This window comes from Salvelinus alpinus, chromosome 24 (assembly GCF_045679555.1).
Source record: "Salvelinus alpinus chromosome 24, SLU_Salpinus.1, whole genome shotgun sequence".
Taxonomy (NCBI): domain Eukaryota; kingdom Metazoa; phylum Chordata; class Actinopteri; order Salmoniformes; family Salmonidae; genus Salvelinus; species Salvelinus alpinus.
Window position 1 is genome coordinate 32,509,076 of NC_092109.1, and position 72,089 is coordinate 32,581,164.

The window sequence follows — 72,089 nt, forward strand, 5'->3', positions numbered from 1 at the left end:
CCCCTCTCTGTCCTAAAGCTACTCTCCTCCTCTCTGTCCTAAAGCTACTCTCCTCCTCTCTGTCCTAAAGCTACTCTCCTCCTCTCTGTCCTAAAGCTACTCTCCTCCTCTCTCTCTCTGTGTCCTTCTCGGTCCGTGTCCCTCTCCTCCACTCAGTCCATGTCCATCTCCTCCTCTCTGTCCTAAAGCTACTCTCCTCCTCTCTGTCCTAAAGCTACTCTCCTCCTCTCTGTCCTAAAGCTACTCTCCTCCTCCCTGTCTGTGTCCCTCTCCTCCTCTCTGTCTGTGTCCCTCTCCTCTATGTCCATGTCCATCTTCTCCTCTCTGCCCGTGTCCCTCTCCTCCTCTCTATCCTAAAGCTACTCTCCTCCTCTCTATCCTAAAGCTACTCTCCTCCTCTCTATCCTAAAGCTACTCTCCTCCTCTCTATCCTAAAGCTACTCTCCTCCTCTCTGTCCTAAAGCTACTCTCCTCCTCTCTGTCCTAAAGCTACTCTCCTCCTCTCTGTCTGTGTCCCTCTCCTCCTCTCTGTCTGTGTCCCTCTCCTCCTCTCTGTCTGTGTCCCTCTCCTCCTCTCTGTCTGTCCCTCTCCTCCTCTCTGTCTGTCCCTCTCCTCCTCTCTGTCTGTGTCCCTCTCCTCCTCTCTGTCTGTGTCCCTCTCCTCCTCTCTGTCTGTCCCTCTCCTCCTCTCTGTCTGTGTCCCTCTCCTCCTCTCTGTCTGTGTCCCTCTCCTCCTCTCTGTCTGTCCCTCTCCTCCTCTCTGTCTGTGTCCCTCTCCTCCTCTCTGTCTGTGTCCCTCTCCTCCTCTCTGTCTGTCCCTCTCCTCCTCTCTGTCTGTCCCTCTCCTCCTCTCTGTCTGTGTCCCTCTCCTCCTCTCTGTCTGTGTCCCTCTCCTCCTCTCTGTCTGTCCCTCTCCTCCTCTCTGTCTGTGTCCCTCTCCTCCTCTCTGTCTGTGTCCCTCTCCTCCTCTCTGTCTGTCCCTCTCCTCCTCTCTGTCTGTGTCCCTCTCCTCCTCTCTGTCTGTGTCCCTCTCCTCCTCTCTGTCTGTCCCTCTCCTCCTCTCTGTCTGTCCCTCTCCTCCTCTCTGTCTGTGTCCCTCTCCTCCTCTCTGTCTGTGTCCCTCTCCTCCTCTCTGTCTGTCCCTCTCCTCCTCTCTGTCTGTGTCCCTCTCCTCCTCTCTGTCTGTGTCCCTCTCCTCCTCTCTGTCTGTGTCCCTCTCCTCCTCTCTGTCTGTCCCTCTCCTCCTCTCTGTCTGTGTCCCTCTCCTCCTCTCTGTCTGTGTCCCTCTCCTCCTCTCTGTCTGTCCCTCTCCTCCTCTCTGTCTGTCCCTCTCCTCCTCTCTGTCTGTGTCCCTCTCCTCCTCTCTGTCTGTGTCCCTCTCCTCCTCTCTGTCTGTCCCTCTCCTCCTCTCTGTCTGTGTCCCTCTCCTCCTCTCTGTCTGTGTCCCTCTCCTCCTCTCTGTCTGTGTCCCTCTCCTCCTCTCTGTCTGTGTCCCTCTCCTCCTCTCTGTCTGTGTCCCTCTCCTCCTCTCTGTCTGTCCCTCTCCTCCTCTCTGTCTGTCCCTCTCCTCCTCTCTGTCTGTGTCCCTCTCCTCCTCTCTGTCTGTGTCCCTCTCCTCCTCTCTGTCTGTCCCTCTCCTCCTCTCTGTCTGTGTCCCTCTCCTCCTCTCTGTCTGTGTCCCTCTCCTCCTCTCTGTCTGTGTCCCTCTCCTCCTCTCTGTCTGTCCCTCTCCTCCTCTCTGTCTGTGTCCCTCTCCTCCTCTCTGTCTGTGTCCCTCTCCTCCTCTCTGTCTGTCCCTCTCCTCCTCTCTGTCTGTCCCTCTCCTCCTCTCTGTCTGTGTCCCTCTCCTCCTCTCTATCTGTGTCCCTCTCCTCCTCTCTGTCTGTCCCTCTCCTCCTCTCTGTCTGTGTCCCTCTCCTCCTCTCTGTCTGTGTCCCTCTCCTCCTCTCTGTCTGTGTCCCTCTCCTCCTCTCTGTCTGTGTCCCTCTCCTCTATGTCCATGTCCATCTTCTCCTCTCTGCCCGTGTCCCTCTCCTCCTCTCTGTCTGTGTCCCTCTCCTCCTCTCTGTCTGTGTCCCTCTCCTCCTCTCTGTCTGTGTCCCTCTCCTCCTCTCTGTCTGTGTCCCTCTCCTCTATGTCCATGTCCATCTTCTCCTCTCTGCCCGTGTCCCTCTCCTCCTCTCTATCCTAAAGCTACTCTCCTCCTCTCTGTCCTAAAGATACTCTCCTCCTCTCTGTACTAAAGCTACTATCCTCTTCTCTGTCCTAAAGCTACTCTTTTCCTCTCTGGCGGGCACTGCGTCTCCTCAGAGGTATAATGCTTTGCTTTGACTGGCAAGCAGGGGGCAGCCAAGAGAGGTTAAATGAGGCAAGTGATGTTTTATATTAACTACCAAAATAGGGAGCTGTGAGGGAAAGCCTATAGGGAGTTTCTCATCTACTCTGGCTCTGAATTTCACTTTTGGAATCTAAAAGGAACAAAAGTTTACTGGGTGGATGTTTCTGTGCCACAAAAAAATGGTGGTTATAAAGTGGATGAAGAGAGAGAATGATATAACACACACACACACACACACACACACACACACACACACACACACACACACACACACACACACACACACACACACACACACACACACACACACACACACACACACACACACACACACACACACACACACACACACACACACACACACACACACACACACACACACACACACACACTTTTTCTCTGAGAAAACTCACATCACTAGCGCCTGGATGAGTCAAATAATTTTATTGTTCCGCTGTGATTGCGCCACACAGGCCTGAGATCACACACAAGGTGCAGCACACACCATGTAGGACAACACTCATCACACAAGACAACATAGATCATCCCCATAAACACAGTAAAAAACAACAAAGAGTGCAACCAATCAGAAAACTGAGAGAATAACACAGATCTGAGGATTATTATTTGGCATGGACCGTGTTGCTTGCCAGAGCTGAGGAGTATTATTTGGCATGGACCGTGTTGCTTGCCAGAGCTGAGGAGTATTATTTAGCATGGCCCGTGTGGCTTGCCAGAACTGAGGAGTATTATTTGGCATGGACCGTGTGGCTTGCCAGTATTTGGTCCACTGGGACACAGAGAGGAGGCATTTGACACGGTCATTGTTCCATCTCAGGTAGGTAAGTCGCACACCGTGCTGCTTTGGCCAGGTTAAAGTCATGGGAGAAGTGACAGTAAAGAAGCGGAGGGTGCTGTTCCCAGGGATCAAGGAGGAACCACCTCACTGATCCTGTTCTACCGGTCTGTCCATACTCTAATCCACCCATCTCCTTGGTCATGACAGCTATGTATGAACTATTTGGCCCTGTCAACATTAGCACAGTTTCTCTCTATATAGTAGCCAACACCTCTCTATATAGTAGCCAACACCTCATAATGACGAAACAAATATTACTGCATGTACTATGTCATTCAAGTTTACATTTGTCATACATTTTGGGGATCACATGTACAGGTTATGACCTTGATAGCATTGTACAGGCTTTGTGAATGTATTGTATGATAAGTGTATCAATGAAGTAGGATTTGTACATGATAATATTTCAGAAACAATATCAACAGGTGAATACATGGTATGATATGGTCAATGATAGGGTTGTTCCATGAAATGAGGGATATTTTAAGAAGGAATTGTGCACAAATAGTTAACTTTAAAAGCCGGTTATATTAAATGAAGTGCCTTTTAATATAGACCACATGGAAAATTCAATAAATCCAATATGAATAAAGACTTGCTAAATTGCCAAAATTCTGCATTTTGACATGTCTCTCTGTGCACCCTCTGACCACTGTGCTTCTACACCTGCATTGCTTGCTTTGATTGATTGTAACTTCTAGACTTTAACCCACTTAACCCCAAGATGTATCCACATTTTCACCTTCATTGTAAAGCCCTAGTTATTTTGTTGCTTTGATAAAGTCAAGATTATTACTTATTTCATGTGATTAGTTATTCATTTTAAAGGTTTAAAAAAACCTGTCCATTTTAAGGTCAAGTCTGTTACATGAACTGAAATCTCATTTTAATATGCTAAAACTATTCATTTTAAAATATGTTTTTTTAAAGAAACATTGAACATCTAATAGTCATTGGCCATTTTCTGGTGTTTTGTGGTGGAGAACTGAGCAGGTCGAGCGTAACACGTCAACCCTGTTACCTATAGACAGACAGGCTATAAATATTTTAGAGGACCGGTGCAGTCCAAAATGTGATTTTATTTAGATTTCCACACTTTGAGGTTGGAATAATACTGTGAAACAGATGATAATGCCATTTTAGTGTAAGAACTGTTTGAAGAAAAAAACAAAAAATGAAATTTCTGCCTGTTTTGGTGGAATGGCGTTCTGGTCTGCCTGGTGACATCACCAGGCGGTAAATTTGTTAATAGACCAATAAGAAAGAGAGTTCCAAACCTCTCTGCCAATAACAGATTGTTTTACATTTTCCCCAGCCTACTCAGACCACTCCCAGACAGTCCTAGCAAAATTCTTGCTTGAGAAATTGTTCTTTGCTAAGAAGCTATTTTTGTTTTCTTGTTGACCATTTTAATTTAAAACTATCACATTAAGGTACTTCACTGTTACCCAGAAATGATTTGATATTGAGATTAAAAACAGCAGCATTGGACGTTAACAAAAAAATATAATTGTGAAGCTTGCATTCAATTGCCCGTCTCTGTTGCACACAACAAGCTTCCATTCCCTCTGTCACAAGGGGAGTTATGGCTGATCTAAGATGAAGTCGTCAACACTGTTACTTTATTTAGCACTTAATTAATAGGCCTTACTATAGTCATTTTCTTTTACCTCTTGAGATGGGAAAACATGTTTTTTATTAAGTTGAACATTGACCGAATGTGAAAATGAGGTGAAATAAAATTCTAAAATGTAGTTACACTACTCAAAAGGCCTCTAATTAGTGGAACCACCCAATAACTTTGTGAATATAAAAAGGCAAAAGCAGGATACAAAGGAAGATGCTGTTTACAATCAACGCTATTGGTTCGTCTTTCCCACAGAGAGAATTTACAGTACTGTACAATTTAAAATAAAACATGGTAAACATTTTTAAAAAGTAAACAAAAGTAAACATTTTAAAATCTCTATACCATTGCATTGCTTTTGGAGTATAAGCAATCGAGTCAAAGGTTTGGTTGTGTTCCTGAGAGACTCTTGTGGCCTGCATGCCTGTCCCCAGTGGCTGAGGCCCCAGGCTGCCCCAGGATGTCCAGCAATGTCCAGTGGGGCCTGGGTGGGGATGGAATGAGGGACAGGGGGTGGGCCTGGTGGTCTGGTCCTGTCCTGTGGATTACCTGAGTGAGGGGCTGGCAACGAGACGCAGGTGGCTGGGTTTGGTGGGGATGGAGGGTTTGTTGCCGTGGGGGCGAGGGGTCTGTGTGGAGGGGGTGGGGCATGTCACACTGAAGGTCTTCATGAGCTGAGCCACCCGGCCACGCCCTGTACAGGTGTCCCCGCCCCCATCAGACACCACATCCTCAGACATGGTCCTGCGAGAGGCTGCCATCACACAGATATCTGGGAGAGGGAGACAGAGACAGAAAGAGAGAGGAAGAATAAAAAATTTAAAATGAAGAAAGAGAGAAAGAAAGAGACAGAGAGAAAGAGACAGACAGAGAGAAAGAGAGAAAGAGAGAAAGAGAGAGAGAGAGAGAGAGAAAGAGAGAGAGAGAGAGAAAGAGAGAGAGAGAAAGAGAGAGAAAGAGAGAGACAGACAGAGAGGGGGGAGACAGACAGACACAGACAGACAGCCAGACAGCCAGCCAGACAGACAGACAGGGGGGAGACAGAGAAGGAAAGAGACAGAAAAAGAGAGACAGAGACAGAGAAAAAAAGAGAGACAGAAAAAGAGAGAGAGAGACAGATGAACGGTTAGAGGTGTCTTGCATCAACTAATAGAGCTGAAGCGGACTATGGTTACTACGTCTTGGTGTGTTGGTTACTATGTCTTGGTGTGTTGGTTACTATGTCTTGGTGTGTTGGTTACTATGTCTTGGTTACCATGTCTTGGTTACCATGTCTTGGTGTCTTGGTTACTATGTCTTGATGTGTTGGTTACTATGTCTTGGTTACTATGTCTTGGTTACCATGTATTGGTTACCATGTCTTGGTTACTATGTCTTGGTGTGTTGGTTACTACGTCTTGGTGTGTTGGTTACTATGTCTTGGTTACTATGTCTTGGTGTGTTGGTTACTACGTCTTGGTGTGTTGGTTACTATGTCTTTGTTACTATGTCTTGGTTACCATGTCTTGGTGTCTTGGTTACTATGTCTTGGTGTGTTGGTTACTATGTCTTGGTTACTATGTCTTGGTTACTATGTCTTGGTGTCTTGGTTACTATGTCTTGGTGTGTTGGTTACTATGTCTTGGTGTGTTGGTTACTATGTCTTGGTTACTATGTCTTGGTTACCATGTCTTGGTGTCTTGGTTACTATGTCTTGGTGTGTTGGTTACTATGTCTTGGTGTGTTGGTTACTATGTCTTGGTGTGTTGGTTACTATGTCTTGGTGTGTTGGTTACTATGTCTTGGTTACTATGTCTTGGTGTGTTGGTTACTACGTCTTGGTGTGTTGGTTACTACATCTTGGTGTCTTGGTTACTATGTCTTGGTGTGTTGGTTACTAAATCTTGGTGTGTTGGTTACTACGTCTTGGTGTGTTGGTTACTACGTCTTGGTGTGTTGGTTACTACGTCTTGGTGTGTTGGTTACTACGTCTTGGTGTGTTGGTTACTACGTCTTGGTTACTACGTCTTGGTGTGATGGTTACTACGTCTTGATTACTATGTCTTGGTGTGTTGATTACTATGTCTTGGTGTGTTGGTTACTATGTCTTGGTGTGTTGGTTACTATGTCTTGGTTACTATGTCTTGGTGTGTTGTTTACTATGTCTTGGTGTGTTGGTTACTATGTCTTGGTTACTATGTCTTGGTGTGTTGTTTACTATGTCTTGGTGTGTTGGTTACTATGTCTTGGTGTGTTGGTTACTATGTATTGGTGTGTTGGTTACTATGTCTTGGTGTGTTGGTTACTATGTCTTGGTTACTATGTCTTGGTGTGTTGTTTACTATGTCTTGGTGTGTTGGTTACTACATCTTGGTGTGTTGGTTACTATGTCTTGGTGTGTTGGTTACTACGTCTTGGTGTGTTGGTTACTATGTCTTGGTGTGTTGGTTACTATGTCTTGGTGTGTTGGTTACTATGTCTTGGTGTGTTGGTTACTATGTCTTGGTGTGTTGGTTACTATGTCTTGATTACTATGTCTTGGTGTGCTGATTACTATGTCTTGGTGTGTTGGTTACTATGTCTTGGTGTGTTGGTTACTATGTCTTGGTTGCTATGTCTTGGTGTGTTGGTTACTATGTCTTGGTGTGCTGATTACTATGTCTTGGTGTGTTGGTTACTACGTCTTGGTGTGTAGGTTATTACGTCTTGGTGTGTAGGTTACTACGTCTTGGTGTGTTGGTTACTACGTCTTGGTGTGTTGGTTACTACGTCTTGGTGTGTTGGTTACTATGTCTTGGTGTGTTGGTTACTATGTCTTGGTGTGTTGGTTGCTACGTCTTGGTGTGTTGGTTACTACGTCTTGGTGTGTTGGTTGCTACGTCTTGGTGTGTTGGTTGCTACGTCTTGGTGTGTTGGTTACCATGTCTTGGTGTGTTGGTTACCATGTCTTGGTGTGTTGGTTACTATGTCTTGTTGTGTTGGTTACTACGTCTTGGTGTGTTGGTTAATATGTCTTGGTGTGTTGGTTACTACGTCTTGGTGTGTTGGTTACTATGTCTTGGTGTGTTGGTTACTATGTCTTGGTGTGTTGGTTGCTACGTCTTGGTGTGTTGGTTACTACGTCTTGGTGTGTTGGTTGCTACGTCTTGGTGTGTTGGTTGCTACGTCTTGGTGTGTTGGTTACCATGTCTTGGTGTGTTGGTTACCATGTCTTGGTGTGTTGGTTACTATGTCTTGTTGTGTTGGTTACTACGTCTTGGTGTGTTGGTTAATATGTCTTGGTGTGTTGGTTGCTATGTCTTGGTGTGTTGGTTACTATGTCTTGGTGTGTTGGTTACTATGTCTTGGTGTGTTGGTTACTATGTCTTGGTGTGTTGGTTACTATGTCTTGGTGTGTTGCAAAGCCTCCCTGTAACTGGGAATGCTAATGATATAAGTCTGAATATTCACAGAATATTGTCCCTGATTCCATCTCCTCACCTATTATTCACAGAATATTGTCCCCGATTCCATCTCCTCACCTATTATTCACAGAATATTGTCCCTGATTCCATCTACTCACCTATTATTCACAGAATATTGTTCCTGATTCCATCTCCTCACCTATTATTCACAGAATATTGTCCCTGATTCCATCTCCTCACCTATTATTCACAGAATATTCTCCCTGATTCCATCTCCTCACCTATTATTCACAGAATATTCTCCCTGATTCCATCTCCTCACCTATTATTCACAGAATATTCTCCCTGATTCCATCTCCACCTATTTCTGTGTTTTCCCTTTCTCCTGTTCTCTCTACCCCTCTTCCTCCCACTTTTCCTGCTCTCCCTTTCTCTCCAACTCGTTCTTCCTGGGCTGTGGTCTGCCAAACTGGAGGCCATCCTCAGAGGAAGTGGAGCAGGGACGCAGCTGGGTGTAGTGTGTGTGTTTGTGAGAGAGAGGCCACAGTGTTTGTGAGGGAGTTTAATTGAGGGATGGCGGGATGGGAGCGGAGGAACAGAGGAGAGGAGGAGGGCTACAGGGACAACGATGGAGAGCAGACAGACACCACAAGGCTTGAGGAGCAGAGTATTTTTAGCGCCGTCCCCGGGGAACACAGATGTGCACACACACACACTCACGCATATACACACACACACACGTTCATTTTACAACACATATAGATTGGTCAGACACATGGTCGCTCACACCACATTCTCTCAAACACACGCATAACCACACACACACAGACTCAGTCACGCATGCGCCCATCTCTGACTAACCCCACCCCATAAAAGTCAGACACACGTGTAGAAGTTCTGTATGCAGCCCAGGACAGCCAGTCAGTTCTACGGCCAGAGAAGATTTGAAGTGAACACTTGATAGAGGTGTGGCATGAAAGAGAGAGGCCTAAACTAGCTTTAAAGGTTTTCCTTTTCGTTTGTTGTTTTTTCTCCTTTCCTTCTACTGCCCTCTCTCACTCCCCCCCCCCCTCAGCCTTCCTCTGCCGCCCTCCCTTCCTCTGCGACTCTCCCTCTCTCCCTCAGCCCCCTGACCCGCGGTTCCTGTGTTAATGTCCTCTCGCCGCGCTGCGTGGGCCTGCTTCTGATTGTCTCGCTGTGTTGTGTGGTCGCCACGGAAACCCTGGATAGGCTCCAGCAATTGAGGCGGACACACATACACGCACGCACACACACACAGGCACAGAGTAACACACACATTCATGGTCAGAGGCTTTTTTGCGCTTGGGGTTTTGGTATTGGTTCTGAGTGGAATGCTTAATGCAAGGAGTACATGTATAGTATATGTGTGTGTGTGTGTGTGTGTGTGTGTGTGTGTGTGTGTGTGTGTGTGTGTGTGTGTATGTGCGCTTGCACGTTTTTGACAGTACCAGTGTTCAATGTGTTGAATTTTTAAATTTTTAAATTTATATTTTTATCCCTCTGTGTAAATATCCATGTGAGCAAGGTTAACCTGATACCTCTCTGGAGGTAGAAATTAGACGCCAGACTAACCTGTCTTAACAAACCAAAAACTACCCAAACCCAGGCCGAATATTCTGCCTGAAACCCAAAGCCAAACATCAAGCCGATGAACTCTCAGCTCTGTCAACGCAAACGGAGCGGAAAAAAGCAGTCCGCTCCGCGGGTTAACTAACTGTGCAGCCATTTGTAGAAAACCTTGGCAACACCTGATCACAGTTGCATGACTTTCCTTCTGCTCTCAAGCCACTGGTCAATACAACGGTGACTGTGTCTGTCTCACTGAGACAGGTCGCTGCCACTCTTCACACCCCAGCCCACCCCAACCAATACAAAGAGTAGGAGGAGAAGGGGGGCTGCATTGTCACCCATCAGCACCAACATATAAGCAGGCCTATCTCTTTAAATACCTCCTCCTTTCTGGCAGGGAGGGAAGGGGTAGAAGTGGGGCACAGGGTAGAATTCCGGAGCGGCTCGTCTGTGCAATGAGCCAGGCCGCGTGGAGGGTGAGGGTGGGTGGGTGGGTGGGTGGGGGGGGGGGGGTGTACGGCATGGCGCTGTGTGGAGGCTGGGGGCCCCATAACTTCTCAGCTCCGGGCAAACGTCACCCAGGGCCAGTCGCCCAGGGCCAGAGTCGGGAAGTAGCATTGGAATGTGTGTCCTCCCCTCTGAAGGTGAAGAGAGGAGAGGAAAGCCGAGGGAGAAGAGCACACAAACACACACTCCACGAGCCAGCAGCTGCAGGAGACTGATACACTCGCATGCACGCGTATAAACAATCCTCACTACCTCAAACCCCCACCATTGACGGGCATGACTCTAGGTCAATATACACACATTAACACACTCATATCTTATATATCAACACATATTAAACCCCCAAATAAAACCTGTGGAAACACATATAGTGTACACATAAAATATGGGCACCTACATGTACAGCATTTGACATTTTAGTCATTTAGCAGACGCTCTTATCAAGACTGACTTACAATTAGTGCATTCATCTGAAGATAGCTAGGTGGGACAACCACATATCACAGTCATAGTAAATCAAATCAAATCAAATCAAATTTTATTAGTCACATACACATGGTTAGCAGATGTTAATGCGAGTGTAGCGAAATGCTTGTGCTTCTAGTTCCGACAATGCAGTAATAACCAACAAGTAATCTAACCTAACAATTCCACAACTACTACCTTATACACACACAAGTGTAAAGGGATAAAGAATATGTACATAAAGATATATGAATGAGTGGTGGTACAGAACGGCATAGGCAAGATGCAGTAGATGGTATAGAGTACGGTATATACATATGAGATGAGTACTGTAGGGTATGTAAACATAAAGTGGCATAGTTTAAAGTGGCTAGTGGTACATGTATTACATAAAGATGGCAAGATGCAGTAGATGATATAGAGTACAGTATATACATATGAGATGGGTAATGTAGGGTATGTAAACATTATATTAAGTGGCATTGTTTAAAGTGGCTAGTGGTACATTTTTACATAATTTCCATCAATTCCCATTTTTAAAGTGGCTGGAGTTGAGTCAGTATGTTGGCAGCGGCCGCTAAATGTTAGTGGTGGCTGTTTAACAGTCTGATGGCCTTGAGATAGAAGCTGTTTTTCAGTCTCTCGGTCCCTGCTTTGATGCACCTGTACTGACCTCGCCTTCTGGATGATAGCGGGGTGAACAGGCAGTGGCTTGGGTGGTTGTTGTCCTTGATGATCTTTATGGCCTTCCTGTGACATCGGGTGGTGTAGGTGTCCTGGAGGGCAGGTAGTTTGCCCCCGGTGATGCGTTCTGCAGACCTCACTACCCTCTGGAGAGCCTTACGGTTGTGGGCGGAGCAGTTGCCGTACCAGGCGGTGATACAGCCCGACAGGATGCTCTCGATTGTGCATCTGTAGAAGTTTGTGAGTGCTTTTGGTGACAAGCCGAATTTCTTCAGCCTCCTGAGGTTGAAGAGGCGCTGCTGCGCCTTCTTCACGACGCTGTCTGTGTGGGTGGACCAATTCAGTTTGTCCGTGATGTGTACACCGAGGAACTTAAAACTTTCCACCTTCTCCACTACTGACCCGTCGATGTGGATAGGGGGGTGCTCCCTCTGCTGTTTCCTGAAGTCCACAATCATCTCCTTTGTTTTGTTGACGTTGAGTGTGAGGTTATTTTCCTGACACCACACTCCGAGGGCCCTCACCTCCTCCCTGTAGGCCGTCTCGTCGTTGTTGGTAATCAAGCCTACCACTGTAGTGTCATCCGCAAACTTGATGATTGAGTTGGAGGCGTGCATGGCCACGCAGTCGTGGGTGAACAGGGAGTACAGGAGAGGGCTCAGAACGCACCCTTGTGGGGCCCCAGTGTTGAGGATCAGCGGGGTGGAGATGTTGTTACCTACCCTCACCACCTGGGGGCGGCCCGTCAGGAAGTCCAGGACCCAGTTGCACAGGGCGGGGTCGAGACCCAGGGTCTCGAGCTTGATGACGAGTTTGGAGGGTACTATGGTGTTAAATGCTGAGCTGTAATCAATGAACAGCATTCTCACATGGGTATTCCTCTTGTCCAGATGGGTTAGGGCAGTGTGCAGTGTGGTTGCGATTGCGTCGTCTGTGGACCTATTGGGTCGGTAAGCAAATTGGAGTGGGTCTAGGGTGTCCGGTAGGGTGGAGGTGATATGGTCCTTGACTAGTCTCTCAAAGCACTTCATGATGACGGAAGTGAGTGCTACGGGGCGGTAGTCGTTTAGCTCAGTTACCTTAGCTTTCTTGGGAACAGGAACAATGGTGGCCCTCTTGAAGCATGTGGGAACAGCAGACTGGGATAAGGATTGATTGAATATGTCCGTAAACACACCAGCCAGCTGGTCTGCGCATGCTCTGAGGACGCGGCTGTGAATGCCGTCTGGGCCTGCAGCCTTGCGAGGGTTAACACGTTTAAATGTTTTACTCACCTCGGCTGCAGTGAAGGAGAGCCCGCAGGTTTTGGTAGGGGGCCGTGTCAGTGGCACTGTATTGTCCTCAAAGCGGGCAAAAAAGTTGTTTAGCCTGTCTGGGAGCAAGACATCCTGGTCCGCGACGGGGCTGGTTTTCTTTTTGTAATCCGTGATTGACTGTAGACCCTGCCACATACCTCTTGTGTCTGAGCTGTTGAATTGCGACTCGATTTTGTCTCTGTACTGGGACTTAGCCTGTTTGATTGCCTTGCGGAGAGAATAGCTACACTGTTTGTATTCGGTCATGCTTCCGGTCACCTTGCCCTGGTTAAAAGCAGTGGTTCGCGCTTTCAGTTTCACGCGAATGCTGCCGTCAATCCACGGTTTCTGGTTTGGGAATGTTTTAATCGTTGCTGTGGGTACGACATCGTCAATGCACTTCCTAATGAACTCGCTCACCGAATCAGCATATTCGTCAATATTGTTGTTGGACGCAATGCGGAACATATTCCAATCCGCGTGATCGAAGCAGTCTTGAAGCGTGGAATCAGATTGGTCGGACCAGCGTTGAACAGACGTGAGCGCGGGAGCTTGTTGTTTTAGTTTCTGTTTGTAGGCTGGAATCAACAAAATGGAGTCGTGGTCAGCTTTTCCGAAAGGTGGACGGGGGAGGGCCTTATATGCGTCGCGGAAATTAGTATAACAATGATCTAGGGTTTTTCCAGCCCTGGTAGCACAATCGATATGCTGATAGAATTTAGGGAGTTTTGTTTTTAGATTAGCCTTGTTAAAATCCCCAGCTACGATGAATGCAGCCTCAGGGTGTGTGGTTTCCAGTTTACAAAGAGTCAGATAAAGTTCGTTCAGGGCCATCGATGTGTCTGCTTGGGGGGGAATATATACGACTGTGATTATGATTGACGAGAATTCCCTTGGTAGATAATGCGGTCGACATTTTATTGTGAGGAGTTCTAGATCAGGTGAACAGAATGACTTGAGTTCCTGTGTGTTGTTATGATGATCACACCACGTCTCGTTAATCATAAGGCATACCCCCCCGCCCCTCTTCTTACCAGAAAGATGTTTGTTTCTGTCGGCGCGATGCATGAAGAAACCAGCTGGCTGCACCGACTCCGTTAGCGTCTCTTGAGTTAGCCATGTTTCCGTGAAGCAGAGCACGTTGCAATCCCTGATGTCTCTCTGGAATGCTACCCGTGCTCGGATTTCATCAACCTTCTTGTCAAGAGACTGGACATTGGCGAGTAGTATGCTAGGGAGTGGAGCGCGATGTGCCCGTCTCCGAAGCCTGGCCAGGAGACCGCCTCGTTTGCCCCTTTTACGGCGTCGCACAGGGTCGCCGGCTGGGATCAGATCCATTGTATTGGGTGGAAGGCAAAACACTGGATCCGTTTCGGGAAAGTCATATTCCTGGTAGGAACGATGATGAGTTGACGTTAATCGTATATTCAGTAGTTCCTCCCGACTGTATGTAATGAAACCTAAGATTACCTGGGGTACCGATGTAAGAAATAACACATAAAAAAACAAAATACTGCATATTTTCCAAGGAACGCGAAGCGAGGCGGCCATCTCGTTTCGGCGCCGGATGTTGCGGCACGGTCTTCCATATACAACCCCAAATAAACACAGCATGTACACACAGACTAAACCATATGTCCTGGGAAATGTTCTTGTTACTTATTACCGCATGCTAATCGCATTAGCCTTCGTTAGCTCAACAGTCCCGTGGAAGGGACAACGATCCCGAAGATGTTTTAACCTGATCGAACATCTCTGGAGAGACCTGAAAATAGCTGTGCAGCGACGCTCCCCATCCAACCTGACAGAGCTTGAGAGGATCTGCACAGAAGAATGTGAGAAACTCCCCAAATATAGCTGTGCCAAACTTGTAGCGTCATACCCAAGAAGGCTCGAAGCTGAAATTGCTTCCAAAGGTGCCTCAACAAAGTACTGAGTAAAGGGTCTGAATACTTATGTAAATGTGGTATTAAAGTTACTAAAAACCTGTTTTTAGGGCAAAAAATATTTTGTCCATTTTAGAATAAGGCTGTAACATAACAAAATCGAGAAAGTCAAGGGGTCTTTCCAAATGCCATATAGATGTACTGTACTTAGCGCAGGCAAAAGTACAGTACACCGAAGACATCACTTCACTGTGAAAGAGGCTTTATCTATGTTGGTTGGTGATACGGATTCACACACAAGTGAAATAAGTAAACAACAGATATATGTTTGGTGTTGTCAATGTTTGATGCTGTAACACTTGGGGAATAGCTCACAGATTAGCAGGTCCTGTCATGATTACTTGCTTGGTACATGCAAGCACATCAGCGGTGGAGTTAGAAGGATTGTTCTCTGTCTCAGGGAAATAGTTGTAGTGTTTAGCTGTATATATGCAGCTAACTGGTTGGTTGTTTAGTCTTGTTAATACTGATGTCATTCCTATGGAAATGGCCCAGGCTTCTTGCTATAGCTAGTTAGTTAACTAGTCAGTCTGTCAGGCAAGAACAAGTTGTGTGTAGCAGCAAATTTGGCGAGAGCTCATGTTTTCTTCTTGTTTGACAGCTTAGCTGTCGTGTTAGGGTAGTAGAGGCCCGTGCAGTGTAGCTCATATGATGAGTTGGATATTTGTTTACATAGCCAGCTAATAAGTTACTTGTTTTGTCCTGTTTCTACCGATGCAATTAATCTGTCCCAGCTTCGTAACTAATCAGCTTACATTGGCAAACTCTTTAGTTAGTCTGTCAGGCAAGAAAGCAAGAGCAAGAGCAAGAGCAAGAGCAAGAGCAAGAGCAAGAGCAAGAGCAAGAGCAAGAGCAAGAGCAAGAGCAAGAGCAAGAGCAAGAGCAAGAGACAGAGACAGAGACAGAGACAGAGACAGAAAGTGTGTGTAATTGGGAGGCGTGTAACTATCACACAATTTATTATGGAAACCACTCATTAGGAAGAGAGTATGTGTATGGTTGACAAAAAGAAAGAGAGGAAGGAAGAGAGATAGTGAGAGGGAGAGAGCTAGTGAGAGGGAGAGAGAGAGATATAGTGAGAGGGAGAGACAGTGAGAGGGAGAGACAGTGAGAGAGACAGTGAGAGAGAGAATGTTCCTGCCTACAATTGTATCCTATGTGTTGCTCCTCTCCTTTCCCTCTGTTACTCTAGGTCAGTGAAAGAAAAGGAAGTGATGTGGAGAATCAGGGCTCAGCAGCAAAAGGCAGAGAAGAAAAGGAGTTAGAGATGATTGGAGGGATAGAGATGTGGAGTGAGGAGGGAGGAGTGGAGTGAGAGGAGACTGGAGGGAGAGAGAAAGAGGAGGGAGAAGAGAGAGAGAGTTTTAGTTTACTTTAGTTTATTCATTCGACCATTTAAAAAAACAAGCACACATAAAACTTAAAAGCCATACATGCACATGAATAAAATCATCGAGGATAACACACAATAAAGTCTGGGACTTATCCATTGTGGTCCTCTTGAGACAAGATGGCTATACAAGATCGAACACAGTACGGCAGTGAAATAATAAAACAAAAACATAAACGATGAACATCTATCTCATCATTCCAGTTACATCATAGGGGTTATTCATATGGGCACAGAGGACATCAAACATATTTTTACTTTATTTTTTAAAGCTGTCCAGAGAGGACGTTGTTTTTATAGGCAGAGGTAACTCATTCCATTCTGAGGCTCCAGTATACAAGAAAGTACCTTTCCCAGCATTACTCCTGAACCTGTATAAGCACACATCAGCAACACCTGATCTGGTGCTGTGATTGTGTGCATCCCTAACACGAGGAAAGTAATCACTTAAATATCTGGGCGCAGGACCATAAATACTCCTGTAAACCAAACCTAGTCTAATCTGGGACACCCTAGCCTCAACAGGCAGCCAGTTTCTGAAAGCAGCTCCTGCCTATGTGAGTACGTGGACTCACCCTTCAATACTACCCTGATCAACTTATTTTGGGCTATCTTGAGCTTCCCCTTCATAAGTTTAGATAAGCCCCCAAACCAGGAAGTACTAGCATAGTCAAAAGAGAGGATGAAGCAGAGTGAGAGAAGAGGGAGAGCACACCCGACAGGGGAGCCTATGTTTCCATGGCTTGTGTCTGCCCTAAGTCCCATCATTCACCCTTGTACCACACACCCTGGGCCTAAAGTGACAATGGCAGGGGTTTTGGGGTTGTTTTTAAAAGTGGTAGGAACTTATACCTTTTCCAGAGCTTGTAATGGATTACACCAAGTAAAGGGACGGGGTTGACCATCTTGACCAACTGAGGAGCTATTACAATGTTGGACGCACAGGCAGAAAATGGTGGAAGTGTGTGTTTTGGTGGATGCTCAACATTGTCATCATAAATGTGTACATTGTGTGGGGGACCCTGCAGATGCCCCTTCCCAAGACTGTGGCAACAGAGCGTGTGGACCAAGTTTTAACTCATTTGAAAGCAGGTGAAGTTTGAAGGGTGCAAGAGAGGGTGTGTGGTGTGCATCCGGAGTGGACGCAGGGAAAGGGTGGGAGATGTGTAGAAACCTCCTTTGGGTGCTCGACATGTTCTGTGCCCTTTTGCAGGATGGGGCCGTGCTTCCAGAAGTTCCATGACATGTTGTAGGCTAAATGCAAACACTAAAGTGACAGTGTGAAATAGGAATTTGTCTTACAAATCTTTTGTCTCTGAACAGTTGTGTTTTGTATATTCTCGATCTGTCTCTATCTAATACTTGTTGCATTCACTGAATTGTCAAAGTAGGCTACTATTTCTAGATTTTATGTCAGGCCTGATAATTTTTAAATAGTCTCTGAATAGTTGTTTACATTTTTACAGAAGTAAGAATCGTTGTCCGTCAAATAGCATACAATGTGTGGGACTAGAAATACTTTCTGAATATTGTCCTCTCATCACATTTTGGATACTTGTATTTATATGTATATAATAATATATTATACTTCGTACATTTTAAGTGAGTAATTTAGTGAAATTTACTACAATTTAAATACTTTTTGTTAAGTTTTAATAGTTTTTCTCAGTGTCTTCACACAACGGAAGACACAATGCGGGTTATTCCTGTTGACATGTATGTGGTGTTATATTAAAAAAGAGATTGTGCTCTTTAAAACTATGTTAGCTCAAGAACAAATTACTATTGCAAGTTATTTTGGGTTTGAAATGTGTGAGAAAATTTGCTTTATATTTGAAAATTCTCAGTTATATGCAGCAGCATTCTACAATTATATTGGGTTTTAAAAGGTTATTAAGAACAGTATCTGGCAGGATTCAATAGCTGGAATTGTTAGAGTTACCCTTTCCCCTTTCTCTACGATTGTCATTCTAATGGATTCCATAAAGAACAAAACCCTGTCCTCAAATATTTACATCAAAAGATGCAAAGTTATGGGCAAAGACAAGCCAACATCAAATTAAATATTTTTCTTGATCAAATAACATGGAAAACAACCACTTTATGTGCAGTAATAATTTACCATCCTTACAAACCACTTAGTGCCTTGCAAAAGTATTCACCCCCTTGGCATTTTTCCTATTTTGTTGCATTACAATCTGTAATTTAAATTGATTTTTAATTGGATTTCATGTAATGGACATACACAAAAAAGCAAAGGGGGTGAAGTGAAATGAAAAAATAGTGTTTCATAAAATTCTAAAAAAGAATAAGGAAAAGTGGTGGGTGCATATGTATTCACCCCCTCTGCTATGAAGCCCCTAAATAAGATCTGGTGCAGCCAATTACCTTCAGAAGTCACATCATTAGTTAAATAAAGTCCACCTGTGTGCAATCTAAGTGTCACATGATCTCAGTATATATACACCTGTTCTGAAAGGCCCCCAAGTCTGCAACACCACTAAGCAATCGGCACCACCAAGCAAGCAGCACCACGAAGACCAAGGAGCTCTCCAAACAGGTCAGGGACAAAGTTCTGGAGAAGTACAGATCAGGGTTGGGTTATAAAAAAATATCTGAAACTTTGAACAGTCCACCCAGCACAATTAAATCCATTAGAATATGGTACCACAACAAACCTGCCAAGAGAGGGCCGCCCACCAAAACTCACAGACCAGGCAAGGAGGGCATTAATCAGAGAGGCAACAAAGAGACCAAAGATAACCCTGAAGGAGCTGCAAAGCTCCCCAGCGGAGATTGGAGTATCTGTCCATAGGACTACTTTAAGCCGTACACTCCACAGAGCTGGGCTTTACGGAAGAGTGTCCAGGAAAAACGTTTGGTGTTCGCCAAAAGGCATGTGGGAGACTCCCCCAAACATATGGAAGAAGGTACTCTGGTCAGATGAGATAAACATGTAGCTATTTGGCCATCAAGCAAAATGCTATGTCTGGCGCAAATCCAACACCGCTCATCACTCCGAGAACACCATCCCCACAGTGAAGCATGGTGGTGGCAGCATCTGTAAATGTACATTGCTGTATTGTACATAGGCTGGTCATCTAGGTTGATACCTAGATGTACCATCACCATAAAGAAAAACAATGCACAACACAGTAACTGAGTACATTGAGACATCAAGTGGTTTGTGATGATGTAGCCCAGTTGGTAGAGCATGGTGCTTCGCAATGCTAGGGTTGTGGGTTCAATTCCCACAGGGGACCAGTAAAATAAAGTATAAAAAATGTATGCAAACTTCTGTAAGTTGCTCTGGATAAGTGTCTACTAAATTGGAAAAGGAATGAATAGACCATTTCAGTTTTTTTATGTTCCCCAGCAAGAATGGAACTCAAACAGAAGGCGGAATTAACAAAGAGCTGGGGTTGGCCTGCCATACTACTAAGATGGCCTGCCATACTACTATCGTGAGCCAACCTCAGTATCTCTAGTTGGAGCGTAACCGGAACGACAATTTGAGATACACTGGGCCAATCGTCTTGGCCAGAAGTGGCGCGAGAACACCATCTCTGTCAAACTAACCCACACAAACTTTATCAAACACCTCCTCTGGACGCATCTCAGCAAAAACAGGGGAGAGGGAAACATCTTTAAACTGTTCCGCAATCAGCTGCATCCTAGACATCGAAGTTTCCACTTTAGGGACCCTCTCTTCCTTCAGCGGTACTACAAACTCACACATCTTTCGGGTTTCCAAAGGAGAGGTCAACCCAGGTTTAGCAAAATCAGGATCGCCCATAAACGTCTCAGACAGCTCGACCATGGTGAGATTGCTGACATCCTCCTCAACACTAGACTTGATCCTGGCGACTTTCTTAGGCAAAGCACGTGTAACAGCACGTGTTGGGAACACTCTAGGGTACTTTTCTGATAACCTAATTCCTCTTCTCTGGGTTCCTTACAAAACGACAGGATTATGCACGACCTTCCCTCTAGCCAAATTGTTTCCCAAAATGAATGAGACCCCCTTCATCGGTAGGCTAGGCTTCAACGGAACCAGAAAAAAGATCAGACTTGAGTTCTATATTATACAAAGGAACTTCCATGCAACTTATCTCCATGCTTGTACTAACACACTGTAGCCAGTTGCTGAAGTGTCAGACAAAGGCAAAACACCCTCCAAAATGAAGGATTCTCACTGGCTGCTTAACACCATCGCCACTCTGCAGAGACACAAACCCGTTTGAAACAAAGGGTTCATCTGATCTAAAATCTTGTTTAGGAGATACACTGCTCCCAACCAGAGACTTAATGGGCTGGAGTGCTCCCACAAGAAGAAACTGCTTTTTCTCTCTCATTTTTTGGCTTCAACTTAGGACACAGAGACAATGTGTCCTTTCTCATGGTAGTAATGACTAACTGGCGGATACGAAAACTCAGTTTTCTGACGATCTTTATCTTTGGGCACTATAGAAATGGACTGAAACCTTGCAGTAGGAGGTGACTTCTCTGGATTTATTTTTGCGTAGGGATAACTAATGGAAGTTTTGTATGTAAAGGTAGTTTGAACACTAACTAATCTGCAAGAACTGCAGCTTTCTCAAGAGTGAGATCCTTGTGCTCATAAATGTAGGTTTCGACCCTTTCTTGAAGGGAATTTCTTAACTGCTTGAGAATTATGAGTGTCTTTAAATCCTCAAGGTCCATGACCTCTTGAGAACCACACCACCGATCAAAAAGCCATGCTTGTTCCCTTCAAATTCAACATGCTCTGTGATTGTCTTTTGTAATTTACAGAACTGTTGTCTGAATGCCTCTGGGACCAACTCGTAAGCCCGAAGGATAGCCTGAAGGATAGTAGCTTTAACAGTGTCATAATCGGAACTCTGGTCAAGAGATAAAGCGCCGCACACTTTCTGAGTTTTTTTTCACAAGAACACTTCGGAGGAGCAGTGACCAAATATCTCCCAGACATTTTAGGGATGTGGCAATTCGCTCAAACAGAGTAAAATAGACATCCACCTCTTTTCCATTGAAAGGCAGTACAAGCCGGCTGTTCCGACCAAGATCAAACTCTGTTACGGGTGCAGGATGGCCTGACCGTGACTTGGAGTGTTTCCAGATCTACAGTGCATTCGGAAAGTATTCAGACCCCTTGACTGTTTCCACATTTTGCTACGTTACAGCCTTGTTCTAAAATTGATTAAAAAAAGTATAATAATCTAGCGTCATACACAAGACTCAAGGCTGTAATCGCTGCCAAAGGTGCTTCAGCAAAGTACATAGTACAGGGTCTTGAATTCTTATGTAAATAAGGTATTTCTGTTTTATATTTTTAATAAATTAGCAAACATTTCTAAACCTGCTTTTGCTTTGTCATTATGGGGTATTGTGTGTAGATTGATGAGGAAAAAAGTAATTTAATCAATTTTAGAATAAGGCTGTAACGTAACAAAATGTATAAAAGTCAAGTGGCCTGAATACTTTCCGAAGGCACTGTATCTCTTGTAGGCGAATGGCATGCTCACGTTCCTGATGTCTTTCCCTGTGCTCAGGCCCATTTATTTTGCTTCAATTTTGCCTTTAGTTCTACCTCTCTCAGTGGCACGTCTATGGGGTGTACTCTACCACCCGTAGGACCCTTTTCATCAACCTCCCTCTCCGGAAGGATTTCCTCCTCCACCAAAGCAGTACCAATCAACTCTTTGACTACTGTGTTTGGATCGCCAGGTGCCACCTTGATGTAATAATGCTTTGAAATGACACGCAGATTCGCCTTTGTACATTTAGCTAGCATCTCCCATGTAGTGCTTTCCACAAATGCTTCCAACTTAAAGTCCATGGCTTTAATTTTAAGCCTGTATGTTCATGCAGCTTAAAAAAGGATTTCACCAATCGTATAACCCATTTGGGTGGATGTCAGTAACAGAAACTCTACCACAAAAGTGTATTTTGAACACAAATATCTGGGCACAGCAGAGCTTCATAGTAGGTGATTAGAGCAACTACCATACTCATGGGAAACTATATCTGACAGTTGTGGCTGCTTTGCGTGATGTATTGCTGTTTCTACCATCTTGCCTTTGTGCTGTTGTCTGTGCCCAATAATGTTTGTACCATGTTTTGTGCTGCTAACATGTTGTGTTGCTACCATGTTGTTGTCATGTGTTGCTGCCATGCTATGTTGTTGTCTTAGGTCTCTCTTTATATAGTGTTGTGGTGTGTGTTTCGTCCAATATATTTATTTGTAATCTCAGCCCCTGTTCCCGCAGGAGGCCTTTTGCCTTTTGTCTGCTGCTGGAAAAACATGTATTATGGCTTTACACCCCCTGCTATACTGTGGATAAAGAGTTACCCGTCTACCAGAACACAGAGGGTGTTCTTAAATGGAAGACTCTCCAACATAATCCAGGTAGAATCAGGAATTCCCCAGGGCAGCTGTCTAGGCCCCTTACTTTTTTCAATCTTTACTAACGACATGCCACTCTGTCTTTGAGTAAAGCCAGTGTGTCTTTGTATGCGGATGACTCAACCCTATACACGTCAGCTACCACAGTGACTGAAATGACTGCAACACTTAACAAAGAGCTGCAGTTAGCACACAGCTCAGACACCCATGCATACCACACAAGACATGCCACCAGAGGTCTCTTAACAGTCTCCAAATCCAGAACAGACTATGGGAGGTACACAGTACTACATAGAGCCATGACTACATGGAACTCTATTCCACATCAGGTAACTGATGCCAGCAGTAGAATCAGATTTAAAAAACTACACCTCATGGAACAGTGGGGACTGTGAAGCAACACAAACATTAGCACAGACACATACACACGGTAACATATGCTCTCATACGTACACATGGATTTTGTGTTGTAGTTATTTGGTAGTGGAGTAGGGGCCTGAGGGCACACAGTGTGTTGTGAAATCTGTTATACAATTTTAAAAACATTACAATACATTTATAACTGCCTTTGTCCGGACCCCAGGAAGAGAAGCTGGTGCCTTGGCAGCAGTTAATGGCGATCCATAATAAATACAAAATACATAGAAATAAGTTGCTTTGCAAAGTATTTCAAGAAACTGGAAAACATATCAAGTAAGTATTTTTATACTTATATATATATAACTGTTTTGTACAGATAATTATTAAATCAAATTTTTATAGTCACTTGCGCCGAGTACAACAGGTAGACCTTACAGTGAAAATCTTACTTACAAGCCCCTAACCAACAGTGCAGTTCCAAAGAAATGCGGATAAGAATAAGAGATGAAAGTAACAAGTAATTAAAGAGCAGCAGTAAAAACAAATATGTATACAGGGGGGTGCCGGTACAGAGTCAATGTGCATGTATCGGTTGGTTGAGGTAGTATGTACAGTTGTAGTCGGAAGTTTACATACACTTAGGTTGGAGTCAATAATATTCGTTTTTCAACCCCTCCACAAATTTCTTGTTAACAAACTATAGTTTTGGCAAGTCAGTTAGGACATCTATTGTGTGCATGACACAAATAATGTTTCCAACAATTGTTTACAGCCAGATTATTTCACTTCTATTTCACTGTATCACAATTCCAGTGGGTCAGAAGTTTACATACACTAAGTTGACTGTGCCTTTAAACAGCTTGGAAAGTTCCAGAAAATGATGTCATGGCTTTAGAAGCTTCTGATAGGCTAATTGACATAATTTGAGTCAATTGGAGGTGTACCTGTGGATGTATTTCAAGGCATACCTTCAAACTCAGTGCCTCTTTGCTTGACATCATGGGAAAATCAAAAGAAATCAGCCAAGACCTCAGAAGAAACAAATTGTAGACCTCCACAATTCCGATTCAATTTCCAAATGCCTGAAGGTACCATGTTCATCTGTACAAACAATAGTACGCAAGTATGAACACCATGGGACAAACAGCCGTCATACCGCTCAGGAAGGAGAAGCGTTCTGTCTCCTAGAGATGAACGTACTTTGGTGCGAAAACTGAAAATCAATCCCAGAACAACAGCAAAGGACATTGTGAAGATGCTGGAGGAAACAGGTACAAAATGATCTACATCCCCAGTAAAATGAGTCCTATATCGATATAACCTGAAAGGTTGCTTAGCAAGGAAGAAGCCACTGCTCCAAAACCGCAATAAAAAACCCAGACTACGGTTAGCAACTGCACATGGGGACAAAGATCGTACTTTTTGGAGAAATTACCTTTGGTCTGATGAAACAAAAATAGAACTGTTTGGCCATAATGACCATCGTTATGTTTGGAGGAAAAAGGGGGAGGCTTGCAAGCCGAAGAACACCATCCCAACCGTGAAGCACAGGGGTGGCAGCATCATGTTGTGGGGGTGCTTTGCTGAAGGAGGGACTGGTGCACTTAACAAAATAGATGGCATCATGAGGCAGGAAAGTTATGTGGAGATATTGAAGCAACATCTCAAGACATCAGTCAGGAAGTTAAAGCTTGGTCGCAAATGGGTCTTCCAAATGGACAATGACCCCAAACATACTTCCAAAGTTGTGGCAAAATGGCTTAAGGACAACAAAGTCAAGGTATTGGAGTGGCCATGATAAAGCCCTGACCTCAATCCTATAGAAAATGTGTGGACAGAACTGAGAAAGTGTGTGCGAGCAAGGAGGCCTACAAACCTGACTCAGTTACACCAGCTCTGTCAGGATGAGTGGGCCAAAATTCACCAAACTTACTGTGGGAAGCTTGTGGAAGTCTACACGAAATGTTTGACCCAAGTTAAACAATTTATAGGCAATGCACCCAATTACTAATTGAGTGTGTGTAAACTTCTGACCCACTGGGAATGCGATGAAAGAAATAAAAGCTGAAATAAATCCCTCACTCTACTATTATTCTGACATTTCACATTCTTAAAAAAAGTGGTGATCCTAACTGACCTAAGACAGGGTATTTTTACTAGGATTAAATGTCAGGAATTGTGAAAAACTTAGTTTAAATGTATTTGGCTAAGGTGTATGTAAACTTCTGACTTCAGCTGTAAATCTAGGTAGAGTTATTAAAGTGACTATGCATAGATGACAAGAGAGAGTGGTGTGGAGAGGGGGGGCAATGCAAATAGTCTGTGCAGCCATTTGACTAGATGTTCAGGAGTCTTATGGCTTGGGGGTAGAAGCTGTTTAGAAGCCTCTTGGACCTAGACTTGGCGCTCCAGTACCGCTTGCTGTGTGGTAGCAGAGAGAACAGTCTAAGACTAGGGTGGCAGGAGTCTTTGACAATTTTTAGGACCTTCCTCTGACACCGCCTGGTATAGAGGTCCTGGATGGCAGGAAGCTCGAATGGCCCCAGTGATGTTCTGGGCCATTCGCACTACCCTCTGTAGTGCCTTGTGGTCGGAGGCCGAGCAGTTGCCATACCAGGCAGTGATGCAACCAGTCAGGATGCTCTCGATGGTGCAGCTGTAGAACCTTCTGAGGACCCATGCCAAATATTTTCATTCTCCTGAGGGGGAATAGGATTTGTCGTGCACGCTTCACAACTGTCTTTGTGTGCTTGGACCATGTTAGTTTGTTGGTGATGTGAACACCAAGGAACTTGAAGCTCTCAATCTGCTCCACTGCAGCCCCGTCGCTGAGAATGGATGCATGCTCAGTCCTCTTTTTCCTGTAGTCCACAATCATCTCCTTTGTCTTGATCACGTTGAGGGAGAGGTTGTTGTCCTGGCACCACACGGCCAGGTCTCTGACCTCCTCCCTATAGGCTGTCTCGTTGTTGTCGGTGATCAGGCCTACCACTGTTGTGTCATTGGCAAATTTAATGATGTTGTTGGAGTCGTGCCTGGCCGTGCAGTCATGAGTGAACAGAGAGTACTGGAGGGGGCTGAGCACGCACCCCTGAGGGGCCACTGTGTTGAGGATCAGCGTGGCGGATATGTTGTTACCTACCCTTACCACCTGGGGGCGGCCCGTCAGGAAGTTCAGGATCCAGTTGCAGAGGGAGGTGTTTAGTCCCAGGGTCCTTAGCTTATTGATGAGCTTTGAGGGCACTATGGTATTGAACGCTGAGCTGTAGTCAATGAATAGCATTTTCACATAAGTGTTCCTTTTGTCCAGGTGTGAAAGGGCAGTGTGGAGTGCAATAGAGATTGAATCATCTGTGGATCTGTTGGGGCGGTATGCAGATTGGAGTGGGTCTAAGGTTTCTGGGGAAATGGTGTTGATGTGGCCCATGACCAGCCTTTCAAAGCACTTCATGGCGAGCCATACTCAATTTACAAATGCTGGTAAGTACTGAATTACCTGAATTACAGGTACCTCAGCCAAGACAAATAAACACAATCATTCACCTCGTTGTAAGGTTAGTATATATCCAGCCGGGGGAGACTATAGAGGCTGACTTTTGTTCCTACTAACTCCGGTGGAGGACTGGCTGCAGTGTGATCAGTCTTCCACTGGGTGGTGCTGGTCTAGCTCCCCTGTCTGTCGGTCTGGTTTGTGAACTGGGCCAGGGATGCGGGCAGCTTATCAAAACCACCAGCCTTTTCCTGATCAGCTAGAGAAACATGGTCCAAACACTGCTAATTAGACTGACACTAAACTCACTCCTAATATTTGACAGTTAGGGAAAACTAGACAACCTAAGATACTGGGGATTTCTATGGAAAAGGGGAGGCCAAATGAACATAGTTAAGCTACAAGGGCAAAGCCATGAAAACTATATGTGAGGGTCAGAGACGTAAGATATCTAATCACAATCATACAAGTCATGTTATAGGGACTGTGGAAAACTAGAGAGAGAGAGAGGAGAGAGGAGAGAGGAGAGAGAGAGAGAGAGAGAGAGAGAGAGAGAGAGAGAGAGAGAGAGAGAGAGAGAGAGAGAGAGAGAGAGAGAGAGAGAGAGAGAGGATGTGTGACCATGACACAATCACAGTCACACTGGTTTCCTCCCCCTTAGGCTGGCCTGCTTTAAGTCTGCCAGTTCATAAAGACTCCAGTGGGCTGAGGCAGTGATTGGCTAGGACACTGGGCTGGGAAAATAAACCCACCTCACTAACCTACACTGAAGGGGTCTGCAGCAGAACCATGAACTGTCCATTATACAACACACCAGGTGAAAGTGCTTCAAAGACAGATAATCATTCTCACATAGCCCCCAGGTGGCAGGGAAGAGAACTGCCTGTCATGACTTCATTAACATTGTGTGAAAGTGTGAAGTAAAACTGTGCAGGTGCCCTGGTGTCTACATGCTTCCGGATTCTGAGGCCAGAATCTGTTTCTCCCACCATAATCATTCACAACAATCTCAATATATTCAGCTCAGTGTTGTAATGTGAGGGGACTCAATCACCCACGCTGCTCTACTATCTTACCTCTGCTGCTGGGCGTCTCCTGGGGGTGGAGTCTGGTTGTAACGGACAGCGGTGTGACGGTGGTCTTCTCTGCAGCATGTGTTTTGGCGGTGCTCTTCTTCAGAGCTTCTCTTATGGCCGTGCTGCTAGCCACAGGGGATGGAGTGACGGTCCTGTGGAAAGGGGACGGTGTATAGATGCTAGGGACAGGGGACCGAGTGGTACTGGGGACAGGGGGCCGAGTGGTACTGGGGACAGGGGACCGAGTGGTACTGGGGACAGGGGACCGAGTGGTACTGGGGACAGGGGACCGAGTGGTACTGGGGACAGGGGACCGAGTGGTACTGGGGACAGGGGACCGAGTGGTACTGGGGACAGGGGAGGGTGAGACACTGGGGACAGGGGAGGGTGAGACACTGGGGACAGGGGAGGGTGAGACACTGGGGACAGGGGAGCGTGAGACACTGGGGACAGGGGAGCGTGAGACACTGGGGACAGGGGACGTTTTGACACTGCTTGGGACAGAGGACAGTGTGATGGGGCTAGGGACAAGGGACAGTGTGATGGGACTAGGGACAGGGGACAGTGTGATGGGACTAGGGACAGGGGACAGTGTGATGGGACTAGGGACAGGGGACAGTGTGATGGGGCTAGGGACAAGGGACAGTGTGATGGGGCTAGGGACAGGGGACAGTGTGATGGGACTAGGGACAGGGGACAGTGTGATGGGACTAGGGACAAGGGACAGTGTGATGGGGCTAGGGACAAGGGACAGTGTGATGGGGCTAGGGACAGGGGACAGTGTGACGGTCTTCTCTGAAGTGTGTGATTTGGCAGTGCTCTTTTCTAGAGCATCTCTGATGGCATTACTACTGGGGACAGGAGGCAGTATGACACTGCTGCTGGGGACAGGAGGCAGTATGACACTGCTGCTGGGGACAGGAGACGGTATGACACTGCTGCTGGGGACAGGAGACGGTATGACACTGTTGGTTACAGTGGATGGTGTTATGATGCTATGGAAAGCAGATGGTGTGATGGTTTTGGGGACAGAAAACAGTGTGATGGTAGGGACAGGGGTTATGGTCTTGGGGACATGAGACGGTGTGACAGTGGGGACATGAGGCAGTGTGACAGTGGGGACAGGGGATGGAGTGGAGCTTGGTACAGAGGACGGTGTGATGGTCTTGGGGATAAAGGACAGTGTGGTACACAGCCTCAGGTTGGAAGGGCCAGCTCTGGGGTGAGGTCTGTAGGCCAGGAGGACTGGATTTTCCTGTGGACCATCTACTTCTACATCCTGCTCCAACTCAGCCTGCTGGGGGAACAGGAAAGAACAGTCAGATTCATATGCATCATTTTATATATAACATTTCTTCTACCTGAACCAAATGTCTTTATGTTACTGGAAGGTTTGATGGAATGCTTCCAGTACATATACAGTGACAACATCACATTCCACCCAAATTGAATACTTCAATATTGTTTCTCCCCCCCCACTGTAGCAGCAGCACCAAATACAACTACATCAGCAGTACCAAATCAATCCCCTCTCCTGATCTCACAAACAAATATCAACCACAAATAACCACTGCCAGACGTCTTGAGTCACTGAGCTATTTGTACAGTTAAGATTGACAACCTGAATTCTACAAAACAAATAATTTGTTAAAACATAGAATCTCTGTCTCTTAGTCCAATCAGATGAAATGAAAGTGTGGGGTTGTGCATTGGGACATTGCCATTGGTTGGGCAGAGACGTGCAGTGGCATGTTTGCGATGAGTCTTGGGTAAGGATGAAGTGATAGAGGGAGAGTTTTGTCCTGCAGTTCGGCTTGGCTGCATTAGGAGAAGAGAGGAAAGGAAAGGAGAGCTCCCCTGCCCAAACCTCAGGAGACAATCCCACAATCTCATCCATCTGTGACTGACGCACTCCTCGTCTCTGGTGTTTCAGTTCCCTGATCAAGTTTAATAACCATCTGCTCCAGGGGAGTGTGTGTAAGTTCCTCTTACACATACACACACACACACACACACATACACACGACACACACACACACACACACGCAACCACAATCAAAAGACCCCCTTTCCCCAGTCCCATTGCAGCCTGTGGTAGAGAGTGATGACGGACATACTGGAGGGCCGCTACAGTTCAGCTGCTCCCCCAAACAGAAAGAGAAAGAGGGGTGAGACGGCAAGGCCAGGCACGGCTGGAACAGACAGACAGGAGAGAGAGGTTAGAGAGACAGGAGAGAGGGGTTAGAGAGACAGGATAGAGGGGTTAGAGAGGTTAGAGAGACAGGAGAGAGAAGTTAGAGAGACAGGAGAGAGAGGTTAGAGAGACAGGAGAGAGAGGTTAGAGAGACAAGAGAGAGAGGTTAGAGAGACAGGAGAGAGGGGTTAGAGAGACAGGAGAGAGGGGTTAGAGAGACAGGAGAGAGGGGTTAGAGAGACAGGAGAGAGGGGTTAGAGAGACAGGAGAGAGAGGTTAGAGAGACAGGAGAGAGAGGTTAGAGAGACAAGAGAGAGAGGTTAGAGAGACAGGAGAGAGGGGTTAGAGAGACAGGAGAGAGGGGTTAGAGAGACAGGAGAGAGAGGTTAGAGAGACAGGAGAGAGGGGTTAGAGAGACAGGAGAGAGAGGTTAGAGAGACAGGAGAGAGGGGTTAGAGAGGTTAGAGAAAGACAGGTTAGAGAGACAGGAGAGAGAAGTTAGAGAGGTTAGAGAGACAGGAGAGAGAAGTTAGAGAGACAGGAGAGAGAGGTTAGAGAGACAGGAAAGAGAGGTTAGAGACAGGAGAGAGAAGTTAGAGAGACAGGAGAGAGAGGTTAGAGAGACAGGAGAGAGAGGTTAGAGAGACATGATAGAGAGGTTAGAGAGACAGGATAGAGAAGTTAGAGCGACAGGAGCGAGGGGATAGAGATACAGGAGAGAGAGGTTAGAGAGACAGGAGAGACAGGTTAGAGAGACAGGAAAGAGAGGTTAGAGAGACAGGAGAGAGAAGTTAGAGAGACAGGAGAGAGAGGTTAGAGAGACAGGAGAGAGAGGTTAGAGAGACAGGAGAGAGAGGTTAGAGAGACAGGATAGAGAAGTTAGAGCGACAGGAGCGAGGGGATAGAGATACAGGAGAGAGAGGTTAGAGAGACAGGAGAGACAGGTTAAAGAAACAGGAGAGACAGGTTAGAGAGACAGGAGAGAGGTTAGAGAGACAGGAGAGCGAGGTTAGACAGACAGGAGAGACAGGTTAGAGAGAGGTTAGAGAGACAGGAGAGACAGGTTAGAGAGACAGGAGAGAGAGGTTAGAGAGGGGTTAGAGATGTTAGAGAGACAGGAGAGAGAAGTTAGAGAGACAGGAGAGAGAGGTTAGAGAGACAGGAGAGAGAGGTTAGAGAGACAGGAGAGAGAGGTTAGAGAGACAGGAGAGAGAAGTTAAAGAGACAGGAAAGAGAGGTGTCACTGTCCAGAAGCAATGTGTGATAGCTTTTTAAGCTGTAACCTGCCACTACTTTTTATTTATTGTCACATACTGTACATGTACAGTTTTACAGGGTCAGCCATAGTAGTACCTCACCCCTGGAGTAAATTAGATTAAAGTGCCTTGCTCAAGGGCACATCAACAGATTTTTTCACCTTGTCGGCTTGGGGAATCGAACCAGCAACCTTTTGGTTACTGGCCCAATGCTCTAACCACTAGGCTACCTGTAGCCCGTAATGTGTTACTTTCTCAACCCCATACCTGTCCAGAAATACTAGGAGTTCAACATTGTGCTTTCCTGTTGTTGTTTACATGACAATTGATCGTATGCCACAGATGATATCATTATCGCTGTTCAGGAAGTGACAATAAAATGACCTTTCCAGGCACTAACTCAACCTTACTCAGACACTGTGCATAGCGTTATACCTTAAAGGGGCAATCTGCAGTTGCAACATACATTTTTGGACTTCTAAATGAATGATATTCTTGAAGAATATAACATATAAATGCCTACTATGGCTGACCCTGTAAAAACAACACATTTCACTGCACCTATCCGGTGTGACAATATATATATATATTTTTTTTAAATCTGTCGGAACCCAAGATATAAGCTTATTTTACTCCAATGTTTGTAAACAAAGTAAATCTATTGTAAACCAACACTTTATAGCCTCAAATCATGACTAAAACTCAAATGTTGATATCATGGATGGTCAGTCCTTGTATCCATAGCTCTGTCTATGAATTTGTGGTTATATTTCTCAAGCCCCATCACTCAGCTGTTTACTAAAACAAGTGGTGGAATGACCGCCTTGTTATTGAACTGCAGATTGGCCCTTTAACTCTGTGTTAAATTAATGTAGCATGTATTTTTATGCAATCAACATAAGAGGTACCACACTAGTATATCTAACTTTAAAAACAAGTTCATCATAAAAACAAATGCCCTCATAATGTAATAGTATAAGACAAACCCTATAAGACGAACCCAAACTCAGGAATCCGTTATAATACTTACTTTTTCCACTGCTGCAGGTGGCTGCTGCTCACTCACTGCCACCTGTGGGTTGAACACACAAACACAGGCATTACAGAGAGAGCCACGACACAGACAGTAACGTGCAGTACACAAACATACCTGTAGAGGGGGCAATGTCCTCACTTCCTCACTGTTCTCCTGTTGGAAAAGCAGGAACATGTCAGTTGAGCTGACAGATTCAAAACACACTTTACATTTTCTGACAAGAACCTGCTAGGTGTTTGACATTTTTTGAATCATTATTCATACTTACTAACTTAGATAAATGTAAGCACACTGAAGACCACATAGGCATATTTAATTTAGATTAATTTCTTATGTGCTTATTCAGACTATTCTACACAGAACAAATATATATACGCAACATGTAAAGTGTTGGTCCCATGTCTCATGAGCTGAAATAACAGATCCCAGAAATAGTACATATGCCCCAAAACATTCTCAAAAATGTGCACACATTTGTTTACATCCCTGTTAGCGAGCATTTCTCCTTTGCCAAGACAATCATTAAAACAGCATGATCATTACACAGGTGCACCTTGTGCTGTGGACAATAAAAGGCCATTCAAAAATGTTCAGTTTTGTCACACAACACAATGCCACAGATGTCTCATGTTTTGAGGGAGTGTGCAGTTGGCATACTGACTGCAGGAATGTCCACCAGAGCTGGTGCCATAGAATATAAATGTTATTTCTCTACCATAAGCCACCTCCAACATCGTTTTTGAGAATTTGTCAGTAAGTCCAACCAGCCTCACAACCGCAGACGATGTGTATGGCGTCTTGTGGGCGAGTGGTTTGTTGGTGTCAACGTTGTTAACAGAGTGCCCCATGGTGGTGGTGGGGTTATGGTATGGGCAGGCATAAAATATGGACAACGAACACAATTGCATTTTATCGACGGCAATTTGAATGCACAGACATACCGTGACAAGATCCTGAGGCCCATTGTTGTGCCATTCATCCGCAACCATCACCTCATGTTTCAGCATGATAATGCACGGCCCCATATCGCAAGGACCTGGAAGCTGAAAATGTCCCAGTTCTTCCATGTCCTGCATACTCACCAGACATGTCACCCATTGATCATGTTTGATATGCTCTGGATCTAAATGTATGACAGCGTGCTCCAGTTCCCGCCAATATCCAGCAACTTCTCACAGACATTGAAGAGGAGTGGGACAACATTCCACAGGCCACAATCAACAGCCTGATCAACTCTATGTGAAGGAGATGTGTCGCGCTGCATGAGTGATGTGGTGGTCACACCAGATACTGACTGGTTTTCTGATCCACACAACTACCTTCTTCTCTTGTTTTATATATCTGTGACCAACAGATGTATATCTGTATTCCCAGGCATGTGAAGTCCCTGATCACGGCCTAATGGTTTGTTTTTATATTATAGACTGATTTCTTTATATGAACTGTAACTCAGAAAAATCTTTGAAATTGTTACATGTTGCATTTATATTTTTGTTCAGTATATAAACATTTGTGAATTTATGTTTGAAGGACCAGCCGTGGGTGCCTGTAAGGAGCCACATCTGAGTGGTCAATACTGTGCTCAACAGAGTGGAGGATCATGGTCAATACTGTGCTCTACAGAGTGGAGGATCATGGTCAATACTGTGCTCTACAGAGTGGAGGATCATGGTTAATACTGTGCTCTACAGAGTGGAGGATCATGGTCAATATTGTGCTCTACAGAGTGGAGGATCATGGTCAATACTGTGCTCTACAGAGTGGAGGATCATGGTCAATACTGTGCTCTACAGAGTGGAGGATCATGGTCAATATTGTGCCCTACAGAATGGAAGATCATGGTCAATATTGTGCCCTACAGAGTGGAGGATCATGGTCAATATTGTGCCCTACAGAATGGAAGATCATGGTCAATATTGTGCCCTACAGAGTGGAGGATCATGGTCAATACTGTGCTCTACAGAGTGGAGGATCATGGTCAATATTGTGCCCTACGGAATGGAAGATCATGGTCAATACTGTGCTCTACAGAGTGGAGGATCATGGTCAATATTGTGCCCTACAGAATGGAGGATCATGGTCAATACTGTGCTCTACAGAGTGGAGGATCATGGTCAATATTGTGCCCTACAGAATGGAAGATCATGGTCAATATTGTGCCCTACAGAGTGGAGGATCATGGGCAGGTGAGACAGTGTCCACCCTGGCTCGCACTTGCTATGTGCACAGGGTTGCCATGACAACGCAGAAAATCTTCTCCCTCTTTTTAAAATAGCGTGAAAACGGAGTTAACCCCCCCACATCCACAACAACAACCCCCCCTTCACACACACTTATGCACAATACATGTGACAACCACACTTCTCAATTTAAAATATGCAGTGTTCACTATAACACAAAATAAACAAAATCACTCTACCTCCTACACACTTAATTAAAACAGCTAATTTATACATATAAATTGGCACATACACACATTAATGACTCACAGACAGAGACACAGAGAGAGACAGAGAGATACACAGACGGACAGACGGACAGACGGACAGGACAGAAGGACAGACAGAGCGAGACAGAGCAAGAGAGAGCAAGAGAGAGAGCAAGAGAGAGACAGAGCGAGACAGCGAGAGAGATAGATTGACAGGAATTGGACCAAAAAAGTGGAGAGAATGGAAAGGACAGGATAGAGGGAGAGAAGAGAGGAGGATGTGATTGAAAGGACATGATAGAGGGAGAGAAGAGAGGAGGATGTGATTGAAAGGACGGGATAGAGGGAGAGAAGAGAGGAGGATGTGATTGAAAGGACGGGATAGAGGGAGAGAAGAGAGGAGGATGTGATTGAAAGGACAGGATAGAGGGAGAGAAGAAAGGAGGATGTGATTGAAAGGACAGGATAGAGGGAGAGAAGAGAGGAGGATGTGATTGAAAGGACAGGATAGAGGGAGAGAAGAGAGGAGGATGTGATTGAAAAGATGGGATAGAGGGAGAGAAGAGAGGAGGATGTGATTGAAAAGACGGGATAGAGGGAGAGAAGAGAGGAGGATGTGATTGAAAGGACAGGATAGAGGGAGAGAAGAGAGGAGGATGTGATTGAAAGGACAGGATAGAGGGAGAGAAGAGAGGAGGATGTGATTGAAAAGATGGGATAGAGGGAGAGAAGAGAGGAGGATGTGATTGAAAGGACAGGATAGAGGGAGAGAAGAGAGGAGGATGTGATTGAAAGGACAGGATAGAGGGAGAGAAGAGAGGAGGATGTGATTGAAAGGACGGGATAGAGGGAGAGAAGAGAGGAGGATGTGATTGAAAGGACGGGATAGAGGGAGAGAAGAGAGGAGGATGTGATTGAAAGGACGGGATAGAGGGAGAGAAGAGAGGAGGATGTGATTGAAAGGACAGGATAGAGGGAGAGAAGAGAGGAGGATGTGATTGAAAGGACAGGAATGAGGGAGAGAAGAGAGGAGGATGTGATTGAAAGGACGGGATAGAGGGAGAGAAGAGAGGAGGATGTGATTGAAAGGACGGGATAGAGGGAGAGAAGAGAGGAGGATGTGATTGAAAGGACGGGATAGAGGGAGAGAAGAGAGGAGGATGTGATTGAAAGGACGGGATAGGATGTGGTTGAGTTGGAAAGAGAAGATCAAGGGAGAGGGTCTTTGCTGTTGTTGAAGGCAATAAGGGAGAGTAAAGGGAAAAAGAAATGAAGGGATATAAGAGTCCGGAGAGGGAGAGCTAGGTGTGATTTATTTGGCCACTGAGCGATGACTCTCCCTGGAGAACGTGCGTCTCACTGGCCCTCAGCTGTGCCCAAGATTAATGACAGCAACAGGAAGGTCACCTCCACACACACACACACCACACACACACACACACACACACACACACACACACACACACACACACACACACACACACACACACACACACACACACACACACACACACACACACACACACACACACACACACACACACACACACACACACACACACACACACACACACACACACACACACACACTCTCTCACCTTTAAATTGAGTTGTATCCCTGACTGTGTTTTGGGAGGCAGATCCTCTCTCCGAGTTCTGACAGGATCTGAGGCTGGTCTGTTTACCAGGTTGCTCTTCAGGGAGGTTGTCTGGTGGCTGCAGAGACAGACAGGACCAGGCAGGACCAGGCAGGACCAGACAGGACCAGGCAGGACCAGACAGGAAAAACATAAAAGGAATGATCGAAAATGTCAAACTCAAAAACTAACCTCTCACTCAATTTGATACCATTATCACAGCTCCACAGAACTGTAGGTAAAATCCCTGCTTGTGGTGCTGAGGTGTCCGTACAGTGTGTTATTTTGCAGGCTTGGTGGTGCTCTTCTTTCCGCAGGCCCAGTGCAGATGAGTTTGGAGGTCTTCAGCTCGTCCACCTCTCCAATCGTCATGACCGCCACATCTCCGTCCCTGCCCAGCAACCAGCTCACTTTCTTACTGTTGGCTACAGGAGACAAAAACACACTGGAGATATTACTGGAAGTAACAGAAAACAGACATTCTTGCCAAACTAGTAAAATCAATGATTTGTAATATTTATGTTTCTGTGGTAAACAGACAATGCTGGGCTCCTTTTATGGACAGCAGTGGAAGAGATGGGGAAAAAATAGAAAAGTCACCACATCCTTAAATAGCATGACATGGCAACATTGGGTAAAAGCTGAGAAATGTTCCTTCATGGGAATAAAGCAGCACACACACACAGACACGCAGAGTCGAGGACCAGTAGAGGCACTTATTCAGCCTACTTGACTGTAAATACCCTTCGCTGTTCTCATGTTGTTTATAAATATGTGTTTTTCGTATGTACTGTATATATTGTGATTGCTGCAAAAATGTATTGGCTCATTGACAAACGTTTTCTGAATCTGAGGGTTTGGGTTGAAAACAAGGAGGCACCCTTCCAGAGCAGACTACCAGTTAACTGGTTCTGCCAGCCCATCCTGTGGCAACGGCACCGCATTCCACCTGGGGCAAACCCCGACGACAAGTCCTGAACTACATGTACATATTACCTCAATTACCTCTACTACCTCGTACCCCTGCACATTGACTCAGTACCCGTACTCCTTGTATATAGTCCCATTATTTTATTGTTTTACTATTTCATTTTACATTTCTTGTTCATACTTCTTAACTCAGCATTGTTGGTTAAGGGCTCGTAAGTATTTCACAGTAAAGTCTACACCTGTTGTATTCGGTGCATGTGACAAATACCATGACATTTTATTTCATTGTATTTTATTTGAAACCAGACCATTTTCTCAACACGCATTTACATGAATGGCATGTGGGACTTGGGATATGACTTCACACTTGTCAAACTGGTAAGAGGTGTGTCCCTCTTGACTCTTGGAACCATGTCCTTGTCACAATACTCCTGTTACTTCACCCCTTGACTCTAACCACACCCCTCTCTAAAGACCCTCATAAACGCCAGGCCTCAATCATATTCCTCCACATATTGAACAGATTGAAAAGCGAACAGTGTCATTTCCCATGTAGTACATACAGTACAGTAACCGGTATACTGTGGTACTTTCATGGAAGGACAGGTTTAGTTACTGTGGCAATAAGGTGGCCCGACCTGCACTACATTCTATCATCTGCCACTAGCAAACGTCACCAGTCTGTCACGTTCTGTGCTCGGAATGGACAACACACACAGGAACACATAGTGGTGAACACATAGTGGCGAACACATAGTGGCGAACACGTAGGGGTACTAACACACCAAAACATGTAGTGCAAAGCTGTCATACCAGTTGTATAGCCTACATGTTACAAATGACGCATGTACACATGCTACAGAAATGTAGGGACAAACATTCAGCAACACACTAATTACATACACCCCAAACTAAATGACCTAAATATAACTGAACAGATTAATAACACTAAACCACTAACACACATGGCCTTATGCCTCCTGCAGGCTTCCTACTCTGCTCACACTTCATTGTTGGAAGGCATGGACCAGTGGGCCTGGAGTCACTTCCTGCTTTGCACAGACACCCGGGTCCTGCGCTTTAACAGGCCCATATTTTCTTCTGCTTCACACCAACAACAACCAAACTAGGTCTGCAACAACTGTGGCTACAACATATGCTACAATGACGTCTCTAACCCTATGGTCCAGTGGTGTGTGTAACACTGCACTGTGTATCAGGGTGTGTGTGTGTACACAGCAGTGATCAAATTATATTTAAAAAAAATTATGTTGCAGGAATGCTAATCTTATCTGTTTCTAAAGAAATGATTTCAGAACATTCTGAGATGGTGACTTGCTGAAATGACATGGAACGACCCAGTGTGTATCAGGGGACCGTTGACTTGTAGTAATAGCTGCCCTGGTCGTTAGCCGATATAGAGGCCTCTGTTCTCCCTCCTCCCCGTCTGACATTCAGACGCTCGATAATCAGTGCTTTGTTGTCAAATGTCTATTGCAGCCAAATCCAGACTTCCCCTGATCCTATTCACACGTCAAGCAGAATGAATGCAAAAACGGACATGTGCTACAGTGACCTACAGCCAGCCATCATAGACTCTGACACGCAGACTTAAAGCAGGCCAGCCTTAGGGGGAGGAAACCAGTGCGGTCACACATCCCCTTTTTCTCTCTCTCTCTCATATATATATATATATATATAAATATATAAATATTTTTTTTTTTTGAGAAGCTCTGTGATTTGTCTTGTGATCTCAGATTCCTTCTGTGGAATGTCAAGGTAAAGCACATTGTGAACCGAGTCATCATTACGACACAAATTCCTCACTCAGGGACTGGCTACTTGCAACCGAGAAAATGCAGACGGGCAAGATTTTCAGGATAGAAGGATAGAATTACAGAATAGAATTACAGCCTGCCTGCGTTTGTAGCGGTGTGCGTAATGACCCCTTTATTGCAGCTGATATACACAATAGAAGAACAGTTTAGTTCCTCTATAACATAGAAAATAACAGTCTACTCTCTGTGAAACACTAGCTGGCACTATTTCTGTCCATCGCATGTTCCTCTGTTCTGTTATCTTTTTTTTCCGGACACACACACATTCCAGACATCAGGCCTCTCCCTTCACTGGGAACAAAATAATCTAAAGCAAAGCCCTGTACACACACACACACAATCAGACATAATCAGACATAAGACATATTCTGATTAGACATTCTGCTCTGTTGTTGTTGTTGAGTATCAGATCTGCATGGCACCTGTTTCGGATGTTTGTTGTCTTACACTAAGATGGGCTTTGTGTTCACTGATAAGGCCCCTTTAAAAACAATTGATTATTGAACCAACGATTTAATCAATTGTGGGTGAGTCAGCTGTAAGTATGTAATTTCCTCAAACGAGATAGCAGAGCCACATCCTGGTCTGGCAGTAGGACTACTCTTTCAGACATAGTTTACTGGAAGTGACTAGAAACCCGAGTTGAAGACCTCCTCCTTTCTCTCACCCCGGTGATGCTACACGAGGCAGGGCTACTTCCTCATATCCTCCAGTGTCCCTATTGTGACAGTAAATGGTAACCCTGGTAACTGCAGGTAGTCATTTGACAAAAGACACAAGTAGCCTTTTTAGCCATTACCTACTCTCAGGCCTGCTTAGCATAATATAAACAGGTAATGCCATCTCATTGAAACAAAGTGTATAACGTTGCAGGCAGACACCCACACAGAGGGCCTGCAAAATCAGCAGTTGATACTGACAACGTTTTCAGTAGACACATCATCACAGGATGTCTCTCAGAGGTAAACCACACACTTTCAGCTCAACTTTACATGGCAGCTCCCTATTGGTTAATCCACAGCAGAAAATACACCAACATATCTAAGACTTGTCTAATGTACCTGGCTTCAGAAAGACCAGGCGGGTAGGTTTCAATGGAACATGTTTGTAGGCTTATTTCATAAGCAGGTAATGATACTTTCTGGCACATAGGTACTATGGTTCCTGTCAGCCCCAGTATGTGAAGATGTAGTAGAAAAGGTAGAGGACAGTGAGTGAGAGGAGTTGGTACCTGTCTTTGACTTTGGCCTGTGGTCCGCTTCTTTCTCCTCACGTTCTGTCCAGCGCCGCACCTGCTCCTCTCTCATCTTCAGGAACAGGGTCTTCTTCTGGTCCTCATTTAGGGCCTCCAACACATCTGGGTCAATGTACATGTCCTTTAAAATCTGCTGCAGCATGGTGGCGGCGGTGGTGGGCTGGAAGTGGAGGGGTACCGTCCTGACTCCTTAAGCCAACAGTTTCCTGAAGATGAGTTGGTTTCTAAACGAGCCTCATGAGGAGAAGAAGAAGATCGGGCCTCGTCTGTCACAAACACACACACACACACACAAGCTAAAGACTACTTCCTCTGTCGTCCTCTGAGCCGACACTTCCTCCTCCCTCGACACACACACGTCAGTCGTCGTCAGCCCTCGTCAGGCAGCCATCACTGGGAGACTCTGCTTCAGGGAAAATGTTACATCACATCTGTCTGCAATGCAGATGATTGCCACTGCCTAGTCCCTACTGTATGCTAATCCTACTGCTGTCTTTAGTTATCCTAGACAGTTTTTCTTGCCTTGGTTTTCTTTATCTGTTCTCCTCTTAAGATGTCACTACTTACTGTCTTTTTTTTCATTTCTTAGTAATCTCAGTAATCTATTTTCCCCTCCATCAAACCCTGGTTTCCTCACTCAAGCCATGGCAGGGCTCTGAGAGTGTGTCTGACTCTGGATGGGAACTGATTCCAAAGGAATGGGTGGGGTTTTTCCTCCTCCTTCACACACATCCCTTTCCAACCCCCCTTCCTTTTTTTCAAACTCCCATGAGACAGCTGCTCCATTTTAACATGGCCGTTACTGGGCTGTAACCAAACTACAAGGTCACATCCCAGGACAGCATGAGCAGAACGCTGTTGTAGCAGAGGGGCTGAATGTACTTCACTAGGCATGGTGGTCATATTAAGAATGGAAACAGCACAAGCAACACTTGGAGGGAGACAAAGGTAGCCGGAGAACTGAGAACTGTCACTGCTGGCAAACACATTGGTTTCTTTCTACTCAACGCTTAGTGGGGGGAAAAAATGACAGAAAAGGAGATGGATTCTGTAATAGACAATTCAGCAGAATGTGAGAGAACGGATGTGTTATTTAAGTAGGATGTACTCACAGTGGGGGTGCAGATGCTCCACAGCAGAGTAACTATTCGAGCGAGTGTGCTTGTGTGTCCTCCTCCTTGCCTTTGTGTATGACTGAGCTGATGACATCACAGCATTCCATGAACTGTCTCTCACTCTCTCTCCGTAACACACACACACACACAAACACACACACACAAATGATCTTGGTGAAAAAAGAAAGTCAGGAAACAGAGCTCAGTTACCCTAGCTGTAAAAGTAGTAACAGCATCCTGTTAGGCAGACAGAGAGAGAGAAATCAAAACAAGCTGCTGTTTGAAAACCATGTTTCTATTGCCCAACCAATTGGAAAGTTATTAAAAATGTATATTTTTCAAAAAATGTAATTGCACATTGTGATTTTACTCCTCACATTTCTCCTTCTCAAACTCAGCCTCTTTTCTTTTTTACCTAAAGCTCTAGCACTCCTCTTCCCCTGACTACACAGTTCCTCCCCCGACTACACAGTTCCTCCCCCGACTACACAGTTCCTCCCCCGACTACACAGTTCCTCCCGCGACTACACAGTTCCTCCCGCGACTACACAGTTCCTCCCGCGACTACACAGTTCCTCCCGCGACTACACAGTTCCTCCCGCGACTACACAGTTCCTCCCGCGACTACACAGTTCCTCCCGCGACTACACAGTTCCTCCCGCGACTACACAGTTCCTCCCGCGACTACACAGTTCCTCCCGCGACTACACAGTTCCTCCCGCGACTACACAGTTCCTCCCGCGACTACACAGTTCCTCCCGCGACTACACAGTTCCTCCCGCGACTACACAGTTCCTCCCCCGACTACACAGTTCCTCCCCGACTACACAGTTCCTCCCCCGACTACACAGCTCCTCCCCCGACTACACAGCTCCTCCCCCGACTACACAGCTCCTCCCCCGACTACACAGCTCCTCCTCCCATAAAACCATAGCCCTCAGACGATTGGTCCGCTTCATCCCCCTCCACTCTACTACTCCTGTATAACCTCTCTATCGCTTTCTAAAAACCAAACTAACCAACAAAAAACACTTGATTCCAAAACACAACAACACATAGAATAAGATAAGTCTACAGTTGTCGTCTTCAGAAATGCAAATATCAATACAATAACCCACTTCCAAATCTAAGTAAATAGCACACTCTGGTGGTCAAACACCTAGGCCTGTAAATTAAGTTTTTTTTTCACCATATTTGCAATTGATCTGATTTAGTCACATCAGATTAGAAAAATGATATCAATAGGTTAAGCCCAAAAATTATTCAATTTAAAAAACAATAATGGTACATTTAAAATACAAACAATGGACTATTGTGCAGTAGGATTATTCAGTCTTCTGTATGCGGTAAAGCTTTCCTGTACTTACTTTGGTGGAAAACTCTGATAGCAAGTAGGCACCTGCTGTTTCCCAAATATACACTGTACTGAAATCAGTGGAGGCAGCTTTATGGAGGCATCACTCCTCAAGGTCCCTCACGTCACAGCGTAACAAATTGCTTTAACCAATTGCACCATCTGCTGGTTGTATTTGAAAAACCTACAGGGAGGTTTTATTTTCCCAGGTTATCAAATCAAATTTGGGCTTGTTTAAAAACAAAAGGTTTTCAGGAGCTCTGTTTAATGCGACCACTCACATAGCCATCTTGTACCGTCCCCCAAATGGTTTTCGGGTGTAGCATCATCATCGTTAAACTAACCTAGTCCCCTAATTGGAAAATGCTATATGGACACTCGTGACCTGCAAACCGATATTTCATTTCAGAATTTTATAAAATTAGGGTCCCATTTTAGGCTATTTAGCAGACATGCTTATCCAGAGCGATTTACAGTAGCAATTAGGGTTAAGTTCCTTACTCAAGGGCACATCAAAATATTATTTTCAACTAGTCGACTCAGGGATTAAAATGAGAGACCTTTCAGTTACTGGCCCAGGGCTCTTAACCGCTAGGCTACCTGCCACGGGTTAGGAGCTTGGTTAAGGTCTGGCTAAAGCTCGATGTTGGTTGTTTTGCAGGTCGGCAGTGTCCTTAAAGTCTCTTCCCCCCTAATCCAATAGTGTGTTATTGTGGCCTGCCATTCGGGGCATTCCTGCATGTGGTGATTCCTGTTGGTCAAAAGATTCAATAAAACTATTAACAGACTTTTTCGCCCCCGCCTCCCATGTACCGGTGTCCTCAACAGGGACAACACAGTGTCCTTCGCTCCCCTCTGCCGAACACCTGCCCTCTCCGTGAAATAAAATAACATTTTATCAAATGTTATTGGTCCCATGCTTGGTAAAAACAGGTGTGGACTAACAGTGAAATGCTTACTTATGGTCCGTTCCCAACAACGCAGAAAGAAATAATATAAAAGCAATAACACGTAATAAATGACAAGTATTAATAGATACACAATGTGTAACGATAACTTAGCTATATATAAAGAGTACCAGTACAGAGTTGATGAGCATGGGTACGAGGTAATTGAGGTTGATACAGTGCATTCGGAAAGTATTGAGACCACTTGACTCTTTCCACATTTTGTTACGCAAGAGCCTTATTCTAAAATGGATTAAATCCCTCATCAATCTACACACAATACCCCATACATTTTTGCAAATTTAAAACATATTCAAAACTGAAATATCACATTTATATAAGTATTCAGACCCTTAACTCAGGACTTTGTTGAAGCACCTTTGGCAGCAATTACAACCTGGAGTCATCTTGGGTATGACACTACAAGCTTGGCACAGATGTATTTGGGGAGTTTCTCCCAGTCTTCTCTGCAGATCCTCTCAAGCTCTGTCAGGTTGGATGGGGAGCGTCGCTGCATAGTTATTTTCAGGTCTCTCCAGAGATGTTCGATCAGGTTCAAGTCTGGTCTCTGGCTGGGCCACTCAAGGACATTCAGAGACTTGTCTCAAAGCCACTCCTGCGTTGTCTTGGCTGTGTGCTTAGGGTTGTTTTCCTCACCCCAGTCTGAGGTCCTGAGCACTCTGGAGAAGGTTTTCCTCAAAGATCTCTCTTGTACTTTGCTCCAATCATCTTTCTCTCGATCCTGACTGGTCTCCCAGTCCCTGCCGCTGAAAAACATTCCCACATGCTGCCACCACCATGCTTCACCGTAGGGATGGCGCCAGGTTTCCTCCAGACATGACAATTAGCATTCAGGCCAAAGAGTTAAACCTTGGTTTCATCAAACCAGAGAATCTTGTTTCACATGGTCTGGGAGTCTTCAGGTGCCTTTTGGCAAACTCCAAGCGGGGTGTCATGTGCCTTTTACTGAGGAGTGGCTCCATCTGGTAACTCTACCATAAAGGCCTGATTGGTGGAGTGCTGCAGAGATGGGAGAACCTTTCAGAAGAACAACCATCTCCACAGAGGAACTCTAGAGCTTTGTTAGAGTGACCATCGGGTTCTTGGTCACCTCCCTGACCTTCTCGCCTGATTGCTCAGTTTGGCCGGGCGGCCAGCTCTAGGAAGAGTCTTGGTGGTTCCAAACCACTTCCATTTAAGAATGATGGAGGTCACTGTGTACTTGGGGACATTCAATACTGCAGAAATCTTTGTGTACCCTTCTCCAGATCTGTGCCTCGACACAATCCTGTCTTGGAGCTCTACGGACAATTCCTTCGATCTCATGGCTTGGTTTTTGCTCTGACATGCACTGTCAACTGTGGGACCTTATATAGACAGATTTGTGCCTTTCAAAATCATGTCCAATCAAATGAATTTACCACAGGTGGACTCCAATCAAGTTGTTGAAACATCAAGGATGATCAACGGAAACAGAATGCACCTGAGCTCAATTTCGATCTCATAGCAAAAGGTCTGAATACTTATGTAAATAAGGTATTTCTGTATTTTCTAAAAACCTGCTTTCGCAGTGTCATTTTGGGGTATTGTGTGTAGATTGACGAGGAATAAGGCTTTAGAATGAGGCTGTAATGTAACAAAATATGAAAAAGTCAAGGGTTCTGAATACTTTCTGAATGCACAGTATATATAAATAAATAAATAACTAGGAAAAAAGTAACAGAGAGTAAACAGTAGCAGCAGTGTATGTGATGAGTAAAAGAAGTAGGTACAAAAAGGGTCAATGCAAATAAACGCAGCAAAAAAAGAAACATCCTCTCACTGTCAGCAGAGTTTATTTTCAGCAAACTTAACATGTGTAAATATTTGTATGAACATAAGATTCAACAACTGAGACAAACTGAACAAGTTCCACAGACATGTGACTAACAGAAATTGAATAATGTGTCCCTGAACAAAGGGGGGGGGGGGTCAAAATCAAAAGTAACAGTCAGTATCTGGTGTGGCCACCAGCTGCATTAAGTACTCCTCATGGATTGCACCAGATTTGCCAGTTCTTGCTGTGAGATGTTACCCCACTCTACCACCAAGGCACCTGCAAGTTCCCAGACATTTCTTGGGGGAATGGCCCTAGCCCTCACCCTCCGATCCAACAGGTCCCAGATGGGCTCAATGGGATTGAGATCCGGGCTCTTCGCTGGCCATGGCAGAACACTGACATTCCTGTCTTGCAGGAAATCACACACAGAACGAGCAGTATGGCTGGTGGCATTGTCATGCTGGAGGGTCATGTCAGGATGAGCCTGCAGGAAGGGTACCACATGAGGGAGGAGGATATCTTCCCTGTAACGCACAGTGTTGAGATTGCCTGCAATGACAACAAGCTCAATCCGATGATGTTGTGACACACCGCCCCAGACCATGACGGACCCTCCACCTCCAAATCGATCTCGCTCATTCCTTCGACGATAAACGCAAATCCGACCATCACCCCTGGTGAGACAAAACCACGACTCGTCAGTGAAGAGCACTTTTTGCCAGTCCTGTCTGATCCAGCGACGGTGGGTTTGTGCCCATAGGCGACATGGTTACCGGTGATGTCTGGTGGGGACCTGCCTTACAACAGGCCTACAAGCCCTCAGTCCAGCCTCTCTCAGCCTATTGCGGACAGTCTGAGCACTGATGGAGGGATTGTGCGTTCCTGGTGTAACTCGGGCAGTTGTTGTTGCCATCCTGTACCTATCCCGCAGGTGTGATGTTCGGATGTACCGATCCTGTGCAGGTGTTACATGTGGTCTGCCACTGCGAGGACGATCAGTTGTCTGTCCTGTCTCCCTGTAGCGCTGTCTTAGGGGTCTCACAGCACGGACATTGCAATTTATTGCCCTGGCCACATCTGCGGTCCTCATGCCTCCTTGCAGCATGCCTAACTGTTCACGCAGATGAGCAGGGACACTGGGCATCTTTCTTTTGAGTCAGTAGAAATGCTTCTTTAGTGTTCTAAGTTTTCATAACTGTGACCTTAATTGCCTACCTTCTGTAAGCTGTTAGTGTCTTTACGACCATTCCACAGGTGCATGTTCATTAATTGTTTATGGTTAATTGAACAAACATGGGAAACAGTGTTTAAACCCTTTACAATGAAGATCTGTGAAGTTATTTGGATTTTTACAAATTATCTTTGAAAGACAGGGTCCTGAAAATGGGACGTTTCTTTTTTTGCTGAGTTTAGTTAAATAGTTAAACACATAGCTACCCGGACTAACTATTTAGCAGTCTTATGGCTTGAGGGGTAGAATCTGTTCAAGGTCCTGTTGGTTCCAGACTTGGTGCATCAGTACCGCTTGCCATGCGATAGCAGAGAGAACAGTCTATGAGTACTTGGGTGACAGGAGTCTGACAATTTTTAGGGCCTTCCTCGAACACCACCAGGTATAGAGGTCCTGGTAGGCAGGGAGCTCGTTCGCACTACCGTCTGTAGCGCCTTGCGGTCAGATGACAAGCTCTTGCCATACCAAGAGGTGATGCAGCAGTCAAGATGCTCTCAATCGGATGTAGATCTTTGAGGATCTGAGGGCCCACGCCAAATATTTTCAGTCTCCTGAAGGGGAAGAGGCATTGTCGTGCCCTCTCACGACTGTGTTGCTGTTTTTGGACCATGATAGATCCTTAGTGATGTGGGCACTGAGGAACTTGAAGCTATCAACCCGCTCCACTACAGCTTTGTCCTATAGTGCACGATCAGCTCCTTTGTCTTGCTGACGTTGAGGAGGAGGTTGTTGTCCTGGCACCACACCACCAGGTCTCTGACCGCCTCCCTATAGGCTGTCTCATCGTCATCAGTGATCAGGCCTACCACCTCCGTGTCATCTGCAAACTTAATAATGGTGTTGGAGTCGTGCATGGCCACGCAGTCGTGGGGGAACAGGGAGCACAGCAGGGGACTAAGTGCGCACCCCTGAGCGGCCCCCGTGTTGAGGGTCCAGGTGCCAATTTTAAAGGGAGGTGTCAGTCCCAGGGTCCTTAGCTTAGTGATAAGCTTGGAGGGCACTATGGGGTTGCACGCTGACCTGTATTCAGTGAACAGCATTCTCACATAGGTGTTCCTTTTGTCCAAGTGGGAAAGTGCAGCTTGGAGTGCAATGGAGATTGTGTCATCTGTGGATCTATGGTGGTCTGGACACTTGCCAGCTGGTTGGCGCATACTCTAAATACCTGTCCTGGTAATCCGTCTGGCCTTGTGAATGTTAAAGGTACAGTTGAAGTCGGAAGTTTACATACACTTAAAACTTGTTTTTCAACCACTGCACACATTTCGTGTAAAACCTATAGATTTGGCAAGTCGGTTAGGACATCTACTTTGTGCATGTCAAGATAATTTTTCTAACAATTGTTTACAGACAGATTATTTCACTTATAATTCACTGTATCACAATTCCAGTGGGTCAGAAGTTTACATACACTAAGTTGACTGTGCCTTTAAAAAGCTTGGAAAATTCTATAAAATGATGTCATGGCTTTAGAAGCTTGGGACCACGCAGCCGTCATACCGCTCAGGAAGGAGATGCGTTCTGTCTCCTAGAGATGAACGTACTTTGGTGCAAAAAGTGCAAATCAATCCCAGAACATCAGCAAAGGACCTTGTGAAGATGCTGGAGGAAACAGGTACAAAGTATCTATATCCACAGTAAAACGAGTCCTATATCGACATAACCTGAAAGGCCACTCAGCAAGGAAGAAGCCACTGCTCCAAAACCGCCATAAAAAAGGCAGACTACGGTTTGAAACTGCACATGGGGACAAAGATCGTACTTTTTGGAGAAATGTCTTCAGGTTTGATGAAACAAAAATATAACTGTTTGGCCATAATGACCATTGTTATGTTTGGATGAAAAAGGGGGATGCTTGCAAGCCGAAGAACACCATCCCAACCGTGAAGCACGGGGGTGGCAGCATCATGTTGTGGGGGTGCTTTGCTGCAGGAGGGACTGGTGCACTTTACAAAATAGATGGCTTCACGAGGCAGGAAAAGTATGTGGATATATTGAAGCAAAATCTCAAGACATCATTCAGGAAGTTAAAGCTTGGTCGCAAATGGGTCTTCCAAATGGACAATGACCCCAAGCATACTTCCAAAGTTGTGGCAAAATGGCTTAAGGACAACAAAGTCAAGGTATTGGAGTGGCCATTACAAAGCCCTGACCTGAGTTTAAATGTATTTGGCTAAGGTGTATGTAAACCTCCGACTTCAACTGTATTACTCACATTGGCTACAGAGAGCGTGATCACACAGTCGTCAGGAATGGCTGGTGTTCTCACGCATGGTCCAAACGAGCTTCAACGCCATACAACACTCCTTCCGTGGCCTCCAACTGCTCTTAAATGCTAGTAAAACTAAGTGCATGCTCTTCAACCGATTGCTGCCCGCACCCGCCTGCCCGACTAGCATCACTACTCTGGACGGTTCTGACCTAGAATATGTGGACAACTCCAAATACCTAGGTGTCTGGTTAGACTGTAAATTCTCCTTCCAGACTCATATTAAGCATCTCCAATCCAAAATTAAATCTAGAATCGGCTTCCTATTTCGCAACAAAGCCTCCTTCACTCATGCTGCCAAACATACAATCGTAAAACTGACTACCCTACCGATCCTTGACTTCGACGATGTAATTTACAAAATAGCTCCCAACACTCTACTCAGCAAACTGGATGTAGTATATCACAGTGCCGTCTGTTTTGTCACCAAAGCCCCATATACTACCCACCACTGCGACCTGTATGCTCTCGTTGGCTATCCCTCACTACATATCCGTCACCAAACCCACTGGCTCCAGGTTATCTTTAAGTCTTCGCTAGCTAAAGCCCCGCTTTACCTCAGTTCACTGGTCACCATAGCAACACCCACCCGTAGCACACGCTCCAGCAGGTGTATTGCACTGGTCATCCCCAAAGCCAACACTTCCTTTGGCCGCCTTTCCTTCCAGTTCTCTGCTGCCAATGACTGGAAAGAATTGCAAAAATCACTGAAGCTGGAGACTCATATCTCCCTCTCTAACTTTAGTCATCAGCTGTCAGAGCAGCTTACCGATCACGGTACCTGTACACAGCCAATCTGTAAATAGCACACCCAACTACCTCACCCCCATATTATTACTTACCCTCTTGCTCTTTTGCACCCCAGTATCTCTACTTGCACATCATCATCATCTGCACATCCATCACCCCAGTATTAATGCTAAATTTGAATTATTTTAAAATAGGCCTCTATTGCCTATTTTTTGCCTACCTCCCTACTCTTCTACATTTGCACACACTGTACATAGATGTTTCTATTTTTTCTTCTATGTTGTGTTATTGACTGTATGTTTGTTTATGTGTAACTCTGTGTTGTTGTATTTGTCGCACTGCTTTGCTTTATCTTGGCCAGGTCGCAGTTGTAAATGAGAACTTTTTCTCAACTGGCCTACCTGGTAAATAAAAGGTGAAATAAAAAATAAAAGTTCAGTGTTGCTTACCTTCGAAGCGAGCATAGAAGGCATTTAGCTCATCTGGTAGGCCTGCGTCACTGGGCAGCTTGAGGCTGGGTTTCCCTTTGTAATCTGTGATAGTTTGCCAGCGCTGCCACATCCGGCGATTGTCAGAGCCGGTGTAGTAGAATTCAATCTTAGTCCTGTATTGATGCTTTGCCTGTTCGGCTTCATCTGACCACTTCCGTATTGACCGCTGGTACTTCATGTTTGAGTTTTTGCTTATAATCAGAAAGATAGAGTTATGGTCATATTTGCCAACTGAAGGGTGAGGGAGAGCTTTGTATGTGTCTCTGTGTGTGGAGTAAAGGTGATCTAGAGTGTTTTCACCTCTAGTTGCACGTGGCTGTGGATATGCTGGTAGAAATGAGGTAAGACGGATTTCAGTTTTCCTGCATTAAAATCACCAGCCACTAGGATCGCCGCCTCTGGATGAGCATTGTCTTGTTTGTTTATGGTCCTAAATAGCTCATTGAGTGCGATCTTAGTGCCAGCATCTTTTTTGATGGTAAATAAACAGCTACAAAAATTTTGATGAAATCTCTCTTTGTAAATAGTATGGTTACAGCTTATCATAAGGTACTCTAACGCAGCGAGCAGAACCTCGAGACTTCCTTAATATTGGAGATTGCGCACCAGCTGTTCCAAAGAGACACACACCTCCACCCTTGAGTTTACCTGACGCTGCCGTTCAGTCCTTCTGATGCATAGAAAAACCAGCTAGAATAATATCCATGTCCTTGTTCAGGATATTATGGTTCTTCAGGTCCTGTTGATAGGACATTCTCAAAAGGAGCTCATCCAGTTTGTTCTCCTGTGATTGTACATTCGCCAATAGAATAGGGTGGAGGCAATGATTTACTTGCCTCCGTAGTTTCATCAGGATACCCCCCACGTCGGCTTCTATATCACCATCTCTTTCTCTTCCACGTGTCAGGGATTAAGGCCTGGTCCGGGGTGAGAGTATGTCCTGTCCCGCCAACTCAATGAAGTAGAAATCTTCATCCAAATCGAGGTTAGTGATGCTCTGATGTCCAAAAACAATTTCCGGTCATAGGAAACGATGGCAGAAAGATGTACAAAAAAAGTTAACAGTGGAAAAAAAAACACTAAACAGCTGAATTAGTCAGGAGCCCGTAAAACGTCCGCTATACATTCCAGCGCCATTCTCACCTGTCAACAGAACTGCGGGAAAACAGTGCCCAACAGGCGAGGGCGAAGGACACGGTCTACCAGTCACCACCGCCTCCGGCTAGCTACTCTGGTACACAGTAGACAGGAGCGACACCATGTGCTAGCTAATTAGCTAGCTTGCCAGTTAGGGAAACCGTGTGCTCGCTAGCTTGGTAGTGTCCTTCGCTTCCACCACCTGAACATCTGCCCTCGTTGCCGTTAACAGAACTGCGGGAAAACTGTGCCTGACAGGCGGGGGCGAAGGACACTGTCTACCGGTGTCACCCCCACAAGCTACTCCACTAGTACACAGCAGGCGGGAGGTAAGGGAGACACTGTGTACTAGCTATCTTGCTAGTTAGCTAGCTAGCACACAGTGTCCTTCGCTCACGCATGCTGAATTCTTGCCTTCTCCCCTAATTGTGCATGGCCGGAAGTCTCTGGTCTACAAGATTATTAGCAAGCAAGCAATCAACCAATCACATTGGTGTTGGGTTTGTGAATCAACAGTGTCTGATTCGGATTGGAAAACGACAGGTTTTTTAAATGTTGACACGGTTGAGTAACACCAGGCTGTGACTGGAGCAGAGATGGATGGAAAGTTAGGAGGGGTTAGGGGTTGAGGAGGATTGGATGGTGTGTAGCGGTGGAGGGGGAAAAGGTGGAGGAAGAGTAGGGCATGTAGATATGAAGAAGAGGAAGACCGAGGATCTTTTGCTCAGGGGAGAGTAGTGATGAGGGAGGTTTGGTTCACAGTGTTGTATGGAGAGAAGTGGAGTTCAAGATGTTGGTTAAGTTTAAGGACAATGGTGGAGTCATGGCGGTAAGTCTGATCGCATTGGCTTGTGATTTGAAGAGTAAAGTAAGAGAAGTTGTGTCTGCCAAGAGTTTTCGTGATGGAAGTTTGGTGGTGGTGGTGTGTATCGATGCTAAACAGCATGAGAAGGCTCTCAAACTCAAGCAGTGGATCAAACCGGACGGCAGTAGATGAAGGGAGTTATTACGGGAGTTCCAGAAATTGTTAAAATTGTTAACATGAAAGAAATAAAGGTTCTCTTATTGATGCAAGGCGCCTCCAGATGACATGAGAAGGGAAGAAGGTGGATAGCCTGTCAATGCTACTAAACTTTGAAGATACGGTACTGCTGTCAACAGCTACTCTTCCCAGGGTCCAGCAAGATAAGACAGTTAAATACAGTTTAAAATATTACTTGCATTACATGTCATAACACCTTACCCAGCACATTCAGTGTGTTCCCTCAGGCCACCACTCCACCACCACATATTTACAATACAACTTCCATGTGTACGTGTGTGTAGAGTATGTGTCTTATCATTTGCATGTGTGTCTGTGCCTGTGGGTGTCTCTCACAGTCCGTGCTGTTCCAGAAGGTGTATTTTTATATGTTTTTTAAAATCCAAATTCCACTGCTTGCATCAGTTACCTTATGTGGAATAGAGTTCCGTGTAGCCATGGCTCTATGTAGTACTGTGAGCCTCCATAGTCTGTTCTTGACCTCTGGTGGCATGTCTTGTGGTGTATGCATGGGTGTCTGAGCTGTGTGCTAATAGTTTGAACAGACACCTCGGTACATTCAGCTTGTCAACACTTCTAACAAAAACAAGTAATGAGAAAGTCAATCTCTCCTCCACTTTGATCCACAAATGTATGTGCATATTATTAACGTTAGCTCTCTGTGTACATTTAAGGGCCATGCTGCCCTCTTCTGAGCCAGTTGTAATTTTCCGAGGTCCCTTTTGTGGCACCTGACCACACGACTGAACAATAGTTACTCCAAGCAGTTTAGTAACCTCAACTTGCTCAATTTCCACATGATTTATTACAAGATTTAGTTGAGGTTTATGGTTTAGTGAATGATTTGTCCCAAATACAATGCTTTTAGTTTCTGAAATGTTTTTGGACTAACTTATTCCTTGCCATCTATTCTGAAACTAACTGCAGCTCTTTGTTCAGTGTTGTAGTGATTTCACTAGCTGATGTGTATAGTGTTGAGTTATCTACATACATAGCCACACCGGCTTTACTCAAGGTCAGTGGCATGTCATTAGTAAAGATTGAAGAAAGTAAGGGGCCTAGACAGCTGCCCTGGGGAATTCCTGATTCTACCTGGATTATGTTGGAAAGGCTTCCATTTAAGAGCACCCCTTGTGTTCTGGTAGACAAGTAACTCTTTATCTGCAATATAGCAGGGGGTGTAAAGCCATAACACATACGTTTTTCCCAAAATAATGTAAAAAGCAGGACTGAAGTCTAACAAAACACCTCCCACAATATTTTTATCATAATTTTCTCGCCAATCATCAGTCATTTGTGTAAGTGATGTGCTTGTTGAATTGTCCTTCCTTATAAGCGTGCTGAAAGTCAATTTGTTTACAGTAAAATAGCATGTATCTGGTCAAACACCATTTTCCCCAAAAGTTTACTAAGGGTTGGTAACAGGCTGATTGGTTGGCTATTTGAGCCAGTAAAAGGGGGCTTTACTATTCTTGGGTAGCGGAATAACTTTTGCTTCCCTCCAAGTCTGAGGGCACACACTTTCTAGTAGGCTTAAATTGAAGATATGGCAAATAGGAGTAGCAATATTGTCCACTATTATCTTCAGTAATTTTTTCATCCAAGTTGTCAGACCCCGGTGGCTTGTCATTGTTGAAAGAAACAATAAACAGTTTCTTGAGGATTTACCAGCTAAACCTGATGTGATATGTCTACAGGACACATGGCTTAAACCTACTCTAGATTTTGTATTACAAGGTTACGTTGCAGTCCGTAGAAATAGGGTGGCAGTGGGAGCAGTGTTACCTTTATAATGCGGGGGAACCCATATAGGCTTGTGGGAGAGGGAGTTGAGCAGGAGTATGTAGTGTTAGAGGTGTGGTTGGGAGAGGGTAATCTGGTAATAGTGAACTTTTACAACCCGTGTAAGAGATTAGAGTTGATGGCCCTTGGGAATGTAGAAGGTCAAGATAGGAGACGGTTGATGAGGTGTGGGGATTTTAATGCCCACAGTACACTCTCGGGAGAGTAACGGACTGATGTGAATGGACAAGTGTTGGAGGAACTACTGAATGAGAAAGGGCTTGTGTGCCTTAATGACAGCCAGGGAAACAGGATTGACCCAGTAATTGGAAATTAATCTGCTCAGGATCTTACTCTAATCTCAAATTCAATGGCTTGCAAAAGTATTCACCCCTCCTTGGAATTTTTCCTATTTTGTTGCCTTACAACCTGGAATTAAAATAGATTTTGGGGGGGTTTGTATCATTAGATTTACACAACATGCCTACCATGTTGAGGGTGCAAAATATTTTTTTTTATTGTGAAACAAACAAGAAATAAGACAAAAAAACTGAAAACTTGAGCGTGCATAACTATTCGTCCCCCCCAAAGTCAATACGTTGTAGAGACACATTTTGCACCAAATACAGCTGCAAGTCTCTTGGGGTATGTGTGGGATGAGGAGATGGATATTTGGGAAAGCGGAATGGGGTCAGTTTCAGGAGCTGAGTGAACAGGAGCTGCTGCAGGTGGATCTCAGTGCAGATATAGAAACAGTGAATGATGCAGTAAGAAGCAGTAGTAGGGGCTGCAAGGCAGGTGATACCCATGGGTACAGGGGGGAGAAGGAGGAAGGCAGGTGATACCCATGGGTACATGGGGGAGAAGGAGGAAGGCAGGTGATACCCATGGGTACATGGGGGAGAAGGAGGAAGGCAGGTGATACCCATGGGTACATGGGGGAGAAGGAGGAAGGCAGGTGATGTACATGGGGGAGAAGGAGGAAGGCGGACTGAAGTGCAGGAACAGGGCTTTCAGGATGTTGAAAAGGTCCCATAGCTACCAGCAATTGATACAGTATAAAAAAAAGCTCAAGCAGTATTAAGGAGAACCATTAGGACAGCTAAGAGGGAGTATTGGTGTCGGTTCTGTGGAAACAGGCAGGATTACTCTTGTGGGACAGGTATGGGGGATGATTGAGAGGATGAGTGGGGTCAGACGAGATTGGGATATCCCTGTGCTGAAAAGTGCAGAGACCGTTGCAGTGAGAGACATGGAGAAGGCAAAGACGTTAGCCCAGGAATTTGTGAAGACGGACAGCTCAAATAATCTGACAGAGTGCAAAAGAGAGTGTCAGAGGGGAGCGTCCAGGGATTCTGGATCAGAAAGAGGTGGTGGAGGATGCATTCAATGCCCCTTTTACATCGGATGAGATGAAGAGAGTGATAGCTAAAGCTAGGGTAACATTTACTGGAAAGGATTAGATGTGTTACATCATGATGGCTCATCTCACTGACAAAAGTATTAGGCTTTTACGATACGGTGTGGCAGGAAGGGAAGCTGCCTGACAGTTGGAAGCAGGCAGTAGTGGTGCCGAAACAGAAACCTGGGGAAAAAATCCTACTAATCCATCAAGTTATAGGCCAATAGCATTGACACCTCATGTCTGTAAACTTATGGAAAGGATGATAACAGAAAGGCTGACATACTTCCTGGAGAGCAGAGGCCTAATGTCACCAAATCAAATGGGTTCAGGAACGATAGATCCTGGGCAGGGGAACGCTAGATCCTGAGCAGGGGAACGACAGATCCTGGGCAGGGGAACGACAGATCCTGGGCAGGGGAACGACAGATCCTGGGCAGGGGAACGATAGATCCTGGGCAGGGGAACGACAGATCCTGTATTGGGTTTAGTCAGTTATATGGGAGGCACAGGCAAATAAGGAGGCGGTGGTAGCCATTTTCTTTGATGTAGAGGAGGCCTATGACATGTGGAAAGAGGGTCTGTTTATCAAACTGGAAAGCATGGAGTTTGGAGGAAGGTTTTTTTAACTGGATAAAGGACTTTTTGGACAATCAATACAAGTGAGGGTGAGGAGCTCCTTGTCAAAACGTTACGAGGTAGAGAATGGTACCCTCCAGGGAAGTGTGATTAGTCCTTTGTTATTCTCTATTATGATTGACCAGATATTGGGAGGTCATTGTGTTTGGATGACGGGGCGCTGTGAAAGAGAGCGAGAAATATTCCCCATACAGCCGGGAGAGTTCAAGAAGTGATCAGAGAAGTTGACCGTGTTTTTTACTAAAAGATAGGTTTGGGGAGGAAATATGCCTGAAGCTGTACAGGAGAAATCTGGAGAGGGTGCGAGTGTTTAGGTTCTCGGCGGTCTGGTTTGACACTCAAATTACATAGACAGAACATATTAACAAAGTAGTTATCAAAGGACAGAAAATATTGAATGTAATGCAATGCCTGTCAGGAATGGAGTGGCGGGGAGAAGAATGCCATTGAAAGCGTTTATATATAGCGCTATAAAGGTCATCACTGGACTATGGAAGTGTAGCATATGGATCAGCAGCTCCGACATCTTTAAAAAAAAAGATAGATGTAATCCAGGCTCAAGCTCTAAGAATATGTAGTGGAACAGTCAGGACCTTCCCAGTGGCAACGCTGCATGCTTGACAGGGTAAGAGCTGGTGAAGAAGGAGTAGATACAGTAAATATTGTAAGTACACATTTAAGAACTCAATACTATGCTGTCTGGAATATATTCACTGATGGATCTAAGGACCATAAAACAGGGAGGACAGGTGCAGCTTTTAGTGTTCCTGAGTTTCAGGTGGCAGTGACAAAAAGAGCAACGAATCATCTATCTGTTTACAAAATGGAGTTGCTGGCCATACTCTTTTTTGCAGAGTAGGTGGAGGATGTGAGGCCAGACATCTGCTCTGACTCCTGTGCAGTACTGATGAGCTTAAATTAATTTGTGTATCGGAGCAGACAGGATGTATTGTGTGAGATGTTGCAGTGCTTGTAGGGTGAGACAGATGGTGGTATTTGTGATGTTCCTCTGCGTACCAGCTCATGTGGGAGTAGAGGGGAATGAGGAGGTGGATGTTATCGCCAAGCTGGTTCTTAAACATCCTAATGTTGAAATGGAAATGTCAATCAGAAAAGCAGAAGCCAAGAGGTTGATAAAAACTGTGGTTAAAAACAAATAGCAACAGTTGTGCAACAGGGAGGGAAAGGGAAGACACCTGTATAAGATCCAGGAGAAGGTGGGGGCAGGGAGGTCATTAGGTCGAGAGAGAAGGGAGGAAAGTGTGATTACAAGGCTGAGAGGGCCTCCCGAGTGGCGCAGTGGTCTAAGGCCACTAGAGATTCTGAGTTCGAGTCCAGGCTCTGTCGCAGCCGGCTGCAACTGGGAGACCCACGGGGCGGCGCACAATTGACCCAGCGTCGCCCGGGTTAGGAGAGGGTTTGGCCGGCAGGGATGTCCTCGTCCCATCGCGCACTAGTGACTCCTGTGGCGGGCCGGGCGCAGTGCATGCTGACACTGTTGCCAGGTGTACGGTGTTTCCTCCGACACATTGGTGCGGCTGGCTTCTGGGTTAAGTGGGCCTTGTGTCAAGAAGCAGCGCAGCTTGGTTGGGTTGTGTTTCGGAGGACGCACGGCTCTCGACCTTCGCCTCTCCCGAGTCCGTATGGGAGTTGCAGCCATAAGACAAGACTGTAACAACCAATTGGATACCACGAAATTGGGGAGAGAAGGGGTAAAAAAAAATGTTAAAATTACAAGGCTGAGACACACAAGGCTGAACAGTACATTGAAATTGGTAGGAAAACATCTGACTGGGAGGTGTGATCACTGTCAGGAGGAGATGAAGACACTGGAAGACGTGCTATTTCAGTGCCAGGAATATGGGAGAGAAAGAGAGAGATTGTTATCAGATATATGGAGTAATTGAGGAGCCAAGCATAAGTTAACTGCTGGGGAAATCTTCAGGGGATGTAGTATTTAATTATGTATTTTGTTTCCTTAAGGAGACAAGAATAATGAATTCCATGTCTCTGGTCCACACTCCAGTCCAGTAGGTGGCGGTAATGCATCTTAAAGTTGGTTGCCAGCCACCTTATAAAATCCACAGCAGCAGCAATCACATTTCAAAAAAGTAACAATGATATAATTACTTCTAAGTGACTTATATTTCCAAAGGATGAATGCACTAACTGTAAGACGCTCTGGAAACGAGTGTCTGCTAAATGACTCCAATCAAATATATTTACCATATACGCCTATTTAAAAGAATTGCAAAAGGTTACAATATCAGGCATCTAAGAAGTTTAAGCTTAGTCTAATTGACAATGGCGCTGCAAATTTCATAACTCAGCCAACCATGCTTTGTGGGAGCAGGGTAGGAGGTCAGGGCATCTTGGTAACTTGGTTTATTTATTATCTAGCCTGCTGTTAGAATCATATAATTAAGAATTAGAATAGATAGTCATTTAATAGGATATCTATGGTTACAATCACGTGTTTCATTTACTTTCAACAAGCCGGGTTGTCAGGCAAAAAGGAAGAAAGATGCATTCCAAAGCCAGAGCCATGCTGTCGTTTACAAATAGCAAGTTCTGCAACTCCGGTAGGTCTACAGGTATGGAAGACTTTGATTAAGGTATTGCAACTGCTTACTGTTTATCTTCTGGTGTCATTAAAGTGAGAGATATGCACCTGCAGTAGGCTATCACTTAGGTTGTGGCGTGGTCACATGGCTGCTTTAGACAGGCAGCCCAATTCTGATCGTTTTTTTCACTAATTGGTCTTTTGACCAATCAGATCAGCTCTGAAAAAGATCTGACGTGAATGGTCAAAAGACCAATTAGTGAAAAAAACGATCAGAATTGGGCTGCCTGTGTGAACGCAGCCTAGTCATTTCCTTCCGTCACAATTTAATCAGGTTAGGACATATTCAAACCTTGGAAACTGGTTTTAATTTAAGTTTCTTCAGTTTATCCATAGGTAAAAGCTATTCAAATTTGCCCAAAGTCAGTTATTTTATGACATGGTTTTGCAATGCATCTACCATTTGGGTTAAATGCGGAAGACACATTTCAGTTTAATGCATTCAGTTGTACAACTGACTAGGTATCCCCCTTTCCATTCCCTTTCTATTTGTCCTTATGATATTGTAGCAAATGTAGAGATAGCCCTATTGGGACTTGCACCCAATAGGTCCCTGTGACCAGAGGCGTCATGCCCATAAGGGGCATGTGCCCTCTCAGATTTTTACCTGTTAAATATATATATATATATATATATATTTAGTAAATATATATATAGTATTTCAGAGAAACAACACCAAAAAAAAAGTATATATATATTTTGGGGGGTTTTGTTTCTCTGAAATGCTACAGTACAAGCCAACTAGCAATTTCATGAAGTTGCTTTAGCTAGCCCAGATAGCTAGTTATGAGGTTAGGTACCTATGAAGAAGCCATTTCAGGCTATCAATCAAGTTAGAGATAGCTAGCTTGTCTAACTATCGTAGCTGGCATGCCTGCTGGCAAGGTTGTTAGTCTTTAGAAAAGCAAGCAATAACTAAATGAACTGAATAAGATTCTAATTTCTGTGTCTTTTACCCAGATTTCTGTAGAGACGATGAGACGCAGAGAAGCATATTTAGATTCTTTAAAAAAAGAACCACCAGTCAGTCAGGAGGATACAGACAGCTCAAGAGGTACGCTTAGATATGCATAAAAATTGAATTGGCATAATTATTATTGCTCTAGATTTCAGAGAAAGACTGTTTCAGGGGTTTGAAAAATGCTAAATTCTCCAACTTCTGGACGGGGAACTTCCCAACCACGCCATAGCCATCCTCGCACACTTTGTGCCCCCTCAGATTTTTGGGGTGCATGACCCCTGCCTGTGACTATCAGTCCAACAATGAACCATTACACCAAGAGGCTCAGGCCTCTTGTCTTGACGAGGTCACTGTTGTACAGAGGTTGCTACTCTCCCCTTCCATCAGAAGTGTCCCTACAAGTCCCTTGTGCTGTACAGAAAGAACCCAGGAACCCAACACAAGCATTTCAATTCAAATCAAATGTTATTAGTCACGTGTCCCAAATACAACAGCTGTAGACCTTAGTGAAATGCTTACTTACAAGTCCCTAACCAACAATGCAGTTAAAAAAATATGAATAAGAAATAAAAGGAACAAGTAGTTAAAGAGCAGCAGTAAAATAACATTAGCGGGACTATATACAGGGGGTACCAGTACAGAGTCAATGTGGAGACTATATACAGGGGGTACCAGTACAGAGTCAATGTGGAGACTATATACAGGGGGTACCAGTACAGAGTCAATGTGGAGACTATATACAGGGGGTACCAGTACAGAGTCAATGTGGAGACTATATACAGGGGGTACCAGTACAGAGTCAATGTGGAGACTATATACAGGGGGTACTGGTACAGAGTCAATGTGCGGGGGCACCGGTTAGTCGAGGTAATTGAGGTAATATGTACATGTAGGTAGAGTTAAAGTGACTATAAAATAACAGAGAGTAGCAGCGGTGTAAAAGAGAGGGTGGGGGTGGGGGGGGCAATGCAAATAGTCTGGGTAGCCATTTGATTAGATGTTCAGGAGTCTTATAGCTTGGGGGGAGAATCTGTTTAGAAGCCTCTTGGACCTAGACTTGGCGCTCCGGTACCGTTTTCCGTGCGGTAGCAGAGAGAACAGTCTAAGACTAGGGTGGCTGGAGTCTGACTAAGTTTAGGGCCTTCCTCTGACACCGCCTGGTATAGAGGTCCTGGATGGCAAGAAGCTTGGCCCCAGTGATGTAGAGGGCCGTAAGCACTACCCTCTGTAGTGTCTTGTGGTTGGAGGCCGAGCAGTTGCCATACATGGCAGTGACTCAACCAGTCAGGATGCTTTCAATTAACAGGTGTGCCTTCTTAAAAAGTTAATTTGTGGAATTTCTTTCCTTCTTAATGCATTTGAGCCAATCAGTTGTGTTGTGACAAGGTAGGGGTGGTATAAAGAAGATAGCCTTATGTGGTAAAAGACCAAGTCCATATTATGGCAAGAACAGCTCAAAAAGCAAAGAGAAACGACAGTCCATCATTACTTTAAGACATGAAGGTCAGTCAATACGGAACATTAAGAACTTTTAAAGTTTCTTCAAGTGCAGTCGCAAAAAACATCAAGCGCTATGATGAAACTGGCTCTCATGAGGACCGCCACAGGAAAGGAAGACCCAGAGTTACCTCTGCTGCAGAGGATAACTTCATTAGAGTTAACAGCCTCAGAAATTGCAGCCCAAATAAATGCTTCACAGAGTTCAAGTAACAGACACATCTCAACATCAACTGTTCAGAGGAGACTGTGTGAATCAGGCCTTCAAGGTCAAATTACTACAAAGAAACCACTACTAAAGGACACCAATAAGAAGAGACTTGCTTGGGCCAAGAAGCACGAGTAATGGACATTAGACCTGTGGAAATCTGTCCTTTGGTCTGATGAGTCCAAATTTGAGATTTTTGGTTCCAACCGCCGTGTCTTTGTGAGACGCAGAGTAGATGAACGGATTATCTCTGCATGTGTGGTTCCCACCGTGAAGCATGGAGGAGAAGGTGTGCTGGTGTGGGGGTGCTTTGCTGGTGACACTGTCAGTGATTTATTTAGAATTCAGGGCACACTTAACCAGCATGGCTACCACAGCATTCTGCAGCGATACGCCATCCCATCTGGTTTGCGCTTAGTGGGACTATAATTTGTTTTTCAACAGGACAATGACCCAACACACCTCCAGGCTGTGTAAAGGCTATTTGACCAAGAAGGAGAGTGATGAAGTGCTGCATTAGATGACCTGGCCTCCACAATCCCCTGACCTCAATCCAATTGAGATGGTTTGGGATGAGTTGGACCGCAGAGTGAAGAAAAAGCAGCCAACAAGTGTTCAGCATATGTGGGAACTCATTTAAGACTGTTGAAAAAGCATTCCATGTGACTACCTCATGAAGCTGGTTGAGAGAATGCCAAGAGTGTGCAAAAGCTGCCATCAAGGAAAAGAGTGGCTACTTTGAAGAATCTCAAATATATTTGTTAAACACTTTTTTGGTTACTATTTGATTCCATACATGTCATTTCATAGTGTATGTCTACACTATTATTCTACAATGTAGAACATAGTAACAATAAAGAAAAACCCTTAAATGATTAGGTGTGTCCAAGCGTTTGACTGGTCTTAATACTTGACTTCGGAAAATAAGACCCCTAGACTTTTTTCACATTTTGATACATTCCAGGCTTATTTTAAATTGCATTAAATGTAAAAAAAATCCTCCGCAATCTACACACAATATCCCATAATGATGAAGAGAAAATTTTAGCAAATGTATGAAAAATTTTAAACAGAAATACCTTATTTACATAAGTATTCAGACCCTTTGCTTGTTTCTACAACTTGATTGGAGTCCACCTGTGGTAAATTCAATTGATTGGACATCATTTGGAAAGACACACACCTGTCTATATAACGTCCCACAGATGACAGTGCATGTCAGAGCCTAGCCATAAGGTCGAAGGAATTGTCTGTAGTGCGCCGAGACAGGATTGTGTCGAAAACATTTCAGCAGCATTGAAAGTCCCCAAGAACACAGTGGCCTCCATCATTCTTAAATGGAAGAAGTTTGGAACCACCAAAACTCTTCCTAGACCTGGCCGCCCGGCCAAACTGAGCAATCAGGTGAGACGGGCCTTGGTCAGGGAGGTGACCAAGAACTCGATGGTCACTCTGACAGAGCTCCACTGTGGAGATGGGAGAACCTTCCAGAAGGACAAACATCTCTGCAGCACTCCACCAATCTTGCCAGCCGGAAGACACTCCTCAGAAAAAGGCACATGACAGCCCGCTTAGAGTTTGTCAAAAGGCTTCAGACCATGAGAAACAAGATTCTCTGCTCTGATGAAACCAAGATTGAACTCTTTGGCCTGAATGCCTTCCGTCACGGAAACCTGGCACCATGAAGCATGGTGGTGGCAGCATCATGCTGTGGGGATGTTTTTCAGCTGCAGGGACTGGGAGACTAGTCAGGATCAAGGGAAAGATGAATGGAGCAAAGTACAGAGAGATCCTTGATGAAAACCTGCTCCAGAGTGCTCACGACCTCAGACTGGTGCAAAGGTTCACCTTCCAACAGGACAACGACCCTAAGCACACAGCCAAGACAACGCAGGAGTGGCTTCGGGACAATTCTCTGAATGTCATTGAGTGGCCCAGAAACTCCCAAAATACAGTTGTGCCAAGCTTGTAGCATCATACCCAAGAAGACTCCAGGCTGTAATTGCTGCCAAAGGTGTTTCAACAAAGTAATGAGTAAAGGATCTGAATACTTATGTAAATGTTCCGTTTTTTTTGTTGATGTAATTTGCATAAAATGTAATAAAAACTGTTTTTGCTTTGTCATTACAGGCTATTGTGTGTAGATTGATAATTTAAAAAAATACTATTTAATACATTTTTGTATAAGGTTGTAACATAACAAAATGTGGTAAAAGTCTAGAGGTCTGAATACTTTCCGAATGCACTGTACACACACACACACACACACACACACACACACACACACACACACACACACACACACACACACACACTACACTGACACAAAACCCACACACATTAACATACGCACACACACACACTTTTAAACTCATCATATGCAGCTGCTACTCTCCTTTATTTATCGTATTATTATCTATCCTGATGCCCAGTCACTTTTACTCTGCATCATTGAGAAGGGCTCGTAAGCAAGAATTTCACATTTAAATCTACACCCGTTGTATTCGGCTGTGACAAATAAAAAGGTATTCTATTTTGACACTTTCCATGGTCTCCTTGCACGCCATCCCACTTAAAAGTGAGTCACCAGACATCCATGTTACTACATAGATTGTGGATTGGTTAGATAAAAGCACAAGATGACTAGTGCCAGCACAACATGAAACATGCCACTGTAGCATACAGCAGCAGACTTGAATGAATTTTTACGTTAATGTGAACATTACATATATCATGACCGGTGTCATCATGAGAATCATAAATATTGCCACCGTAGCAGTGCTGAGTTTGCCCATGTGGCCATTTTGGGTATATGAATAATACATTTGACTAAACATATACGGGACAGGATATATAAATACATACCTTTTACATTTCATTTCAATGTTTACATAGCCTTCGCGTCGCAAACAGCAGGTCTCATTCTATTCTAACACCAGCCAGAAAGGAATTTGCTTGACCTTCACACGTGGATGTCCATGAGTAGCCTAGGACAAATGTGAATCTACACAAGCAGTGAAGATCTTGAACAGACTCTACAAAAGTCTTTAACACTGGAGATTGTAAAAGAGTCATCATGACTAGGCGATGCCTCTTCTTCAGAGGTAGTGTTTTTATAATACATATCACTGTCCATCCTAAAGCTTCTGTTAACCCTACAAATCAAGTTTTAGTCTCTACTGGCAGTGCAGCTGCTGGTTCTCTAGTAGTCCAGCAGTGACAATAATATTCAAACATCTATAGACTCCAGCACAACAAATATGTCCCCCCTCCTGACTTAAAAATTGCCCATTGATGTCAATGGGAAATCTGCACACACAACTTGTGTGCAGATTTCATTTTAGGATTTGCACGTATGTGGAGGTTAACAATTGTAAATCAGTGGTATGGAAACCTAGAATCAATTAGCTGCTACACATGATGGTGGTAGAACATTGAGCTGTGAGTGTTAGTTTACAAGTTTCTGTAGGTTATTGCTTGGCAAAACAAAAGATAATCCTAGGATGAAATACAAAGCGCATATCACAAAATCACTGCAAACCATTTCCATTATAACATAGTAAAATTAAGCAATCACAAACATGTAATGGGTGACATGATGCTCTAGTATCTGATAGATTAGCTGAAGTGTTTCTGTAGCATAGAAATAATCATAACCGAAAATAGACACTGAGTAGAAACCCTACCCAGTTTGGCAATCTCACATTGCCATTTCTTACAGAAGAGAACCACATGAGAAAAAGCACATACATATTGAAGATTCATTTATGTCAGATGTGGGTAAATTACATTTATTTTTTTACAATTTGTAAAATGCACAAATTATATTCGATCCATCAACACCGAATGAGTTAATCCATTATCCTCTTTGTAAAGGGTGGCAACATAAGAGAGAAAAAATGAATTCCTTGTTGAGATCATTTCAAACTAATATTGGTCTGACATTTCATCCACCTGGGAAAGCAATGTGCTACAAACATCAACCACTGAAGACAGGAAGGAGAACAACATACCTTCATAAATACCGTACCAAATAAAGAAACAAGAATTTAACCTGCTTTTCCTTTGCAGCAAAACTCAACATATTTTCATTCCCTACAATCATCCAATTCCTTTACTCTTCCCAAGCCATAGGGAGAGGTAATAGAGGCCTAGGAGACAGACTTCCCAAGCCATAGGGAGAGGTGATAGAGGCCTAGGAGACAGACTTCCCAAGCCATAGGGAGAGGTGATAGAGGCCTAGGAGACAGACTTCCCAAGCCATAGGGAGAGGTAATAGAGGCCTAGGAGACAGACTTCCCAAGCCATAGGGAGAGGTAATAGAGGCCTAGGAGACAGACTTCCCAAGCCATAGGGAGAGGTAATAGAGGCCTAGGAGACAGACTTCCCAAGTCATAGGAAGAGGTAATAGAGGCCTACGAGACAGACTTCCCAAGCCATAGGGAGAGGTAAGAGGCCTAGGAGACAGACTTCCCAAGCCATAGGGAGAGGTAAAAGAGGCCTAGGAGACAGACTTCCCAAGTCATAGGAGAGGTAATAGAGGCCTAGGAGACAGACTTCCCAAGCCATAGGGAGAGGTAATAGAGGCCTAGGAGACAGACTTCCCAAGCCATAGGGAGAGGTAAAAGAGGCCTAGGAGACAGACTTCCCAAGCCATAGGGAGAGGTAATAGAGGCCTAGGAGACAGACTTCCCAACCCATAGGGAGAGGTAATAGAGGCCTAGGAGACAGACTTCCCAAGCCATAGGGAGAGGTAATAGAGGCCTAGGAGACAGACGACACTATTCCTCAGCATGTTAGTTATTGTGAATGTTAGGGTGTTGGGTGTGTCCTCATCAGGAAGGATGAAGCTTGCTTTGTTAGATGGACTTTTCCTCCCTGGTTGGACTTCTGTTTAAGTGCAGATAAAGGCATTTAAAACCTTGAAGAGAAATAAACATGGAATTCAGCCACATGCGTTCAAATATTAATCATATATTTAATTGATATACATATTGCCACCAATCGGCACATAGGATATTGCACACAGTAATGAAATGTTGCACTGAAAAGAAAATATCCTTTGTGAGCAAAAAAAAACATTCAAAATGACAAACGATGTGGAATAACGCTGAAAAGTTCAAACTAAAAACTAAACACAAATCAAAATAAGACATGCTTACTACTCCCCCTAATTGAGGTCTTTAGCAACTTACAAATTACACATTACTGCCCAAGCCATAGAACTACACACAGAGAGCGTCACAAGGGGGCCTCCAACAAGCCTTCTCAATCCAGTCCACAGTGATGTTACCAGTCAGCCCCTGCTCTCCGCTCCGCCTCACCAGGCTGGGCCTGTGAAGAGCAGCCTCCTATGCATTGTCTTCTAGGTGACCACCCCCTTCCACGTTTACATGTAGGCCGATACCTGGATGGCTTGGGGATGAGAGTGAGATTGGGAAAGGTCGCAGAAAAAGATTTGTAATCTGCCTCTTTTCGGAAGGGTTCTTAAAGAAGCCCTTGGCACCACAAGTTGTGCTGCGGCACACGGAAAAGCAACACGGGAAAAAAACAAGAACCCAAACTGTGATCCAAAGCATCAGGCCAGCATGTAATCATGCGGAGTGTTTAAGGCACCAGGTTGTTTATATGCCGAAGAGGCCGCTCCCATCCGTGTACCATTTACACCAGTGGCTTTAACCAGGGGGGCTCAAGGACAGTTAGGCCTGATGCTTTATACTCCATCCAATATGCCAGGCCATCTTTTCACTAAATACTGGGGCAAATCTGACATGATCTGATTGTTTCCAGCTTCTTTGGAAACAACAGATATTCAGACCAGCATTCAATATAAAGATCCATTGGGCATTTACAGGGATGAAAAGCAGCTTGGAGAGGTGTCCTTGAGCCACAATGTGTGAAAACCAATATCAGTAACATACAGGTAAACATGCAGCAACAGCACTCATTGGTACATTGGCATCTTATTGGTTGGCTGATATTTGCTGGTCCTTTGTGTGTCAAATTCCCCAACAGAAAACCTCTTATTCATAAGTGCTGATGTTGACATACATTTCAGATTCTCGAAACCATGCTTTACTTTTTTTATCAGCACTACAGACCATGATGCCAATTAGGTGGTGCTAGCAGGGTTGAGTGGTCTATATGACAAATATGCTGTTCTCAACCACTTCTCATGTAATTTGCTGCATGTTGTCACTGCACTTCCTTAATCTAAGACGGTACCTTTTTAAAAAACACATTGCATGACGAGACACAAAGATAGTCTATAGTATAACGATCTGCATGACGACACTTTCAATTGAAACAAAAGTTACAACAGTAAAATTCCTTTTGAAAGTCTTCATGTCGAGTTCCATTGACCAGTTCAATGTGTTTGAGTTCAATGCATATTGCACGAGAGAGAGGAGAGAGGAGGAGAGAGAGAAGAGAGAGAAGAGAGAGAAGAGAGAGAAGAGAGAGAGAGCACTTATTTCGTTGCATGACATTGAAAAAAGTACATAGGCAGACTGCATGACATCTAAACAAAATCCCAAAGCAGGCCTAGCCCTCATATTTTTTATGTGTAAACAAATCTCTACTCACAGGTACAGGTAAATAGGGTGGCAAGTAGGCCTACACTATGTCAACCTCTTAAAAAGGTTTTAAATTTTGGTTAAAAAAAACTAAAATATCTGATTTGTGCTGAAGTCAAATGAAAAGGACTTGTTTCTCATAACTCGGCAATAATTCCATTTGAACATTGCAAACACTAATAATATCTTTAACGTGTACAAAAGTTATTGGTTAATAAGAGAAATAAACACTCAGTTCTTTATCATCTGTCATCAAGTAGGAAACACGGTTCATATATAATGTTATTACTTTGTTTAGCAGCCGCTTACTGTATTAATGGTGGGTAAGTGGGTAACATCCAGCGATGGGTGACAACATGTCATAACTGTCAGTTTGTGGAGGTTTATTTTTTGTGGGTGGTGCTCCCTTGGAGTTAAACAGTTACAGTTAAATCTTTAGATTTCTTTCTTTTTACAGTAAAGTTATTATAATTTCTCTTTTTGTTATTTTGATTATTTTCTTGCATGTGTTTGCTCTATATATCAATCCTCGTCTGCATCATCAGCATGCATCTCCTCTTGTTGCTGCATTTCACATGCCCTTTTCTCCCGCTGTTTCTCCTGGATCTTCTTCATCTCCTCCGCGTATTTACAGAACGTATTTCCAAATTTGGACCACACTTTGTAGGGCACGGTGATAGAGTTGCGGTATGTTGGCTTCACCTCGCTTACCCTCATGAACACTCCGTATTTATTGGAGCCCACGTCGAAGAAAAAGCGTTTGTTGTCGACTGTCAAGGAGGTCCCCTCTGGCAACTCCGCAGGTTCGTCATCTACTCCGTAGTCGTCAATGAGTTTTGCCAAAGCGTCACGAAACTCAATAAGTCCCTGGGCAGGCAGTGCAATTGTCTGGCCTTGCGTGGATCCCAAACCGGGCCCCCGGTTCACGGTCTGTCGAATCCTCAGAAACCGGCCTCTCTGGTTCTCTTTCAGATCCATGTAGTACTTCCGATTTTCCCGGACCAAGAATTCGCTTTTAAGTGCTCGCCTCGGCTCATCCTGTGCGATGTCCGGATTGCTAGGACCTAATTGGGCATAATGTTCGATGAAGTCCCCTAAGTAGTCACGGAACTCGACTGCCACTGACATGGAGAGAGTGAGGCGGCTCTTGTTTCCCCCGGCCCCGACTTCAGCTATCTTTAAGAAGCGGCCTTTTGCGTTCTGCTTCACGTCCAGATAGAAACGTTTATTTTGAATGTCAACCCGTTTCGACGCCAGCTCTTGCGTCTCGTGTTGCAGCCCGGAAGCCGAGCCCGCCCCTCCTGTCACTGGGTGCATGGAACCGACGCCCGGGCCCGTGGCTGCTCCTCCCTGCTCACTTCCACTGTCTCTGTCCGCCATGATGCTGCCTGCCTGCCTTCTCCCTCTGTCTACTGCAACCACACAGCCAGCTAGCCACGCCACCACTCTCGCGAGATCTACACAGAGGGAAATACAAGAAGAATATCTATTGAGGGGGCCTCAAAGTGGAAATTCTATAATATAATTTAGGCCTACATACAATCGTGGCGCATTCATACATCAATTGCCGTTTTTCCTCGGCGTCTAAATTCTCAGGTTATTCTGATTCAATCTTACCACTTCAAAGCTTAAATCGAAGTTATTATTTTGAGCAATCCTGAAGTGCAATAATCGTGGCATTTTACTTGGATCGTGTATATAAAACCTTAATTCGTAAAATCATAGGTCTATGCCTAAAAAGGGCTTAATTCCTCTAACGGGGTTATTAGTAGGTTATTGCACTGTTGGTTATTGTCTGTTATGTTTGCGAATTTGTTGTGTGTAGGACTATGTTTTAATGATGATAAATAATGCAATGGGAAAAGAGGTGAAATAAAAATGAAGAACTCCCATGTTTCCAATAAGCCACGCATAGAATGAGTGACAGCAAAACATTGCAGAGCATCACCTTCAAGGAAACATACGTCATGGTTGCCCTTGCAGCGTGAAAATACTATGCAGGCCTACCATCTATTACTACTTTGGTAGTAGGCTAAGTATGAAACCCAAATGGATATCTAGGCCAAAAGGTACATTTTACGTATATCTATTTATACACTGTTAGTCTGTCCAATGTAGGCCTACCAATTAACCGCCACTGTTACCAAATCAATCTGAAAGCCTTGATTCGTGACATTTGGAAACCTGTTCTCTGTCTCTATATCAAGTATTGTAAGTGACACCCCTATTCGGAAACAACAGGAAGGTCTGCTGCCAGGTTTAATAAGAAAGTCTGTTGACTTAAGTGTCTCTGTTTGGCTTATTTATTTGTCGTTTACATACAGTTGTTGTACCAACCTTTCCTGTTTCGACCTTGGGATGATATGACACAATTTAGGCCCAGATAGACATGCTATCATGGTGAAAGGGTGAGTATTTTTTTCAATCCCCTGTCAATATGGTCTCCTTAAAAGAACCGTTACCATTCGTTTTGTTAGGCCTACCAAAAAGAGAGTAGCCTTAGGCCTACCAAATAGAGTATGGTTAGGCCTACTGGAATAGACCGTAGGCCACCATTTCATAATTGCACTTTTGTGATACCTACTCGTTTCTCAGATTTTAGGCCTACGTTGATAGGATGTTTTTTTATTTTATGAAAGCCAAGTCTTTTGATTTGAATATGAAAATAGTAGACCTAGTGATCCAGTCATATGCACCCTGATCTCACGAGTTCCAAACTGCGCAAATAACTTCGAGACAAATGCACAACATTTTAAACTTAAAATTTCAATTTTACATATTTAAAATATGATAATTGACATAACACATTATTTAATTTGAAATAGAAGATGTTCAACTGTAAGCCAAGAACTAGATATGTATAGCCTATTAATCATTAGTCATACATTTCCGTTGTATCAAAGTCCATCCGTCCGATTGGATAGCTTTCAGAATTATTTTTCGTACGGTATGTTATCTAAACAGTGCTTCTATTACTGTTGTCTTATGACTTGTGTGAATTAAAGAAGTAGCAACTATGTTTGTATTTTATTTATTTAACCAATTCTTATTTACAATGACGGCCTACCCCAGCCAAACACTAACCCGGACGAGGGTGGGCCAATTTTGCGCTGCCATAAAGGACTCCCAATCACGGCCGGTTGTGATACAGCCTGGAAACGATCCAGGGTCTGTAGTGACGCCTCTAGCACTGATATGCAGGCTATAGTCCATCGTTAGTCTATGTGAAATAGAATTGTAACTTTTGTTCAATAAAACATTATATCTCGTGTGTAATCGACTATAAACCATTTTTTATCTTACGTAATTATATTTGCTGAAATTTCTTTAAAAAAATTAGATTTAAACTTAATTTAATTCATTCATTCATATTGCCATTATCAGGATGTAAAGGACGTGTTAGAAACTGTGTATTTGATCGAAAATACTAAAGTATCAAAGATTTAAGCGTTGCAATAAAATCCATTGTATTTTTTATTAGAATAGAAGAACACGCATATAACTTTTGACATGATGTTGATGTTCACTTGAGGAAGACATTGCAGATATGGTGCATCATGCGCTGGCTTATTCATTCTTTCAGGCCTAAGAACTAATATCTATCAATAAATAAAACAGATGCATTACTTCCATTCTCTAGTCTAGCCCACATGCACAACATCGAATGATATACATTGTTTCGTTCTGGAAATATTCATTTTGGCTATGTATACCTGAATGCCAATGGGACTTTGTAGACCTGTAGCCTACTCTGACACAATTCATTTGAAAACTGAAACGTGGGTGCCTGTGCTTTGTAGGCATATTGTCAACTTCATGAAATAAACTATTGTATTTATTTTAATTTTGAAAGTGACGTTGACACCAGCGGCAGATGCACCTATATCTATCCTATTTGTAATTGTTTATATAGCAAAAATGATTGCAGTTGCTTTTTATGTATCTGGTCTTATCACAGCTAAATTAATATTATTGCTGAATAGACTTTGCTTTTAAGTGTTTTTCATTTGGCTTCATACATCTCAACTAGCAAATGTTGCTTATTTCCACATTGCTGGTCACATTCTGTGTAACGCCTTATTTCTTTATGACAATAATACATTTGAAAAAATACATTTCTCGATCCCTCAAGGTGGAAAAGGGCGACGTATATAGGGCCTAATAAATAAATAAAATATATTTCGCAGTTCTCGAGCAAAGTAATAGTGAATGACGGGACATTTGTTGAAAAATATTTTACAAAACGTTCTCATCGCC

At 44.4% G+C, this 72,089-nt stretch overlaps 2 protein-coding genes across 4 annotated transcripts in view; both read right to left on the minus strand.

Moving 5' to 3' along the window:
* Nucleotides 1–2,763: 2,763 nt before the first annotated feature.
* Nucleotides 2,764–41,494, minus strand: LOC139552654 (mucin-2). 3 transcript variants are annotated; one of them, XM_071364584.1, is made up of 8 exons: nt 41,103–41,494; nt 39,967–40,393; nt 36,242–36,392; nt 35,929–36,046; nt 32,017–32,055; nt 31,897–31,938; nt 27,417–28,713; nt 2,764–5,596 (listed from the first exon to the last, which is right to left on the minus strand). In XM_071364584.1, the coding sequence occupies exons 2-8, from the start codon at nt 40,130–40,132 to the stop codon at nt 5,370–5,372; spliced, it is 2,040 nt and encodes a 679-aa protein (XP_071220685.1). In that variant the 5' UTR covers nt 40,133–40,393; nt 41,103–41,494; the 3' UTR covers nt 2,764–5,369. The 3 variants fall into 3 exon arrangements, with proteins under 3 accessions (XP_071220685.1, XP_071220683.1, XP_071220684.1); XM_071364582.1 differs by having other exon boundaries at nt 39,967–40,256; nt 41,103–41,493; XM_071364583.1 differs by lacking the exon at nt 41,103–41,494 and having other exon boundaries at nt 39,967–41,058.
* Nucleotides 41,495–66,215: 24,721 nt separating this feature from the next.
* puraa (purine-rich element binding protein Aa) overlaps nt 66,216–72,089 on the minus strand; it is an 8,309-nt gene continuing 2,435 nt past the window's right edge. The window contains exon 2 of the mRNA XM_071364590.1: nt 66,216–69,289. Within this exon, the coding sequence (XP_071220691.1) occupies nt 68,355–69,212 (858 nt within the window). The 5' untranslated portion in view covers nt 69,213–69,289 and the 3' untranslated portion in view covers nt 66,216–68,354. The remainder of the gene's footprint in view (nt 69,290–72,089) is intronic.

Bases quoted from the DNA above. Each gene is read 5' to 3' on its own strand.
- LOC139552654 (XM_071364584.1), bottom strand. From the start codon at position 40,132: ATGCTGCAGCAGATTTTAAAGGACATGTACATTGACCCAGATGTGTTG. The intron at 32,056-35,928 runs GTGAGAGAGTGT...CTTTTCCAACAG, and splicing joins GGATACAACTCAATTTAAAG to GAGAACAGTGAGGAAGTGAG. The intron at 28,714-31,896 runs GTAAGTATTATA...CTGTTCCCCCAG, and splicing joins CACCTGCAGCAGTGGAAAAA to CAGGCTGAGTTGGAGCAGGA.